This window comes from Pinus tabuliformis, chromosome 4_1 (genome assembly GCF_031772625.1).
Source record: "Pinus tabuliformis cultivar Carrire ecotype Pingquan chromosome 4_1, CPIR1, whole genome shotgun sequence".
Taxonomy (NCBI): domain Eukaryota; kingdom Viridiplantae; phylum Streptophyta; class Pinopsida; order Pinales; family Pinaceae; genus Pinus; species Pinus tabuliformis.
This window is the reverse complement of record NC_142303.1, coordinates 762,533,864-762,605,952: the sequence shown is the minus strand read 5'-3', so window position 1 is coordinate 762,605,952 and position 72,089 is coordinate 762,533,864. Positions and strand designations below refer to the sequence as shown.

At 37.9% G+C, this 72,089-nt stretch overlaps 2 protein-coding genes across 3 annotated transcripts; one reads left to right on the top strand and one right to left on the bottom strand.

Moving 5' to 3' along the window:
- The first annotated feature begins 15,623 nt into the window (after positions 1-15,623).
- On the top strand, positions 15,624-58,475 carry LOC149178394 (cyclin-dependent kinase B1-1-like). 2 transcript variants are annotated; one of them, XM_089420330.1, is made up of 8 exons: positions 15,624-16,092; positions 56,076-56,217; positions 56,339-56,400; positions 56,496-56,607; positions 56,869-56,962; positions 57,057-57,126; positions 57,332-57,453; positions 57,689-58,475. In XM_089420330.1, exons 1-8 carry the CDS (start codon positions 15,713-15,715, stop codon positions 57,703-57,705), a joined length of 999 nt encoding a protein of 332 aa, XP_089276456.1. In that variant the 5' UTR covers positions 15,624-15,712; the 3' UTR covers positions 57,706-58,475. The 2 variants fall into 2 exon arrangements, with proteins under 2 accessions (XP_089276456.1, XP_089276455.1); XM_089420329.1 differs by having other exon boundaries at positions 15,627-16,092; positions 57,332-57,470.
- A 10,168-nt stretch (positions 58,476-68,643) lies between these two features.
- LOC149178393 (uncharacterized) lies at positions 68,644-69,366 on the bottom strand. The gene has a single exon (XM_089422074.1). The coding sequence runs from the start codon at positions 69,364-69,366 to the stop codon at positions 68,644-68,646; it is 723 nt and encodes a 240-aa protein (XP_089278200.1).
- Positions 69,367-72,089: the final 2,723 nt, after the last annotated feature.

Here is a 72,089-nt window from a genome sequence, read left to right as displayed (position 1 = left end):
CTGATATAATTTTAAAATCCTAAAATTGTATTGTATTTTGGAAAATGACTTACATAATTCTAATTTAACTATTAATAGTTATTAGGTGGATGACTGAGATTTAAATATGGAATATTATACTATAATATTTTTAGTAGTAGTCACAAATCAAAGCTTGAGATTTATCTCAAAAGTAGCTACGACCTTTCCACCTTTTTAATTAAATTGATTGCGCCCCTCTATAGCCTAGTATAGGAATGATGTGTAGGTGTAATGTAAAGCTTGAGATTTATCTCAAAAGTATCTACGACCTTTCTACCGTTTTAATTAAATTGATTACGCCCCTCTACAACCCATTATAGGAGTGATGTGTAGATGTAATGTAAGAAAGTTTGTAAACATTCTCACATGTTGGCTTAATATGTTGAGTTTATATTAATATGTCTAATTTATAATACATAAAGGGTTGATAAACATTTGCATGTCGGTTAAAAGTAAAATAGAGCTCGCCAGTGTCTGTAAAAAGTTAAAAGTAATAAAAAAATTGAATTTGTTACATCGTAATTTTGTTTTTATTACTAAAATTATGAATAATTTTTTAGATTAAAAAAAAATCATAATTTATATATTACATGAAAATATATAACTTATTGCGCCGAGAGGCTCATTCTACAGCCCAATATGATGTGTAACGCTGTCCTTCAGTCATCAAAGTTGAAATTTTCATCATGTGTACCAAAATAAAATTAAAAATTAAAAATTAAATAACCATACAAAACATTTAAATAATGTTGGCTCATAAAAAAAATTGCATGTGAAGAAATTGGATTTCGCTCATGTCCGCTAAAAAAAAATAAAAAAATTAAAAATTAAAAATCTAAAAATTAAAAATTAAATAACTATACAAAACATTTAAATAATGTTGGCTCATAAAAAAAATTGCATGTGAAGAAATTGGATCCCTCTCGGTTCATGTTAGATCCGTATTTAAGATGGATCTATGTTGGTAAGTAGCAACAATAAGTTAAGATCCATTTTACCTTATAAAATAGAATAATGATTCTGGAACCATGTTTAAATTTAATTAATAAGCACATAAAAAATTTAATACTTACAATAAACTTACAATATGATAATATGTTTGTCATAGATATTAATAATTTGTAAATAGGCTTTGTTACAATACCACATGCCCAAAAACAACAATAATATATATTAATATCATGTCCATGGCCCAATATGATGGCTCATCAATACCACATGCCAAAAAACCACCTCTTATTTCACAATAATTTTTTTTGTAAATATGTTTATTTTTAAATTTTATTTTATTACATTTTGGGGCCAGAGGCACTCTCCATCCCAGTATGGAAGAGATGTTGTAATGTCCTATTATATTATGTTATCTAAACATTTTGACTCAATCAAATTACATAAAAATAAAAATAAAAAATAAAACTAATAATTAAAACATTTTGACTTAGTGAAATTACATAAAAATAAAAATTAAATGGAAAAAATAAAATTAATAATTTAATTAGTTTACATCCATCTTAACTCTGGATCTATCAACCTCTTAGAGGGATCAAATCTCTAGAGGTGCAAACCTTTCTTCAAATTTTGCACTGAGGTTTCTACCTCGAGAGATTTGATCTCTCTTGACACTTGATATATTTGGAGTTAAGATGGATCTCTGCCAGTTTATTAAAAAATTGTGATATGAACAAGTGTCATATGAAATGAGTTATGGAATTTTGGGTATGTGGTATTAATAAGTCATCGTATTTTAACAAAGCCTATTTACAGATTAAGAATCTCCATGGTTAAGAATATCATCACATGTTTTTTTAAATGTGTATGGTTAATTTATATATTAATTCATTTAATAATTAATAATGATAATGATTTTTAAAAAAAAGATGTCTATTAACGTTTACAAACTATTTAATTCATGAAGGTGCGCTAGTTGCACGATGAATCACTTTTTTTGTAAGCTAGTGGATCTTTATATTAATTAGAAAAAAAAGTTACGTACAACTGGATTTTCAATAGAGGACCAAAATCCCTCACTTTTTTTGTAAGCTAGTGGATCTTTACATTAATTAGAAAAAAAGTTACATATAACTGGATTTTCAAAAGAGGACCAAAATCCTCACTTTTTTGTAAGCTAGTGGATCTTTACATTAATTAGAAAAAAAGTTACATATAACTGGATTTTCAAAAGAGGAACAAAATCCAGGGGATTCTTCATATCAAGCTTGATTGAGACGAGCAAGTTACCTACCAATAATGGATAATCATAAAAAGACAAAAAACCACATAGAGAGTAAAAGTATATAATACATAGATAAATGATCATTAAGTTGTTTTCTTGTGAATTCCAATCCATCACAAGAAGTTGTCAGGAGTAGATGATATGGAGACAATGGTTGCATTTCCTCAAGGCATTTTCATTTACAGAGGATATGCAATAATGACTATGTCATTATCATTGTTCGAGTGATCTAATTCTTGAAGACGTTTATGTATGCTCATGGACAAAGCCAAGATCATGGTTATATCTCTCTCTTCTTCATCTAAGGGATCAATATGAGAGTGGGGAGATGGTGAAGGAGGAGGATGGATTGTTGAGTTTGTGGGATGAGTTGGTGTTGTGGAAGGTTGAGCTGAGGCCAAGGGACAAGATTTGACTGCATTTACTTTTTGTTGCTGCATGCTATATTTTTTGTGGGTTGAGGAATTCTTATATCCTTTTGAGTATTACCATCATTGATTATTTTTTCTTGGCATCAAGGAGATGTGACTACCCTTGAGAAGAAGGGAAAGCATTTTGGAGATGACTTGGTTGTTGACATGACCTGCAACGAAAAGTTGTGTTTTCATAATCCGACGGCTACGAAAAGGTTATGCCATTCCAATTGATAAGGATCATATTAGGCAACCCTTTGCTAATATCTATTTTGACACAAATGCATGCAAAGGTTACAATAACCCTCTCAATCTTGTTTGTATCTATATAAATAAAAAGGCCTAAAGAGTTTCCTACAAAAGATAAGACATTCATAGTTAACAATGAATGGGCATATTAGGAAGACTTACCCAAACTGGAGTGGCCAAAGTTGTCATGGATAAAGGGTTGAATTTAGGAGACCATTATTGAAAGGAGAGCTTAGAACAACCCCAAAAACTAGTGTCCTTGATAAAAAAATTCTTTAACAATCCTATGGTTATTTGAAATAAACCACAAAGAAGCCCTTTGAATGAAATGGAAATTCGTATTCGAGGATAAGATTTGATGCACCCATTCTCAAAGTGTGGATGTTGATGGCTAGAGTCCATTAAAGAAACAATTTATGGCATTCCGCTTATAGGATAAGTTGATAAGATCATATTATAGGTCTTCCACTTCTATTTTTGGAATATGTTATGCTTGTTCTAGAATGACGACTAGCCACGAGAGATCTTTGGGAGTTAGTTACGACAGCCTTGGCTTTAGATAATCCTTAAAGGATTGTGGCTGAGAGGAAGAGGGCACACCCCATACTTTGGCTCCTTTGTTTAGTCTTGAGACTAAGATGATTGAGGTGTCCTCGGCTATACCATAATCTTTGGGCAAAATCCCTTCTTGAAGCTCCTCACCCCCATATAGGAGCCGCATTGATACGAAGGGATTCGTGCTTGATCTTGGATTATGGCTGCGAATGTAGAGACAAAGTTTTGGGGAAGATATTCTAAAACTATAAGTGGAAGGCCCCTAATATGATCTTATCAACTTATCCTATGAGCGAAATGCCATAAGTTGTTGTTTAAATGGACTCTAGCCCTCAACATCCACACTCTAAGAATGGGTGCATCAAATCTAATCCTCGAATATGAATTTGTATTTCTATTAAAAGGGATTCTTTGTGGTTTATTTCAAAAATCCATAGGATCGTCAAAGATTTTTTATCAAGGACACTAGTTTTTGGGGTTTTTCTAAGCTCTCCTTTCAATAATAGTTTCCTAAATTCAACCCTTTATCCATGACAACTTTGGCCACTCCAGTTTGGGTAAGTTTCCCTAATATGCCCATTCATTGTTAACTACAAATGTCTTAGCTTTTGTAGGAAACTCTTTAGGCATTTTTATTGAGATAGATACAAACAAGATTGAGAGGGTTATTGTAACCTTTTCACACATTTGTGTCAAAATAGATCTTAGCAAAGGGTTGCCTAATATGATCCTTATCAATTGGAATGGCATAACATTTTCGTAGTTGGTGGATTATGAAAACACAACTTTCCGTTGTAGGTCATCTCAACAACCAAGTCATCTCCAAAACGCTTTCCCTTCTTCTCAAGGGCAGTCACATCCCCTTGATGCCAAGAAAAAGAATAAAGTATGGTAAGACCCAAAAGGATATAATAATTCCTCAACTCACAAACAATATAACACGCAACAATAAAAAGCAATTGCAACCAAATCTTGTCCTTTGGCCTCAGCTCAGCCTTCTGCAACACCAACTCATCCCACAAAGTCAACAACCCCTCCTCCTCCTTCATCATCTCCCCACTCTCATCTGGATCCCTCAGATGGAGAAGAGAGAGACAACCATAATATTGGCTTCGTCCATGAGCAAACATAAACGTCTTCAAGAATTAGATCACTTGAACAATGATAATGACATAGCCACTATTCAAGATCCTCTGTAAATGAAAATGCCTCGAGGAAATGTAGCCATTGTCTCCATATCATCTACTCCTGACAACTTCTCGTGATGGATTGACATTCACAAGAAAACAACTCAATGATCATTTATCTATGTATTATATACTTTTACTCTCTACGTGTCTTTTTGTATTTTTATGATGGCCCATTATTGCTAGTTTCAATCAAGCTTAATACGAAGAATCCCGTCCTCTTTTGAAAATCAAGATACATGTAAAAAAAATTCTAATTAATGTAAGGATCCACTAACTCAAAAAAGAAAAGAAAAGTGAATCATGGTGCAACTAGCCCACCTTCATGAATTAAATAGTTGGTAAACATTAATAGACATTTTTATTTTAAATCATTAGTTAAATTAACCATACACATCTAAAAAAACATGTGACAATATTCTTAACCATGGAGATTCTTAATCCATAAATAGGCTTTGTTACATAACTCATTTCATATGACACTTGTTCATATCACAATTTTTTTAATTAACGAGCTTATATCCATCTTAACTCCGAATAGAAGGATCAAATCTCTGGAGGTGCAAACCTCTTTTTTGAGTGCAAAACTTGAAGAAAGGTTTGCACCTAGAGATTTGATCCCTCTCAAAGGTTGATAGATGGAGAGTTAAGATGGATCTAAGTTGGTTTAATTATTATTTTTATTCTTTTCCATTTATTTTTTATTTTTTATGTAATTTCACTAAATCAAAATGTCTTAATTATTAATTTATTTTTTTATTTCCATTTTAATTTTTATGTAATTTGATTGGGTCAAAATGTTTAGACAACATAATATAGCAAGACATTACAACATCTCTATCATGTTGGGATGGAGAGTGCCTCTGGCCCAAAAATGTTATAAAATTAAATTCAAATAAAATATTTTGGTTATGAAATGAGAGATGGTTTATATGTATATCGTATTGATGAGCCATGATATTGGCCCATGGTATTGTAAGAAAGCCTATTTACAAGTTAATAATATCTATGACAAACATATTGTTATATTGTAAGTATTAAATTTTTGATGCACTTATTAATTAAATTTAAATATGGTTCTAGAATCATTATCCTATTTTATAAGGTAAAATGGATCTTAACTTATTGTTGCTACTTAAAAAGGCAAACTTCCTGAGACACATACTTTCTCATCTTCCTCCTACAAAGAATGGAATCTAGATGGACTAAGTGTTGGTCAAATCACGCAAATGATTGATCATATGTATATTGAATACAAACTGATGTGTATGAGGGGAAAGTCTGAAGTTGAATCATGCAAAACGCTCATACAATGTTTCACAGGCACCTTACAGAGATGGTGGGAAGTAGAGTCCTCTCCTGCTCTAATTGATAAAATGGAAGCAGAAGTAGTCAAAGATGAGGAAGGAGATATATTCCATAAAGAGGATGGAGAACCCAAAAATAACATGATAGGAGCTTTAACCTCATTCATCCTTGGACACTAGTGTGGGGCAACTGTTGAAATTGAAAATAAACATGAAATGATTCTAATGAATCTAAAATGCAGAACACTGTCACAATATGAAGACTTTCACAGGGATTGGACTCAAATAATCTATGAGGTTAAAGATAGCCAAAACGCCTTATGGAAACAAGTCTACTTAGCATCACTTCCATCTAAATTTGTAGAATATATTTAAAGGCAAGAAGTTTTCCAAACATCTTTTTGAGACATATACATGGGGAGAAATATATTGTAACATCACAAAAGCATTGGTAGGCTTATGTACTAGCATGAAGGTAAATAAGTCTCTACATAAATTATCTAGACTACCTGACAATAAGTCTATCTGCAACAAATATGGATTATCAATTGATGATCCTATTGTACAGAAAAGAAAGATCAGAAAAAAATTGAAGAAAAGACAAAAACAACCAACCAGAAATCTCTGTGAGAAAATAAGAAAACATCCCATAAAAGGGTATTACAGGACCATACCCAACACACGTTATTTTGAGCCAAAGGATATTCACCTCAAATCGCAAAGGCAACAAATGATCACTTGTTGGCTATGTGGAGAAAGTGGGCATACAACAAATAAGTGTCCTAAGGGAAAAGAATCCAGGGCAAACAAAGGCAGGAAGTCATAAGAACAATTCCTCAGAAGAACTCAGAGACAGGTAAGAAGAACACTAGTTCAATTCAAATAGGAAGTACATTTGATGAAACAAGACTGTTGTAGTTCACCATAATCAACGGAGTCTAGCAATTCAAACCCAGATTATAGTGATGAACATATAAACATGAATATACAACAGTGTGATTGCACATATACTGATGAATGTCATCGCAACCTCTCTGAAACTGAATCAAACTTTGATTCAGAAGAATGAGATGAAAAAAATACACAGAAAGAAAAGGTGTGTATGGCACATACCATAGACGGCGATGAATCTAAAGTGTTGTTAAGGATCAAGATGCTTGCAGAAGGAGAACTAAAAGAAAAACTCCTAGAAACATTCCTGCAAACCATGCATAGAGGCACTAGTAGTTCGTCAAAAGGTACCATCTCTAAAGCTTTGTTTGTGGATGTCTCTTATGAAAAGAATACAAAGTCTTTTCAAAGAAATCAACAACATACAAAGCCCAGATCCTTGACCCTAGGGGAAGTCAGCCATGAAATTCATCATCTAAAGAAAGAAATTGTTGAGCTCAAAACAAAAATTTCAAAAATAGAAAAATAAAAAGAAACAGAGCAAGGAGATTATCGGATAAATCCCAATGTAGAGATTCTAAGGAAACAACATGAGAATTTGGGATTTGGGAATATGAAAATAATGACCATACAGTATCAACAACATCATGTGTTGTTAAAAATAGATATCCAAGGAGAAATCTTCACAATGAGAACATTAATAGACTTAGGAGTAGATATTAATGTTTTGAATAAAAAACTAATCCCTGTAAAATTTTGGACAGTTGCACACATGCAACTTACTGGAGTAGGAACACAAGAATTCAAATATGAAGTTCCTAAAGCCACAATCCGTTTCTCAAATCACTGTATGAATGTAAAATTTGCAGTCGACAATATTCTCATAGATTGTATCCTAGGAAATGTTTTCCTAGCTGCTGTTGAGCCACATGGGTCAGCTAGATTACCAGATGGTAAGGCTGGTTATTTCATATCCTTCCCCAACCATAAAGGATTTTTCCAGAATATTACTTTGCCATTTATCTCAACGCCCAGGATCTCTACAATGGTCCAAACCATGCAAGAAGTAAGTCTGACAACACAAAAGATAGAAGAAATGAAATATTTCAAAAATTCCTTAAGGATAAAAGAACAACTCCAATCCCTCAAATTGAAACACAAGATTTCAAATCTAAAAGAATATCTTCAAAGACAATGTTGTTCAGAAAACCCAAATGCTTTCTAACACAAGAAGCAACACGCAGTCAAATTGCCCTTCAAAGAAGACTATGCTAGAAAGCCTTGCAAAAGTTGGGCAATTCCTATGAACATAGAATATCAAGTATTATGTCAAAAAGAGATTGCAGATATCTTAAAAAGAGGGTTAATCAGAGAATCTAGCAGTCCCTGGAACTGCTATGGATTTTATGTCAACAAACACTCAGAACAGATTAGAGGGGTCCCCATATTGGTTATAAATTACAAACCTCTGAATACTTTCCTAGCCGATGACACATATCCAATCCCCCACAAAAGTAGTTTGATAAGTAAGATAGTGGGTGCCAAAATCTTCTCCAAGTTCGACATGAAATATGGTTTTTGGCAAGTTGCCATACAAGAAGAATATAGGTTCAAAACTACTTTTAGTATTCTTGTTGGACACTTTGAATGGAATGTCACGCCTTTTGGTTAAAAGCATGCACCATCCAAATTCCAGAAGATAATGGATCAGATTTTTTAGCCATACTTTGATTGGCTTATTGTGTATATAGATGATGTACTCATTTTTTCAAAATCTGTTGAAGAACATTTTAAACATGTTCAGAAATTCTCACAGATAATAAAGAATAATGGTCTAGTACTAAGCAAGAAGAAAATGGAGTTGTTTCAAACAACCATCAAATTCCTTGGCCATAGTATTGAAGATGGGTAGATCACACTACAGAAACATGCATTAGATTTCACCGACAAATTTCCTGATAAGATTGCAGATAAGACGCAGCTACAAAGATTCTTAGGATGCCTAAATTATGTTAGTAATTTCTATAAAGGGTTTGCTTCAGATCGAAGCCTACTGAAACAGAGGGTTAAAAAAGAACCGGTACCATGGACTGAAGAACATATTGCTACAGTCAGGAAAATAAAAGCTAAGGTAAAAACTTTACCCATTCTCTATGTTGCAAATGCAAATCTTCCAAAAATTGTAGAAAGTGATGCTAGTAATGGCTGTATCTATAGACTGGAAAGTATGTGTTTTGGGAAGTTTGCCTTTTCCACTGAGATCAGGAGCTGGATATCTGGTGTATTGATTGGACAATGGTTCATAGATGGAAAAAAGATGGTGACTTGAGGAGTCAAGTTTTTCTTCTTTGGATATGTCTTCTAGGAATGAAGAAATAGACTTTTTAGGAGACTCAACTTGTTCTTCGGGCGTTCCTTTGGGCAAGAGAAGAGGGAATTTCTCTATATATTTATTTGCATGCTGGATGGGCACATGATGGCTAAACAACATGGAAATGGGGATGTTTTTATCTTTTGGAGTTATAGTGAGCTTGTCAAAATGCTCAGAAAGTTCTCCTATCAGATATTGAGTGGATTTGAGTCCCAAATCCATTCTTTTAGTTGTGCTGAAGATTCTTTGACAAATCCTTTCAAAACTGAAATTGAAAAATTCATATCATTCAAGTTCTTATTTACATTATTTACAAAAACTTGTATAGTATTAAAGCATTCCTATTGCTCAGTGGTTTTTTCCATATTCATTTCAAGCCCTTTAATTGCAAAGTTTGTCCAGTTGATTTGTTCACTGTCTTTTTGTATCCTTCCATTTATTCCTAGGGCTAAGTCATCTTTTGACACTAAAGGAATGGCTCTCGCAGTGTTTGCTGCTTCTCCTAGCACAATTCCCTTAAATGGAGGGAAAGTACTACTAGTTTCTAGTTTTCTTCCATCAAAGGCTGTACAGGAATGTTTCTGTGTCAATGATGATTCTGCATTTGCCATTTCTACTTCTGTTTGGTCTCCTAATTCTTTCCAGGTATAAAAGGAGATCGATGAGTTTGTGTTGTCCATAAAGCTTTTTCATTGTAGGGAAAGTGTATTTTTCTCTTGAGAAGTTGTACTAAGACCAAATTCTTGGGCCTCAGGGTGAGTATGCAGATCCAAATTTAGCATATTTTTCATCCATTTGGCATGAATTCTATTCTTTGGGCATCCATCCATAAGAGAGAAAAAATTATACATCTCCGGTTTTGATGGCTTTTTGCATTTTGAAGGAACAAAGTTTTGGAATCTTGACGAAGGAATTATACTGTCAAGTTGTTCAAGATATCCTAAACCATATCGCTGAGTTCCAGGAGGACACATCTTACTAAACATTTCAGTAAGACGTGGATCTTCATTTTCAAGAGACGATAACTCATGTATCATGAGGAAATGGTATATTTGCACATTTAGGATTTGGGCAGAAATTTGCAGAAGTGGTAGGAGGAGCTTCACCAATCCTAGGATTATGGTTTTTGTGGAGAACAAGCTCTGCGAGAGATTGTAAGCAAACTATTGTTTGGCAGACAAGACATTTTACTTCGAGAGTGGAAAAATGTAATAACTAAGCAAGTTCAAATAAATCAACATGTGAGCAGCTTAAAGATGGAGTATTTACAAATGTCGAAGTAGATGGATGACATGAAATATGATCTGAGTTTATATGGTATTTTGTGGTTTGACAGGCTTCTTGTATTCTTTTGCAATCCAAAGTATATCTTCTAGGGAAGGACAAAGTAGCTTTAGCTGGTCCTTCTTGTATCTAAGCAGTAGTGATACTTTGAACTTTGGGCAACTAAGGTAGATCTACTACCCAGCTTTCAGGAAAGCTAAGATCTTCCCATTTGATGGTCTGATGCTCAATTTTTTTATTGTGAGCATCAATGATTACCAGGGTGCTGGATTTTGACTCTTAACTGGGTGTATGCAGAATGGCTGGATATAATGTGTTGGTTGTGCCTGAAACACCCTCTAGTAATTTTGGTGTCAGAGCCAGTAACATCTGGTTCATACGGGTATTTATCTTTTAAACTCTCTCAAAAGATAACATGGAACCAGGAAGAAAATCTGTTTCATTCAGAGAACTTCAGAAAGAAGAAACACAAGAAAATAATTTTGATATGGCAAATCTATTTCATAGTGCATCATATTCAATGATTAACTCTGTAGAAATAGAGTTAATAGAAAGTCATCCATCAGCCCGATGGGCTCTCCCTTCCATAAGCCCATCAAAAGTTTATGGTGATTTATTTGTGTTTCATTTGAAATCTATAACTAGAGTCACCGTTAAAAACGCGTCTCTAAGATCCAAGAAAATGCCAAATCCATTCAAACATTTCCCTTTTAGATCCTAAAAAGCTTTAGGAAGAAGCTCGAAGACATGGTATTTCTTATCTACATCTTGGTTGTATCCGGGTGGGCATAAATTCTTTAACCCACAGAGGGCTTAATACATATGTGTTGGCTACTATCAAAGATCTCACGCATAATAGATATACTGATTCATTAATTGGTGGTATCATGGCTCCTTTATCAAATGGTCCTGTATGGTTTGATTTCCACCCAAATTTCTCAGTATATGTGTATGAATAACACATTAAGGACATCCTCCAATTGCAAATCAAAACTAGTGGTTTTGATATGAAATGAAAAAGGACAAACATTACAATACATACTAGAGGGTGTTTTAGGCACACCAACACATTATATCCAACCATTCTGCATACACCCAGTCAAGAGTCAAAATCTAGCACCCTAGTAATCATTGATGCTCACAATAAAAAAATTGAGCATCAGACCATCAAATGGGAAGATCTTTGCTTCCCTGAAAGCTGGGTAGTAGATCTACCTCAGTTGCCCAAAGTTCAAAGTATCACGACTGCTTAGATACAAGAAGGACCAGCTAAAGCTACTTTGTCCTTCCTTAGAAGATCTACTTTGGATTGCAAAAGAATACAAGAAGCCTGCCAAGCCACAAAATACCATATAAATTCATATCATATTTCATGTCATCCATCTACTTCGACATTTGTAAATAATCCATCTTTAAGATGCTCACATATTGATTTATTTGAACTTGCTCAGTTATTACATTTTTCCACTCTCAAAGTAAAATGTCCTGTCTGCGAAACAACAATTTGCTTACAATCTCTCGCAGAGCTTGTTCTCCACAAAAACCATAATCCTAGGATTGGTGAAGCTCCTCCTACCACTTCTGCAAATTTTTGCCCACTTAAAGAATTTTTTCCCACCCGGATATAGCCAAGATGTAGATAAGAAGTACCATGTCTTCGAGCTTCTTCCTGAAGCTTTTTAGGATCTAAAAGGGAAATGGTTTGAATGGATTCGACATTTTCTTGGATCTGAGAGACACATTCTTTAATAGTGACTCTAGTTATAGCTTTCAAATGAAACACAGATAAATCACCATAAACTTCTAATGGGCTTATGGAAGGGAGAGCCCATCGGGCTGATGATTGACTTTCTATTAACTCTATTTCTATAGAGTTAATCATTGAAGATGATGCACTATGAAACATATTTTCCATATCAAAATTATTTTCTTGTGTTTCTTCTTTCTGAAGTTCTCTGAATGAAACAAATTTTCTTCATGGTTCCATGTTATCTTTTGAGAGAGTTTAAAAGATAAATACCCGTATGAACCAGATGTTACTGGCTCTGATACCAAAATTTTGAAGCAGGGGCTTCCTCCAAAGGAGAAAATGAAGCTTGCAGTGCAATTTCTACGTCTTCTGTGATGAATACATGAACTCTTACACGAACCTGTACATGAACCTCTGGATCTTCATGCAATAACGCTCTTCAACGGTCTCTTGACAACACGAGCAAAACGTCCCTCGATCCTCGGTGAAACCTCCAACGAACGTCTCCTCTCACTGAATATTTAAAATAGCATAACAAAACATAAACTCATGCGAAACACTTTGAAAAACTTCTCTGTTTTATTCATTTCAAAAGATGAATTACAATGCTGGAAGATTTAGAGAAACTTCAATCAGAGATCGACTGCTTGGGCATTTACTAGATGATGCACCTTATATTAAGATGCACTCCATAGGCTACCTAGCCCTTTGCAGACTCTGTCTTTGAACTTTTTGAAACAAACACAAACTCAAACTTAATGAGTTCAGGCACTTTAGGTTCTGACCAGGGTTGTTAGGCCCTGATACGCGGGCTTTTCAAACTCGACTCTAAAGAGACTTTCTTCGTGATGCAAGCAGATCAAACATAGACGTTCACAAATGGAGAGCAGGAAGATTATCTCAAACTTCAAACAACAAGATTTTCACTCTCAAACTCTCCAACTGCGAATGCCCCAATGAGCCTTACTTCTCTCTTTTTATAGGATTAGAAGGGAACAAACATTAGACAATTGTATTGAGATGATGAGATATGGATCAAATCACACCAAAAAAAATCGTATTGAGATTCCGAGATGTGGATCAAATCACACCAAAAGCCGGAGAAGTGCTCTGAGTCTCGAAAATTAGAATTATTCTAAATCCCACGGAAAATATATTTGCAGTGTGGAGATTTTTTGTCGTAAAATCCCACGAAAATCTGTCACTATCAAAGTCAAGTGACAAGACATTACTATACATTGCGGATGCTTTTCAGGAGGAGCCCACGAGAACCCTTGGAGTCTTTTAAGTTATGTTCCTAATGGATTTGTACTAGGGAATCGACCATTACTATGGTGGTATGATCCACTAGTCTCCCATGCTTTTGTATAAATCCTTCGGACAATCATTAGTTTTCCAAGGATAACCTAATGGTTTTCTTTGGTTAAGACTAACCAATGATGATGTCCTCTCACGAAGTAGCCTAATATTTGATCATCATAAAAATTCTAGGTCTGTAATAGTCTTACAGGGAAGGTGAAAACACTCCATGCCATTACACTCCATGCACTCCTGACAATCACTTTGAAAGTCTCTTTCAAAGTACCTTGGATCCATAGCAGTCTTATTTATCCCATACCATCTCCACCATTCCTGTAACCAAGTTGGTTGTAATAGTAACTGTGTAATGAAGACAAGTCCAAATTTTAATAATGTGTAATGTATTTCTGATTTTTCTTCTCTGCATAAGAGATCCCACCAGAGATCTTTATAGCCCTGGAAATTATAGACAGTGTCAGGAAATACAAGGTTCAGATCCTTTTGTGGCCACATTATTCTTGCAGGATGTTCAAGATATCTGGTTCTATTGATAGTATAATATTTATGGAATGCTTTAGTTCTATTACTTCCCTCATTCCATATCAGACTGATATCACGAAAACTTTCCCATATTTTAATGTAATTTATAAATTATGATTTTCTTTTATCTAAAAAATTATTCATAATTTTATTAATAAAAACAAAATTACAATGTAACAAATTGAATTTTTTTATTCTTATTACTTTTAACTTTTTACGGACACTACAATATCTCCGCCGGCTCTATTTTTTTTAATATACATACAAATGCTTACAAATCCTTTTTGTATTATAAATTGGACATATTAATATAAACTCAACATTTTTTTTCAGAGAAAAACTCAAACTTTGTATTAAGGAAATAAAAAGTTACATTGTATATGTAATAAAAAGTCAACATATTAAGTCGACATGCGAAAATGTTTACAAACTTTCTTACATTACACCTACACATCACTCATATACTGGCCACCACAAATCTTTGGAAGTTAGTTACGAGAGCCTTGGCTTTAGAGCATCCTTAAAGGATTGTGGCCAAGAGGAAGGGAGCACATCCCATCCTTTGGCTCCTTTGTTTAGTCTTGAGACTAAGATGATCGAGGTGTCCTTGGCTATACCATAATCTTGGGCAACAACCCTCCCTGAATCCCCTCACCCCATATAGGAGCCGCATTAAGACGAAAGGGATTCTTGCTTGATCTTGGATTATGGTTACCAGTGTAGATACAAAGTCAGTAGCAGGATTCTTGCTTGATCTTGGATTATGGTTACGAGTGTAGATACAAAGTCAGTAGCTCCCACTTGCATAGAAATAAGACCTCGTGAGAGTGGCCCCACAAAAACCAAAAAAATTGAGTGATCACCTTGAAAGAGAGAAAGACCCTGTTGCAAAAACAATTCTTCATAACTTAATAAATTTATAACAATGACAACACAATAAGAAAGCTCTAAATAAAGAAAAGAATCCTAAAATTAAAAATCCCAAAAAATAAAACCAACAAGTAAAAGCTCTAAAATTTCCATCGCATAAAAATCTTAAAAAACAAACAAACATCAATAGTTTGTGTATTAATTATTCTCACATGCAAAGTGTAACATGATTTACTTTTAAACATATAATTAAAAAAATATTATTTCAAATTTCTAAAATTATATGCTAATTATGTTTAAGTACTAGTTCAAATTTTGATTAAAATTACATATTAATTATGATGGGACTATTTTTCAAATTTATAAAATTGCAATATAATTATATGATAATTATGACGAGATTTCAGATTAAAAGTTTTAAAAGTATAATTGTAATTTCAGATTTTAAAAATTATAGTTTATTTAATATAACAAATTAATAGTTTTAAAATTTTAAAATATAAAGTAGTTATAATTTTTAAATTTTAATAAATTTACGTGAAAAATTAAATAATAAAGTTTTTAAGCAACTCTTAATCAAAAGTTAAAATATTTATAATTAATACTGATTCAGCAACACTCAGCAGCAACAAGCATACACCCCTGACCCACCGATCACAACACGCAAGTAAAAGAAAAGATTACAAGAAAATTAATAAAATGTGAGGCGAACGTAAAGCAAGATCGTATTCCAGATATCTATATGTACGGAACACCCTCCCCGCCGAGAAAATTAAGGAAGGATGATCGACTGCGTAAGAGGCGGCAAAATTCGAAATTTGTTTATATCATCGCTATTCAGATGCATGCCTGCACTAGCTTACGAGAAATATCTCTTAATTTCTTAGCTCTGTTTCTTGCCATCGTCGTCTGCATCAACAAACTAAACATGGAGAAATACGAGAAGTTAGAGAAGGTAGGGGAGGGAACCTATGGTAAAGTGTACAAGGGAAGAGACAAACGCACTGGAAAACTGGTGGCCCTCAAGAAAACCCCCTTTCACCAGGAAGAGGGCATTCCTCCCACTGCCATTCGGGAGATTTCTCTTCTCAAAAGCCTCTCGCAATGCATATACATTATCAAGTAAGACGTTTCTTTTTCTTTTCATAAGTTCTATGTTGCATGTGGTACATTCAATGTTTATACATTTCAAAAGGGTGCCCTGTGTTTTCCTATCTTCAGTTACGTCAACCCTTTGATATTCTTGAAAACTTCTTTCCTTTGAATTGGTTTCTGGCTACTATGCACGAGGTATACTCAATGCGTATACGATATTCATGGCTTCCTCTGCTTCCCTAATTTTGAACGTGGTAAACCCTTTATCGGGTTCTGAATTTTTTTGAACCTGCGAAGCCCCAGTTTGCAAGTTAGATATAACACTCATGTAATTGTGTTTCTATCTCTGAAAAACAAGATCCATTAACAACATTTTGACATATAGCGTTTACTTGACCTATATGTGCTGTTGTTGGCCCTTGACATATGCACATGCCCATCGTTACCTACGAACCATTGCTGAACCCTGAACTTTGACATATGTGCATTTCTAGTTCTCAGTTTTGAACACTTGTTTTGTGAAACGGAGATCAATGGATTACATTCACACGTATTGTCACATGAACGTTATCCCAGAAGATCAATTACTTCGGGTAAATCTTGAATAGCCCCGTGTCGCTGGGACCACAATGAGCATAATTATAAATGTATAGACCGTAGGGGTTGAAATTTCCTGAGCATCTGTTGCAGACCTCCCAATTCACAAATTTTCACAATGAGAATTTGGGAACTTAAATTGGATGAATTACATCTAAGCCCTGATCTTTGCCAACTCAAATCCAAGAAAACAAAATATGGCCATAAAATATTGCATCCAACCAATATATGATCTACAATTCGCTGAAACTTACTTGAAATAGTTTAAGCCACCTGCATGGATCCTCGTTTGTATTATTTAGTTGAAGGGAAGTGTGTATTTTTTTAGAAGATACTGGCATATTGGCTTGCAGTGGTGGTTGATTTTGGACCTTTCCAAAATTGAACATAGCCGTGACCAATAAAATTTGTTATTGCTGGAATTTAAATAATGCATGCTCTTTGAGGTTATGGTCCCGACGTATTTACTTTGTATACTGTCAGTTTTCAGAGATGGCTGCTCCATTGGAAGCTCCAAAAGTTGGAATCTTACACCATTTCTTAAAAAATTAAGGTTAGGTTTTGAGTGGTTATCTTATGCGATGGGAAAGACATCAGTACCAATCCCCTTAGGTAGTATTTGATTGTGCGCTAAAGCTCAAGATCTCTCTATTCCCTAAGGTCTGTCCATAATTGTCGAGGAGAGTGAGTTTCAAATTACACTTTACGATAAATATCTCTGGGCTTGGGCTTGGTTCGTTTACTTCCTCCAGATTATTCTCGACGGTTTCCTTGTTGGCTTGCTTGTTTGGACCAGCCTGGGGGTGATAGAAACTGATTTCCTTGAAATGTGATACCATTTCTACTTGTCCATTATTCCAAAGCTTGAATTGTGGACCTATTTTATAAATTGTCTTAATAGAGTTGAATAATTAATTTGGCACTTGGCCATTTCCTTACCAATTCATCCTCCAAGTCACTTTGAGAGGTTGATACCTCAACTGTGTACATCATAGTCCCCGCATTTTTTTTGTGAGTTATAATTTGTAAGTATGTGGCCTTATCTTCTTCATAGGACAAAGTTACAAAAAGCCACTGCATCTTGTGGGCCTCAGATAGCCCCTTCTCCTTAGTTTTACGTGGGTGAGGAACAATTTCCTGCAACCATCTAGGAGAAGGTTGCTATTTTTAGCCATAGTTCTGAATTCCACACATTTGTCCAAAGCTTATCTTGATTAATGTCTGCTTCTCTGTTCATAATATTCAAGAAACATTCTTTTACTAAATAATTGTATTTACTAGTTCGTCCCTGTCATAGTTTGCAGTCCCTTCATGAAGAGGACCCTTCTCTCGTCTAGTTCCTTTTGAGAATTCTAATTCCTTTTGTCTCTATCAAGCTTGGCTACTTCTCTAGCCTTTTTCATTTGGTCTCTAATACTTGGGTTTCCATCCTTGCCAACTGAATTAAAGGTCCTGTAATCCTTGACCTTCTTCTAGTCGATGGAGAGTAGGGCTTCCCTTGCACAATCAAGCCGAGGGATGTTCCTCATGGTAGGGTCACTCCACAGGGAATTATCCCAGGGCCAGTAGTCAGTTTTGGAGCCATCATGGGTGGCCCAAAAGTGGGTATAAAATATTGCAGCTGGTCAATATGTGATCTACAATCTCCCAAGCCCTACCTTACAATAGTTTAAGCCACTTGTGGATCACCATTCATTTTTTCCAGACAAGCTACCACATTTGTAGACATTTATCTTTCTTCTTGTCCAATAAAGGATGTGTATTCTTATAGAAGATATCAAAATATTGACTAACAAAGGTTGTTGCTTGTGAATCTTTCAATAAGTGATGACAACTGTGAACTATAAAATGTTATTTTTTTCTTGTTTTCTTTTTGTTGTGTGTCTAGAGGAATCAACAACTAGGCCGGGCTCGTACTTGCATGACACGGGGCTGATTGAGACCACTACCACTATAACCTCTAGGTGCATTGCACATTCATGAAGCACAACACATGGGCTAGGTGAGGTTTGACTAGCGATGTCACAAAGAGTGCCTTAACAGTACATTTTATTGCCATTTGATCTACACCCCAGAGGGATATAAAAATATTATTGTTGGGGCTTAGAGTATGTGTTAAATTTTCAGCACATGATAAGCAGATTTGTAATCATAAAACAAAACTCTACAGCTAGGAATATGAAAATTATAAAATCCTTACTTAAATATAAATAAATTGTGCTAGATCTACAAAAACAGAAATTTGAACAAGGGAACAACAAGCTAAATTTGCTGCAATCAATCATACATAATTGTCTATTACGTGCTTGGCTAAATTTGCTGCAATCAATCAATCAAGCTATTGTGCATTTGATAATGTGCCCTCATGCATGTATAAGTTTCATTGGAATGGAGGTAAATGCATGCAAGCATGCATCCTTCTTACCTTGGGAATTCTGTCCTCTTAGAATAAAGGAACTCCTCATGCAATATGCCTTACCCACATTGGGATTTACCTCCTCCAAAGCTCATGCATACACCTCCTCACACTGGGATCTGTGCCTTCCTGTTTTAGAACATGCATGTGCCTCACCTCAACATATTAAATATTCATATTCCCTCATTAATTTCCCTTTCTCATTAATGAAAAAACATCTTTACACAAGGATCTAGGTTTGAATGGATTTGTTGACTATGTTTGTTGGTGTATAGGGGAAGGTCAATGTTTTGACAACGCCAAAGTTTTGACAAGTTAGAGGATGTTGTGACAAGGTAAATAGATTATGCAAAGCATTGAACACATTGTGCCAAGGAGGAAAGAGATTGTGCAGGATACACTGTGTCAAAGATAGAAAATGCACAAGCATTTGATAGTGCCCAAGGTGGAGTTGCAATGAGGCAAGCTTTGTCAATTTGTAATTGACTTTAGGGATGGGATAGTGTGATCCCCATGGGGGAAACCTATAAAAAGGATGTAAAGGGTAGACCTTGTAAGTTAATGTAATTCTTGAGAGAGAGAGAGAGTGAGGTCTAGAACCTTTTTGTTGTTCTCATTGAGCACATAGGGTTTGTAGTGGAGAATGTAATTGGGTTTTGTCATGTAAAGATCCTACTTTTAAGATGAAAGAATGAAATATCTTTATAGTTTTGGCTTCTACATGTCTTATTGGATCTAGTGGATGTGTTCTATAAGTGTTTAGCATAATCTCTCCTGTATCTTTGAGGAATATTCATGTGATTGGTTATACTCTGAATGTCCTGCTTTCGTCTTGGAATATCTTACATCTTACATATGGTTTCGATCTTAAGGTTTTGCAATTCCTGTAAGCATCTCGGGTGAGATCTTCTCTAGCTTATGGGGATTGAAAGTGTTGATGCTCATGGGGTTTTATTAGCCAAGGAGCTTGAACCCTAGGTGTAATCCCCTGTGCCAACAATGTTGTTGCCAAAGCAAGACAACTTGGAGCAACATGTTAAATTAACTATTCCTCTTTCGGTGGAAGGTGTTCTCCATCAAACCAAGTTTCAACTTTCTTCCTCAACATCTCAAACTTCCCATTGGCTAGAGGCTTTTCAAAATGTTTGCCACTTGTAAATTTGAACGAACTTAATTAAGATTTGCTACTCCCTTTTGAAATCTGTATCTTTGGAAATGGTACACAATGCCAATGTGCTTGGCGATCATGAAATTTTGGATTCTCAAAGAGCTTGATTCAACTTTGATTGTCACAATAAACAATAGTGGGCTCCAACATCTTGGTCAACTTTATTCTCAACTTCTAAAGCCATATGGCCTCACAACAAGTAGAAGAGGTTTTCATACACTTTACTTTTGGTAAATTGAGTGCAATTGTTGGCTACTCCTTGTCGAGTCAAGAAATTGTACTTATGTCCATGTCAAAATAAAATCCAGAAGTGCTCTTTCTAGCATGTGCATATGTTGTTGAATGAGAATTGACAAAACTATGCAATATTAATTCACCATCTCACACATACCTCTTGCCATAATGAATTGCACCCTCAAGTATTTGACACATGCTTGGTAGCTATCCAATGGATTGTTATACACAAGATACATTAGGGAACCCGTTCACTACATATATAAGGAGACATTAACTAAATTAGACTCTGAATAAATAGCTTGATATTAATAAGATACACTAGGGAACCAATTAATTGCTTGTACAAAGAAGGATCAATCAAATTAGAATCTAAATCCACATGTTGGTATTCATGAGGTGCATTATGGAACCAATTAGTGCCTATGCAAATAAGGATCAACCGAATCAAATCTAAATCCATAGATAATTTCAGATTTGAAACCACATGAATGGCCAAAGGTTTGCAATTCAACATTTGAAATCTCTTCAAAATCTCCATTGCGTACTTGTCCAAGGAAGTCTTCACTTGTACCTTGCCCAAACCTCTAGACCCACAAAGTAATGCAATAGGTTAGTGTCCTTCATATAAAATTCATTGGCCAACTTCTCCTTGAAACACACGATGGGCTTGTTAGAGCTACCTATAAGAATCATGTCATCTACATACTTAACCAAGACAAGTAGAGCAAGTTTATCATATAAATATTAGGGATTTAGGATTTGCAGAAGTCTTAGAGAAACCTAAGTTCAATAAGCATTCATCAATCCTTAAGTACCAGGCATGTGGTCCCTTCTTCCGCTCATAAGGGCTTTCTTCAATTTGCTTACCCATGCACCTCAAAACTCCTTGATTGGTTATTGTGCACTCTCTCTTCAATCACTCCATTAAGGAAAGCAGTCTTCACATCCAATTGCTATAAAGTGAATCAAAACATGACGCAAAATACATGATGGCCCTGATAGAGGTATACCGTGCAATTGGAGCACAAATGTCATCATAACCAACACCCTCTTTTTGGGAGAACTCTTTGTTTTCGAATCCATCTTTAAAATTCTTTATGCTCCCACTAGCTGCATATTTAATTTTGAACAACCACGTAGGTTTTTCCATTGGTCTTGGAGCAATCTCTTAGACATCATTCTTCATAATGGAGTTCTACTCCTTATTCATTGCATCTTTCGATACTTGCCTAACAATTGCCTCTTCAAAGTTGGGAGGCTTTTATCAATGAAAGAAGACATTAGTGTAACATAAGTAGGAAATTTCTTAGGGGGATGACTTACCCAAAAGGAATGTTTTGATGCCTCTTGTAGAGTTTGAGAAAGCCATCTCAATTCTTGGGTTTTTTGAGAAATCAAGGGCAGTTGAATTAGGGAGATTTCTCTTACTTTGATAACTGCTTGTGATGTTCTTTTACTTAATTTGATGTGCTTGTATTTAACTTCTTCTTTAATTCTTATTATGTTGTTCTTATCATCAAACAACTACCTGTTGAGAAATCCAAATGAGTGGCGGTTAAGGATTTCTCTTATTATGACATTATCTTGTGATGTTTTTATTATTATTATCTGATCTTTCGAATTAGCTTTTCTTATCATCAAGACTAATGCCAAGCAACAAATAGAAGAGAACACAATATGTAGGCACTCTGCCAGGGCAAAACCCCACTCTAGGGGAAAACCCAGTCAAAATTCTTCCTTCAATAGATTCAAGATGAGACGACCAAGACTCTTACAATTTAGACTCGAGACTACCTCCATCAAGTCATCCTCCTTTCACTGTGTTTGCATCGAGTACTTGCCACTGAGTTTTCACCAAGACATCATTACTGCAATGCTACCGAGATCGAGATCTTACCATTGTAATAGTACTGAGACCTTATCATGGTTATAAGACCGAGACCTTCTTACTGTTCATCACTGTAGTTACATTGGGACAAAGATTGCATCGAGATCTTTACTGTTGCAACACCAAGCCCTTTTCACTGTAGTCATACCCTTAAACTTAGATCGAACCATGATCACTGTAGTTATATCCTTCCCACTGTTGTGGTACTGAAACAAAGTTATTGTAGTAGCACCGAACTTGTGGTAATCCGAGCTTCATTTCAGAGATATCTAAACTTGTCCTTCTGTGATTTTATACGAGCTTCTTAATTGAATTGTGGAGCGAGGTATAAGTTGGTATTTATAGTTGTTCCTCCTTGAAATAAGCCAACATGATAGCTTGAACAGTTGTGACTCCATTTTAGGTGAGGCCAACATGATTTCACTTGAATGTAGCCGACTAGATGATGATCTATTTGAAGCCGTTTTGAAGGAGACTTGATGGAGGAGTCTTTGACCAATAAACAAATTGACTTTGACCCACATAAATAATCCTAAAGCCTACAGTGGAGGCTTGACCTATAATAATTGACCCAAGCATGAAACCCATGCTTTAACAAGTCAATTAAATTAATAGTAAAAATTCTTTTTGCTTTCTTTAGATAAATATATTACATTTTTGACTCAAGTACAATTTATGAAGACCGAACCTAGTTACATTCTTCAACACTCCATCTTAACTAGGGAGGTATTCAAATATACATATAATCAAGGAGCTACATGGAAGATCTCAAAACACATCATCTACGAAGAAGTATAGGCACCTCAATGCTATGGACTAGATTCCTGACCAAGGTAATCTATCCTTTGGTCTCTCAACAATTTAGTCACCACAATGCCACATACTAGATTCTTGACCAGGGTAATCTATCCGGGTGGGACTAAGATGGACTCAAGCTTTCAGCCTCTCTAGGTACCATCAGACTTACTTACTAACCATCAACCCAAGGACCTAGGTGCGTATCTACGGTCAAAGCTCTATGACCAATGCCACCCTTCCAACTTTGGAACCTAGACATCAACACAAAGTGCCGACCAGATGTCCTCCCATGCAACTCTTCACTCACAAAGCCTCAACACCCCTTGATCCGACAGATCAAGGACAACAAATCTCTCCCGATCAAACTGATTGGTAACTAGCACGCTGTCAAATCCTTAGAGAGATTTACCTGTTCAAACGTAGCCCCAATAAATAATATACTTTCACATGTACATAATCAAATACAAACCTTCGGGGTCGTTCTAGATGTTGCTTCTCAACTCAGTAGGACTATCAATCGAATCTTTGACAAAATATTCCTCAATCATATACTCTCCTTTCCTACTTCACATGCAATAACATATTCTTCAATCAGATCCAACTTTCCTTCATTCAACAACAACTCAAAATACATTCTCCAATTTTCTTCTCTCATTCATGGCCTTCACTAAAACTTACGACTGTTAGTCCTGGTCTAGTGCATGACACATGAAGTAGAGAACCATATCTCTCACTCCCTCTTAATCATAGAGGATCTGATTTCTGTACATCCTCTTATCCTAGGGAGATTCTTTTCATTCAAGCTCCCTCTTAACCTAGGGAGATTTCATCCAGGCTCCCTCTTAACTTAGGGAGTTCTACTTCTTCTTTATGTCATCGGAGAATCTTTCGTGGCTTCCAACCATTTTATCAGAGTTATCATTACCATCACTATTAATATCATGCTTATCACATCAACCGACATCTTCACCATCTTGAAGATTGTGTACCTGCACAACTTAGATAGCAAGTACAACCAAATCTATAGAAGCATGAAGCTAGTTATATCAAAATCTTATAATAACTGAAGCATTAGACTTTTCAAACATCATCAACAAGAGACTATATTTCAATACTTCAACTTCTTGCCCAGGTTTTGTTACAAACCCTAAATCATATCCACAACTCAATATTAAACTCATCTAGGGTTTCAATTATACTTTCAATGAGATGACAAGTTCTTTTATATAACAAACCCTAGAAATAATTCAAACAAGTAATGTGTCTAACAATTATTAGAATTCATATGTTAGACTCCTCATTAGGATTTCATATAAACCCTAGATTTTATACATGCGCTTCAACAATAAAAAACAATCACAGCTTAATCAACATCATGACTAGCATCTACGAGGGTTTGATGTAAACCCTAGATTTCGATCTACAAATTCTCAGCGACCACTATATAGTTCCATAGATTCCAGATTGTCATATCGCACATACTAGAGAATTTTAACTACTACTAGGGTTTAGCTGCAAAACCCTAGATTTACCAAACAACATCATCCTAGAACATCAAACTTTGACTAGGGCTTGTTTTCAAACCCTAGGACTCATGACCATTAACACTTAGGTCAACACATATATCTAGGAATTCATCAACATACATAAGCATATCATATGTCAAACAATATTAATATGTTAGACATATATCGACCTAGAATAGGCTAGGGTTTGAACCAAATGGACACATACCTAGGGTTTCATTCCTAGCCCTATAACAAGGGTTTTTTCTTATAAACACAACCAAACCCTAATAATCTAGGGTTTCAATTCATAACATAGCAAACCCTACTTTACCAAAACTTCAAAGGTTCGTGATTTCAGACAACATCATTTCAACCCTAACAAGTTATGGCTTTCATGATCATACCAAAACTCCAAACATGACATTAAAACTTCAAATAACATTTCCCAATAACCCTAAGCAGTTTTAGGGTTTCAGACATTAACATTAGCATACCCTTAGGTTAGGGTTTTTCAGAGAACTTGTCTAGGGTTCTATAAGATCAATTAAGAATACGAGGATGGTAGATTTATTGAGTGATGAATCACCCAAAACAAGAATCATTATGATTCAATACAACTAGACATAACAATGTTAGTAATGTAACACAAATCACAAAAATAAGATGAACATACTTTTTATATTAAGAGAGTTTTGTAAGGTTTATAGTCTAAGACATACCTAGAGATTGACCAACCATGGAAGGATTCCTTGAAGTGTCTTCTTTGTATTGAGCCATGCTCTTTTATACTTGTAGTCCATACTTACAAGCACAACTTGATACCAAGAACATGATTTAATTTCCTAAGTTAGATCTTTTACATAATCATGGAGGATGGGATTCTATGATAAGTTCATTCTTTCAATCAACAGTAGGACCTTTTTTTTGACGTCCTAGATTATTTGTAAACTTTAGAAAACAAGTATTAAGGTTCTAATATGTATGATATCTAGGGAGTACTATCTTTATCCTAGTCTAGCTATAAACAAGGATCATATTAACCATTAGAGATAATAGAAATTTAAACGCTTATGAACATACGTACCTTGTGAATTACATACCTCTGATTTCATTAGACTTGTTGCAAGTGTATTTTGTTGAGTAAGGAGTACTTACTTGATTTCCTTAAGCTGGTTACTTGTTTCAGTCATAGTTGATTTCTGTGGCATCCTTACTTGTGTCAGACTTTAATCAAAACTTGACTTTTATTACATTTATGTAGTGACTTCATTTAGTCCTATGATGGCAACATAGGTGTGTCTTGGTTATGTAGTGACAACCCAAGTATTAGTCCAAGGTTTTGGTTCTGTGGAGGCAACCCTAAAACATTTCATCTTCCATTGATTATACTTCACTGAAACTTCATCGAATTCCTCACTGAGGTTCAACGAAATTCAACACAGTAGTATTGAATCTTCTTTTGAGATTTCTACCTCTGTGACATTTGCACTTGTCTCATGAGTTCTATTCTCTGAGATCACACAAATTCAATACTGAAGTAGATTTGAATTTGAATCCTTTGTAGTCTGTTACTTGATTTTACTGAAACTCTTCTTTGAATTATATTGACCCTTCTACTAAATTGGTTTTCTAAGGATGCACTGATCTTGTATTTCTCTGAACTTGATCACTCATTCTCTGAACAATCTCATTGAACTAACACCTGTATAGTCCTTACTTTTGAGATCTTGTCAATGTATTTTCACAAATTCTTCTTTCTGAAACTGATCCAAACTTATCTTGCTAAAGCATACCAAAATTCATTACTATGACATCACTTCAAAGATGTATAAGTGGTTTTCAAACTGCCTTTGACCATGACCATGACCATTGCTATGATACCATGTTGAGAAATCCAAAGGAGTGGCAGTTAAGGATTTCTCTTATTATGACATTATCTTGTGATGTTTTTATTATTATTATCTAACCTTTAGAATTATCTTTTCTTATCATCAAGACTAATGCCAAGCAATAAATAGAAGGGAACACAAGATGTAGGCATGCTGCCAGGGAAAAACCCCACTCTAGGGGAAAACCCTGGCAAAATTCTTCCTTCAGTAGATTCAAGATGAGACAACCAAGACCCTTACAATTTAGACTCGAGACTACCTCCATCAAGTCATCCTCCTTTCAATGTGTTTGCATCAAGTACTTGCCATTGAGTTTGCACCAAGACATCATTACTGCAATGCTACCGAGATTGAGATCTTACCACTGTAATAGTATTGAGATCTTATCATGGTTATAACACCGAGACCTTCTTACTGTTCATCACTATAGTTACATTGGGACAAATATTGCACCGAGATCTTTACTATTGTAACACCAAGCCCGTTTCACTTTAGTCATACCCTTAAACTCAGACCGAACCATGATCATTGTAGTTATATCCTTCTCACTGCTGTGGTACCGAAACAGAGTTATTGTAGTAGCACCGAACTTGTGGTAATCCGAGCTTCATTTTAGAGATATCCGAACTTGTCCTTCTGTGATTTTATGCGAGCTTCTTAACTGAATTGTGGAGCGAGGTATAAGCTGGTATTTATAGTTGTTCCTTCTTGAAATAAGCCGGCATGATAACTTGAACAATTTTGACTCCATTTTAGGTGAGGCCAACATGATTTCACTTGAATGTAGCCGACTAGATGATGATCTATTTGAAGCCGTCTTGAAGGAGACTTGATGGAGGAGTCTTTGACCAATAAACAAATTGACTTTGACCCACATAAATAATCCTAAAGCCTACAATGGAGGCTTGACCTATAACAATTGACCCAAGCATGAAACCCATGCTTTAACAAGTCAATTAAATTAATAATAAAAATTATTTTTGCTTTCTTTAGACAAATATATTACATTTTGACTCAAATACAATTTATGAAGACCAAACTTAGTTACATTTTTCAAGACTACCAAACCATGAAAATCAATAACACAAGAGGAAACAAGATCCAAAACCTCTCCTCTTGTGAGGAAAACCCACAAAAATTCTTCTCTTCTTATAGAATCTTCAAATGATGGATTCCAAGACCTAAGACCCTTGACAAAGATCCCTCCAAGACCAAGTCAAATTTCTCCTCGATGAACTCGCTTCTCACAAAGTCAACCCAAGTCAATTTCTTCTTCTCTTGCACAACTTTGATCCCTGCAACAAATTTCGGCTTCTTCAGTAAGTCTGCAACTTTTCAGCCCTCATGCAATCTCTATGATTTTCGCATGTCTGAATTTTGTAGGGTAGAATAGAGTCCCTTTTCTCCTTCACTTAGTTTACCCTTTTCTTCTTGGATACTCGGCTTTCAAAGTGTATCTTCTTGGCACCTCAATTCGACTTCTTATGATGATTGTAATTTGGTCTTGCTATAGTAGAAAAGGTGCCCTAATTACAACTCACACGTTTGAGAGGATAAACACAAATTAGATTAACAACTTGTTAATTTTAGTTAACAATGGTATGTTGTATGCGTAGCACAATTTACTTCAATGTTCTTTAGTAGCCCAATAACAAAATCCAATTATTTCCAGCAACAATCACATCAACCATTAAACATGTTGACAGTAAATGCAGATAGAACATAAAAACAAATGCAGAAGACAAGCCAAGGCAAGAGGACACCAGATTTGGCGGATGCCAGGGAAAACCCCCAATGTGGGGAAAACCGTTTGATCAAATCTTCTTATTATTTTTCAATAGTTCAGCAGAGAGAGGGAGTACAAAAGTCAAATAGACAAGCCCAATACAAAGTAAAATCAGCTTTGCCAAATTCTGTAGTCAACTGCAGTCAAACTTCAACCCTTGCTAGATAGTCAACGCTGGTCAAAACAACAACAAAACACGTCCTTTGAAGCTCGGTCAAAGGAAGTCCAATTTGGCCTCCAACAAAGGTCAAAGTCAACCCACAATAGTCTCAACAACTTTGGTCAAACTCGGTCAAACAATAGTCAACCCTATGGTCAAACCATTGTTTTAAAAATTGGAATCGGTGATTGGACCGGTCCACCTAATAAACCGGGTTTCAAACCAGAACCGGTCAAACCAAGACTGGTCAGGTCTAAATGAATCGGTCTTTAAAAAATACATGAAATAATTGGTTTTTAATAAAAAACGACTATTTTTAAGATTTAAAACCATGATTCCAAACCAATAGAGACAACATATGCAAGGTTTGCTCATCTATATACCATGTAAAGGTGAATATATCAAAATGGCATTGAGTGCAATACATATCAGCAACAAAATACATAATCAATGTGGCTCTAAATGGCCTCTAGAGTTCGAAAACAATGCTTTGAGCTATGGGGTCACTAACCTACTACAAGTCTACATATTAGTGATCAACAACATGATCACTCCTCATCATGATCAAACTCATCACCACTACTAGACAAGAGATCATCAACATGAGCTACATAAATAATATGGCTCAGAGTTTGAGGACTCCTAAAACTCCTCTACAACTTTAGTAGTAGTAGCAAAAATAGACATCAAAACTACAAATCACTAATCAACATGGTCACTCATGAAACTCATCATTGATTCAAGTTTCAACGCTACTAGAAATACATAAACATCATCAACAAGAGATACATAAACATCATCTAGCTCAAAGTCTTCAAACTTGGATTGCTCAACCTTATAACATGATAGAAATTGAAAAGGTTTAACATGCCTAACCAATGATTTTGGTTTGAGTGAAGGGTTCATCTCCTCAACCTTATAATGTGGTAGAAAAAGATTAGCATGCCTAACCAGTTGTTTTCCTTTGAGTGAAGGGTGCATTCTTGTTAAGGCCATGGTAGAGGAGTTCAACAATCAATACCACCAACATCAACAAAGTTCAACAATCAATGCCACCAACATCAAGGTTCTTAAAGGGCTTCATGCTCTTGATCAAATGCCAATCTCATACCCTCACGCATGATAGAATCAAATGGAAACATTGCAAACCCCCAAACCATGAAATCCTGAAAACCATTAAGTCTGTTGAATTTTGAGTGAAATCTAAAATTCTAGTTTCTCCATATGAAATCCAATGAGGTTGAAACCACTCTCAAACATCCAGAGCCATTTCATGGTAATGTTAAAAATTTAAGTAAAAGGATGAAGTTGAAAATTAAAGGAAATGTCACTTCCATCATAAACTGGGTGGTTAGGACTAGTTTTTCTAATTTTTTGGCGAAGGGAGGGTTCAAACCGAGTTTTTTTTCCAGTTTGACCCGGTCGGCTAGTGAATTGGCCAATTTTTAAAACACTGGGTCAAACAATCCTACGGTCAACGTAGGTCAAACAACCCCAAAATCCTCGATTTCTGTGCCAGACAATACAGCGTAGAGAAATCGAAATTTTACCCTCAAAACTGCAGTCAAAATTGGTCAAAACAGTCTCGGTCAACGTTGGTCAAACAATCTAAAATTCAGTTATGTTTTAGCCTAGAAATTCTGTCCTCCTAGCTGCACGTGTCAGAAAGAGAGAGAAGATGCCCAAGTTGTACGAGCCAATCTAATGAAGATAGAGAAGAATGTGTGAGTGAATGATGTCCAAATGAGGTGAGAGGTCTCTTCTATTTATACACTTTGTTGTGGGTGAAGAGACACATCCATTGGGCTTCTTGAGCGTACATTAAGCTGAGGCCGACTTGGACAATTTGCACATGTGAGGGAATAAATTCAAAATTACACTTTGTCTTGTCCAAATGGGATGATCTTTATATCAATCTGGACCTCTCAAAAAGAGGAATCCAATGCAATCATCATCTCCATCAAATGAGCTGTCCCAAGGTGGAATCTACTTTCCTTTCTTGATTTCTTCTTCACTTGTCCTTGTTTTCCTCCTAATCCTTGAGATCGAACTTGGTTGGTGAGTTCTTCAAATGAGGTTAAGTGTTCTTTATATATACTCTTTCCTTGAAGCTCGAATTGTCATCACGAGGCTGACTTGTCCTCTTGTAGGCTGACTTGGTCTTGGAGGGACTTTGACACATTTTATGACTCAAATAAATTCTCTTGACATAATACAAGATGCCCAATAGGGTCTTTTACGTATCATAATGACTTCTTGACTTCATGACGAATCCCTAGAAGCACACAATGGATACTTGACCTATAAATAAAATGACCTAGGGCATGAAACCCATGCTACAAAATAGCAATAATAATTTTTCTTTTTCTCTTTACATCAAATACATAAAATCAATATTATATAAGTCATTATGAAGACTGAACCTAGTTACATATTTCAACAGGGTTGAACTAGATGGCAAAGAGGCATTTGTTCCTTGATTGGAACATTGCTGATTTGAATTTGATTTGCATTTATCCATATGTCATGCTTTGCAACAACAAGCTTTTCTCCCTCCTTAACCTCCATGGGAGTCCCTTGAGACTCAGAGGATTGACCATCCTCATCATACCCTTGGTGCTTGAGGGTTCAAGTTTAGTCCTCTTCTTGTTTAGAGCATGATATAAACAACACAACCAAAAACACCAAAATGTGATCCCAAAGGTTTCTCTGATGTCTTATCCTTAAATATACTATGAGCACATCAATTAAAAATGTGAACCATTGTGTTGCATGCCTTTGCCCAAAGATGAGGCAAATCCAAATCATGGATCATGGCTTTGGTTGTCTCTTTCTGTTTGCAACCCCATTCTATTGTGGGTTGTAAGGTATTGTTGACTTCCTCTTTATCCCTACATCCTTACAAAAGGCATTGAAGTCTTTGGAGGTGTAGTCTTCTCCATTGTTAGACAAAAACACCTTTATCTTTTTGCTTGTTTGATTTTCCACAAAAGATTTAATCTCCATGAACTAGTTGAAAGCTTCATCTTTAGTCTTAATAAAGCAAATTCAGGTCTTTATTGAGGAATCTATAATAAAGGAGACATAGTACAAACTACTTAATCGTGAAGTTTAGGACATTGGTCCTGTTACCACCTACCCTAGCAGGCTTGCCAAAGTCTTGCAAGCTGCTAAGATGGCACACACAGAACAAGTGCCCACTGTCACCTCGGCATGAGTCCCCACTCCTTAAGCCCAACTCCTACTTGAATGGCTATGGGAGGATTCCCTATAATAGGTTCTTCACCCAACAATTTATAGACTAGTGCCTTGGCTGAGGTCTTGGGTGAAGAGAGGAGTTAATTATAATTTATTTAACTGATCTAGAAATGTTATTTATGCAGAAAAGTAATACTGACCAGCAAGGAATTTTCCTCTAAACTCAAGATATTAAACATGTAAATAGCTCAAAAGGGTAAATCATTAAAGACTTACCAAATATATAATTTTTCCTTGATATGTACCTTTGGTAAGGGGCTATTTTGCGTATTTCTGTTTGCTGTCCTATGATTGCAAATATGAAAATAGTAGGAAAACACAAAAAGCAACAGAAAAATCTCTTTAGCCAACCAAAAGTTCCTACACACTCTAGATTAATAACCTAAGGGTGGGGGAAGTTAGGACAACAAATATATGTGAAATTTATTCTTCGTGGCTTCAGATTTGAAACAAATCTGCATTTCCGACAAGTTGGGAACTTGTTGCAGAGATCTAGGGGTCAAATCCCCACTGTGTGAAAACTTAAAATACTGTTCCAGCCTATAAATTGACTTTGTAATGACTGGAATAACCTAAACATAGTCCTAGAATGATTATATAAACTTGAATAATAAATCTGAAAACTAATGCACAGGTTTTAATGATAAATACCTACTTGGAAAATGCCCTTGTACCTTGAATTTTGTCAGATTTGAAGTATTTATGGTTGTAAAATAATGCATATCTGAAAATTCAACTCAATATACCTTGTGAAATGTGTGTTTGAAAGCCCAAAACAAGGTATATCTTACCCTTGGATAAAATCTAAAAATTATGGCTTAAAACTCCAAGTGTTTTTTTCTTTCCAATGGAAAAATTGTAATCTTTCATTATGTGGAAAAATTACATGTAGTAGATGCCCGAGGCATATGCGAGTACTGTTGGCCCATGACCATTTCAAAACCAGCTGTGTCAAAAAATATAAATGGCCAAGCCATTTCTTGTAGGATTGTTTAGAGATCCCTGTACATATTTAGACTGTTTGTCTATATATCAGCAAAAATAAATATATACATGTTTTGGATAAAACTATGATAAAACAGCTAAAAATATATATATTTAGGGCCTTTCCACCCTATGATAATCCTGGTCTATATATGGCCTGTGGTGGTATTGGTAGAATTCTGCTCCCGTCTGTTCAGAGATTATCCACAAGCCTCGGGGTAGTAGCGTGCCCTCCTTGGAAAGCCTGTCAGCATCTTCATTATATTCCCTGTATATATGATGACAAGAGGCTGTGTTAAACACTGCTTTGAAATTGTAGACTTCATCCAAAATATTTTGAAGTGAAATAGCATGACAATGATTTTTATTGTTGAACCAGTTGATAATAATTTTTGAATCCCCATAGATCTGAATGGTAGAGCAATCATGAGCTAGTGCAAAGTGGAGTAGATGTTTGAGGGTGATAAGCTCAGCAAAATTGTTTGTTCCCTCCCCTAGTCCTAATTGGACCTTATAGAAGTGCTGATCAGAGATGTATAGAATGAAACCCCCTCCGCAACCATGAGGTTGGGCTGCTCCATCGAAGAAAGCCCATGGCTTAGTTTTATCAATCCGACCAGGGGTCGAGGTTTTGCGGATGTGGGAATTTGCCTCTTCTGGAATGTCATGATAGGCTGCCACCACCTTGGCAATGATAAGAGGCCATCAGACAATTTCATTCTTGAAAATTATATGATTCCGAGTAAGCCATATAGTCCAATAGAGGATAAGAGGAAGGCACTGTTCCTTAGCACCCTGGTGTGCTGTGATCCAATTGTTCCATGCTTGGAGAATAGTAGGGCCTTGCCATGCGTTCTGCATAGAGAGATGTTGTGTTGTAGATTGCCAAAATTGGACAATAGTTGGACAGAGCAAAAACAAGTGCTCGTTGGTTTCAGAGTCTTGCTTGCATAGAACGCACCAGATCGGGCCATGAATAGATTTGTGCAAAAGGGCTTCGCCTTGTTGCATAAAACACTCCACATGAAGAGGCGCGCCCAGGGAGGAGTTTTCATTTTCCAGATCTGTTGCCACCATTCTTTTGTATGTGTAGGTTTGCGATCCGAGAGGAGGTGGGTGTAGCCCAGCTTTGGGGTGTATTTCCCATGCTCAGCTAGTATCCATACTAGTTCATCTGGGTCGTTATTTAAATTCACATGAGCTTTAGACAATGCTGATAGATAAGGTTCCCAGGACTGATGCCATTGTATAGGGATATCCATTTCAGGTGATGACCTCCAATTCTGTTTGAAAATAGTGCTGTGCTCACGATCAGCAATATGTGCTTAAAACTCCAAGTGTTAACTAGCTAATTGTTAAGATAAAATTCAGAAAATTGCAAGCTAGTATTTTATTTTAATAAAATATAAAAATAAAAAGATTTTGGTTTTTTTAAATAGGACGATTGTTGATATATGTTTACCTTAGCCCAATATTCCCTTCAAGTGCTGGGTTGCGAATCACAACCACTTTTAAGTTGGCATTGCACTTTGGACAATGAGATGAGTTTGGAGTCAAGAAGACTATGTGGCCCCCACCTTTGTCTAAGATAACTCCATAGGTTTTAGGATCCAACTAGGAGTGACTTCTAGCGATGTGTCTTCGATTCTTGGGTTGCTTATGTGGTTAGAAGAGATATTCACATAGTTGAAGATATACTTGGTAACTGTTTGTCCAACCAATGGATCCAATAACTCCAACCTACAACAAGGGAGATAATAAAGACTAGTGCCTTGGTTATTCTCTCCATGTGGTTATGTAGCCTCTCAATGAATCACCCCTCCAACTATTGTGTAACCTGTATTTTCTATGTTTATCTTATTTAAAACTATTACAACAAAAGCCAAGAAAAAATAGAATAGAAAAATTAAACCCACAAATTGTACACAAGATGTTTGCAAAATGAAAGTTCTATTAGGAAATTTGATCTCATAGTTCAACGACAACTAGAATTGTTGATTTTTCATGATTACCTAGACTGATAATTACTTCAAACTTCAAATTGCTCATCTCCTTTTCTCCTTTGCTTAGATGAACAAAAGATATCTTGATGTTGTGATTTGAATTGCTTGCTTGAGGAGAAGGACAAATGCCTTTATATAGTGATTTTAATGAGTCCAAATGGGTGTCACTCCCTACTGGGCCGACTTGATCATTTGGAGTCAAAAATTTGATTTTCAAAATTTGATTTTTCCCTCTTTTGAAGCCAACTTGGAATCCACATTTATAGTTATCATTTTTTATATATTTGGAGGGCTAAAACTTGATTTATGAAGATTGACCATAGCTACAAGATTCAACAGTCTTTCTTAGCTAGGGAGGTATTCATAATGACTTTTTCAAATGTTCTCTTGTTGAACAATTTCTCTTTTCCAAGAAAAGGTTGAATTAGCTCGGCTATGTTGATGAATCCATCCACTACATGTGGAAATCATCTCGCATCAACATCATGCAAAGGTAACTAGTAACCCACTAGTCACATCTCCTTTGCAAAGGATCTAGTCAAACATAAGCCAAATACCAATTGGTAGGTCAAACACCCCCTGACACAAGACTAGTCCTTGGGTCACCAATCTACTAAGTTGTCACTTGGAGTCTTTGTTAAATTTGGCAACTAGGGCCAAACTTCACATTGTACAACTCATATTTTTATTGGATTCCTCTCTCTGAGAGGTGTAGGATTGATCTAAAGATCATCCCATTCTGACATGTACAAGTGAATTATGAATTTATTTTGATTATGGACAAATGTCAAGGCCGACCAACAATCTCATGTAGGCTCAGAAGCCCAACAGTCACGTCTATTCATCCTCAATGTTTGCATATAAATACATGGTGCCTCCTCCTCATTTGGATGCTTCACTCACTCACAATCTTCTCTCTCCTTCATTTTATTGGGTACGAAATTCAGAGGCTTCTCTCCACACGTGCGAGGAAAAGGAAGGGTTTTATGTTCCAGCCATTGACTTGAGTTGACCAAAATTGTAGAGGCAGTTTTTGACTGCGTTGACCTGTTTTGAGTGCAGTTTTCAGTGGAGGAATTCTGTTTGAGCAGGCCATAGTTTTCGGCATGAAATCCGAGGCAATCTGACCTCTATTTGACCCGTGTTGACTGTGCTAGGGTTGGCTGCAGTGTTGACCTTTGTTGACTAGGTTTGATTGGACTTTTTCAGACTGTTTTGGGCTGATTAGACTTGTTGTTGGAGGCCAAAGTTGACTGGGTTTGACTGAGCTGAATTGAGGAAGAATTCTGCCTTGTTGACCAACGTTGACTTTCTAGTTAGGGCTTTCTGTATTTGCTATTTGACTGATCAGATTTTCACTATAATTGGGGAAGTGAATATTATACATTGTACTCTCTCTCTTTGTTGAACTTTTGAAGAACTATAAGAAGAATTGATCAAGGGTTTCCCCACATTGGGGTTTGTCCCTGGTTGGTGCCATATCTTGTGTCCTCTTCTCTTGGCTAGTCTTCTACTGTTATTGTTTATGTTCTATCTGCATTTTACTAGCATGTTGATGTGATTTCTAACTGGATATTGATAATGGGCTAATAAAGAAATTGAAGTAAAATTGCTCTAAGCATAGAACATACCATTGTTATCCTAAAATTAACTTCAAACTTCAAACTGCTCATCTCCTTTTCTCCTTTGCTTAGATCAACAAAAGATATCTTGATGTTGTGATTTGAATTGCTTGCTTGAGGAGAAGGACAAATGCCTTTATATAGTGATTTTAATGAGTCCAAATGGGTGTCACTCCCTGTTGGGCTGACTTGATCATTTGGAGTCAAAAATTTGATTTTCAAAATTTAATTTTCCCTCTTTTGAAGCCAACTTGGAATCCACATTTATATTTATCATTTTTTTTAATATATTTGGAGGGCTAAAACTTGATTTATGAAGATTGACCATAGTTACAAGATTCAACACTCCCTCTTAGCTAGGGAGGTATTCATAATGACTTCTTTCAGATGTTCTCTTGTTGAAAAATTTCTCTTTTCCAAGAAAAGGTTGAATTAGCTCAGCTATGTTGATGAATCCATCCACTACATGTGGAAATAATCCCGCATCAACATCATGCAAAGGGAACTAGTAACCCACTAGTCACATCTCCTTTGCAAAGGATCTAGTCAAACATAAGCCAAATACCAATTGGTAGGTTAGACACCCCTTGACACAAGACTAGTCCTTGGGTCACCAATCTACTAAGTCGTCACTTGGAGTTTTGTTAGGAACCCGCCTGACCCATGGTGAAACTCGGGGCCCATTTACCATTCCCACATGTCGTCACATGCTATTGAATGTTTAAACTACTTGCCTGATGCTATAAGGCACAAGCTCAACCCACTAGCTGAAACCCATGGCAATATGGTTAGATAACCCCTGAACGAAGGAGAAATCCAGGTCTTGATGCTACTTGGCCAATCTCCCCAGCCATATTACATGGATTCTCGGTCAATACCCATGACCCAAGGGAGATTATCAGCCCCATGATACTACAACATCAACACTCTCTTCAACCAAGGGAAGCATTCTCAATCACTCTAAGCTTGTCCCAAAAGTATGCTAATTTCTCCCAGGGACACAGACTGTTGATTTGAGGTAGCATCGGATGTGCTCTAACCACGAAACTTGGTGGCGAGGCTAAGGCACATGAGATCTCCAATACCTAGAAAGTGTTTGGGCAGATTCTAAACAGTTTGGGAGATATTAAAATAATTAATATTTTTGATGAATTTATTAATGTGAATTAATATAAAACTCTGTTAGAATGGTCCAAAAGTCATGGATCAAGCTAGATCTAATCTTAGCCGTTGATTAGGGACTTAATCTCGGCCGTTGATTAGGGACTTAATCTCGGCCGTTGATTTGTCAACGAGAAAAGTATAAGAGGAGGCTTGAGGGTCACTTGGAGAACACACTGAGGGAGACTGGTCAGTTCAATTTCTGGAGCGGGGTTAGCTGAGAAATTGAACCAGTGGTCTGGTGAGCAATCAGGAGGCAACAAGTACGGAACAGAGAGACGGGATCAACCACTAGAGATCAGCGCTGAGGAAGGAGAGGCCGACACAGGGCACTTCAAGTAGACGCAGAGGCAGCAGGAGATTGTGCAGTCACTAACTGGGCCTGCGTGAGTGACGCAGAGAGGCCTAGGGCTGACACAGTCAAGCAGAAGCTGACGCAGAGGGTTTGAGAGCCACACAGAGGTCAGTCGGGCTGACGTTGGAATTGGGAGAAGTGCTGGAGAATTTTTTCTCTCTGTGGGTAAGCCAGTTTAGCACCCTGTTGTACTGAAGAATTGCTGAATAATAAAATCCTCCCTTGCTGCATCGGTTTTCCCACATTGGGTTTTTCTGGGGACATTAGTCCAAAATAACTGTGTCAATGTGTTGATTCTTGTGCATATGTTTGTTTCTGTATTATGGTGTGATATCTGCAACAATATTTATTTTAATGTTTATTGAAGTGATTTCATAAATAACTTATTGTGGAATAAGTAGGAAAAGAAAATCAGTTGTTGCAGTGATAGAATTTTCACATATGCTTTGTGAGAATGTCAACAACCAACTCGATTATAGAAATACATAGGAGTCTTACTGCTCCTTTTGTACCACGTGCTTTGACTTGTCATCATGGTCATCTTCCGCACTTGATCAAACAATTCTGCAAGTAGCTTTCGAAGCATCATTGCTTCACGGCTCGCCAAACAAACTGCAATATACTCTGCTTCAATAGTGTTGCCAACTTCTTGCTCATCAACCCCAAGATGAATCATCATCTTGATGTACTTTTCCCCTCTTTTGCATTATTAACCCAATCTGAATCTATGAATTCCTACAGCTGTATGAGACATATCTCAATCCATATCAAACTATACCATGCTGGTACCTCAACACATGTTGTGCTACATGCCTTGGCTCAACCATAAACTGACCAGCTTGAATCCATCACCACAACTGCTTTCTGGTCACCCTGATTGGGTGCTCCCTCTAACGCTGAAACAAATTCTGTTGAGACAATCCAGGTTGCTCCCTCTGCCACTCAACTTCATCAGATTGGATACCATGGGAATGGCCATGGACTTGTTGTCCATCATCCCAAATCTCTGAAGGATCGTAATAATACACTTCCTTTTGACCAAGGAAGATCTCACTTGGCTTCTGCCACACTTCTAGTCCCAAGAAGTAATATATCCAACCAAGATCCTTCATCTCGATCTTAGAGATCAACTCCCTTTGTCATGATTGCTCCCTCTATCATGGAAGCAAATCTTCCTGCCATTGTTGCTCCCTATGACAAGTGAGTCCTTCCACTCTCATTAGAAACAAGATCAACCAAGATTTCTCAGATATCCATATTAAGCCCGAGGTTTGTACAAAACTTTCTCAAGTCTGCAAACATGAGATCCCCTCTCACGTACTTCAAAGTACATAGGTTTTTCCTTGTACACTTGTTCTTCCTCAATTACTCCATTGATAAAATCGGCTTTCACATCCACTTGATGTAACCCATAATAGAAGCAACAAATATAATTGTTCTAACATAAGTGTACTTGACAATTGGTTCAAATGTCCTCTCATAGTCCTCTCCCTCTTCCTTAGAGAATCCTCGCTTTGTACTTCTCTATGCCATTTACCAACGCTTGATCTTGTAAATCCACCTTGAAATCATCACTGACTTTCCACAATTCTCGACACAATTACATCCTTCAACTTGCTGGCCTTCCTGCATCCTTTGAACTAGGATCCCTTTCAGTATGATTCTAGATAGCAATACAATTTCTCCTTCTTGAACATGAATCACTCTAGGGAGAATCCTTTTGCCACAAACCTTGCTTCGTTCTTCCAAAACTACCATCTGCTGCTAAAGCCTTGGCAGTGTTCATGGTGTATTTGCAATCTTGACTAGGAGGCCATGGAAGAACAATTATAACCTAACAAAAGAAACAAAGACAAGAGGCTAACTAATAGCAAAACAATAATAATCAAGGAAGAGAGATGTAAGGTACTTATCTTTTGATCTGAGGATTGTAGGGAATCTCCCTCTTGATCCTTGCATTTATCTTGCAAGCTCATCATCCTCGTCCTCATTATCAACATGCTGCCTTCCTTACATGGGCTAGGGTTTCTTCATTTAGTGAAATCATTGTTTTTCAATACTTTAGGTCCAACTCTAGGGTTTTGTCCACAAACCCTAGGGATTTCTTAATTATATCCTTCAAGATTTATCTAGGGTTTATAAACTCTAGGACTATTAGATCTTCCAAGGAAGGCTCATAGCACAAGAATTATGACTTCCCTTTCTTTATGAGTGGGAGCCTTTCTTCTTAGATCCCTCTGATTCCAGAGCAACTTTCTTGAATAAAAATCAAATTGATTATTTCTTAAATACTTGAAGGAAAACTCTATCATATACTTATTGTTCTAGCAATAGCTAGAATCAAGCAATGGCATTCTAATACTTGCAACATAACGAGCATAATCACAACAATGCAAGACATCTTTTGCATTCTAGATAAGAACCCTTACTCAATCATACAAGATATTTTCACTATAGAATATTGTATTAGGTGCTTAGATCTCTGTAACTTCAAACTTTGCTTTTTAACACATATCTTGCAGTATAATGTAGTGTCTCGAAAGGAAGTATCCCTACACAGGTTTGTACAAAGACTTCAATTTGACACACTTCAAGCTGACCAAATAATCTTGGTACTAGTGTATATATCATACTTAATCTCCCATTAGCAGGGCTTGTCTTTTTTTGAACTAGCCCTCATTAGTGACGTTCTTGAGTTTGCCTCTAGATAACTTTCAACATGGCCTTTTAAAGCTCAACAATCATATCTTGAGATCATATGCCAAAGCACTGCACTGCTCTTGGGTTCATATCATATGATATCAAAGCCAAGTCTTGATAGCTTAGTAGAATTGGGTTTCCTCTTCTTTGCGAAGTGCATTAAGAAGCCCTTGTATTGATCACTTATATCACAGTTAGACATAACGATCCATCCATATTGCTTTTGCAAATCAAAACGACTTCCAAGCTACACTTGCCTCATTTTCCCTCTCATTCGAGATCATAAATCATATTAAGTGGGGACATCATGTGTCTGATCAACAAAAGAATTATGTTCTTGGGTATAGTAGATCCATTGAATATGGTCTTAGACAAGGCAACGTCAAACCGTGTCTATACTAATAGCTTTGCAAAATATGGATAATACTCATAAAATCGACAGGGAACACATCATATATTTGCAGATCAAATTTGCCTTCAATAATTCACATTGTCACGCTTATAGATGCCAAGACGCTTAATTAACTTGTCTTTGCATAATTTAAGTTTATGTTTCGTGATCTCAGAGTTACACAAGGTATCAGTCTTAAGAGTGACTACAAGGCCCCTATTATTTTGAGCTTGGAATGCTTTTGGGAAAAGCTTTTTGGACCTTTCAACTAGGCCTATATATTGTCCTTTTACATAGAAGACAACTTTGTTGGTTTCTTCATTGTTTTGAGATCTCTAGACTTGCTTCTTAGTCTTTCAAATCTTGTCTTGCTGGTTGAGGCATTTCAGATTCCTTTTGGCCATCTTCTGAGGCTTCTTGGCCTCTGTGCTCTCTCCTTTGAGGCCTTTTGGACATCCATTGATTGAGGCACTTCTTCGGTCTCTTCTGTGGCCTAGTTTTGAGGTCTTTCGACCTTGATTAATCACCCTGAGATCAACCTCGAGGTCCCTTGCCCCCCTGTGACCAGCTCTGAGGCCTTCTAGGCCCTCCTATGGTTAGATTAAGGCATTCTCGGCCTCTTGTTGCAGAACTTCATCCTTCTTTGGCCTAGACCAGTAGATACAAAAATTTCGAGTAGTCTTCTTCTTAATGGTATGAAATTTCTTATGTGATTGGTCTCTTGAAATGAGGAGGGCTAATGCAAGCCCTAGGAGGATAACTAGCTTCAAACTTTCTTAACTTCTCTAAGGCCGCTCTTTCACCATAGCTCTGATACCATGTTGACTCTTCATGATTCCCTAGACTGATAATTACTTCCAATGATTTTTTCATTAGTTTAACTTGTCACATTCATCATTAAGTAATTATACATATAAAATCTTCAATAGTAAAATAATAATGATAGTAGGATCAAGAAGAGATAGCCAAACACAAGAGACACAAAATTTATCCTGGGAAAACCCTAACCAGGGAAAAACCCAACAACCTTTTCTTAGATAAATTGTCCATTTCAACAAGAGATACAATATGAACTATTTAGTCAAATAAAGTCAAACTGACTAGTAACCAAATCCTGGTCAAACCTAGTCAAATTGTCCACAAATAGCCTCAATCAACTATAGTGAGGGTGCCCAGCAAGAAGCCAAAATTCGGCCTCCTCCTCCTTCACAAAATTTGGTTTGTTGCCCAACGAATTGCCCAGAAAGACTTCGGCCTCTTTGCACACGTGTGAGGTCAGACTCTATGTGGGACCTTCGATTTAGTCATTTGTAATGGCTTGATTAGATGGGCAAAGTCTGGTAATTTCACTTGCAATACTTACAATGGATCAATTGTAGTAGATTATGTAATTTGCTCGCATGGTTTGTGTGAGAAAATGGAGGAAGTTTGATTGGAGATCAACTTTGGAACTTAAAATTAGATCACAAGCCAATTTATTTAAGTTTTTCTTGGACTGGAAAGAAGCAATTAGAGTAAAAAACTTAGTGTGTTCAACAAAATCTCCCAAAGGGCAGAATTCTTTTGACTCCAGAAAATTGTAATACCTTCAAAATGACGCTAGAGAGGCTCTTTGAGAAGGAGAAAATCCCAATTCACGACTTTCATAGTCACGAATTAACACATTTAATTCAAAACGCACTTGCAGAGTGCAAAAGAGAAAAAATTAAGAAGTCTGAAACAAATTGTGTTCCGGTTAATGCTTGGTTTGCAAGGAGAATGTGGAAAGAGTCAAACAAGGATAACATAAAGCTCAAAGCTTAGGAGCAAATATTAAGAAAGAAAAAGGCCGATTTCATGGTTTCAAGGAGGGAAGAACTAATCTTCCTTAGGAAAAATAATCCCAAATTATTTTTGAATAAGCTCCAATTGAGAAAGATGGAAACTGAAAATAGTATTACAACTTCTAAATGGTTTGACTATGCAAGACAACTCTATGAGCAGGGGAGATTGTGATACCACATGGAGCATATGAGGGCGATGGAGCTCCTGCAAACCCTTGCCGTTGGTTCTGGCGCACTCTCATCGGGGACTCCTTTTGCCCGTGACTGGGGCTAGACTGCCACAGTCTCCCCCTTGCTGACTGCCATCACTTGCTTTCTGTTATTTTGGCATCTGGGGCTCTCATCGGTTCCTGTCTGGGCAACTCTCTGTCGATGCTATTTTTTTGGCTTCCTTTCTCTTGTGGACTGTTTGCTAGGATGGAGGAAGATATTGTAGATTATTCAGAGGACCCATATGATTCAGTGCCCATTTGGACAGTCTCTCCTACATAGCTACCGATCAACACTTCTAACATTTCACTGCAGCTTCCCTCGTCGCTAGCCGGTGATCCTAGGGTTTTTACGGTTCTAGATTTCCCTTCCCTTTCACACCTGACTCAATTGTTTCTGCCGTCGGCTGGTCCATCTACATCCTCATTGCCGGCTTTTGGCTCCCTTGATGATGCTATTTTCGTTCCTGGCTTAGACTTCTCCTTGCCCTCTCTGGCATTGCTCCAGTTCCTAGCGACTTGTTTGGAATCGTCCACTACCTCATTTTCACCAGAGCCCCCTGTTTTCCCCTCCTTTTGGAACCCTATTCCTTCTCTAACTACGGAATTGGGCCCTCAATTCCCCCCTTCATCTTTTCCATCATATCCCGTCCCGCTCCCTCAAATTTCAAACCCTCCCACCTTGGGCTATTTCGTTGGTACCTCTCTCCCGCTTTCGGATTTGGGCAGGGGTCCTCAGGTTGGTTCTGGTATTGGCATTCCTTCCACTCCATCAACTACCCCCCCCAGGAAAGCCGACCAGGCCTGCGAAGAAGTACAAGGGAGTCAAGGCTGGGACTAGGAAGATCTCTCTCACCTTTGGCGAAGACCTCCAGATGGGTGATGTGCTCGATACAACTGATAGGGAACTGGTAGGACGGGTCCGTGGAAGATCATATTCGGCTGCTCAACTGCGACATTGGATATTGGAAATTTGGGGTCAGGTGCTTGATGAACTACCCTATGTGGTCACTCTTTCACATGGCTGGTTTGCACTTCGCTTCCAGTGCCCTGAATTCATCCCCTGGGTCCTCTCTAAGTATTGGCATATCGAGCTTGCTCTAGTTTTGCTCAAATGTTTGAGTCCTCTCTTTGATTCGGAGTGTGAACATTTGGGGGCTAGTCCTATATGGGTCCGACTGCTTGGATTGCTGCTTCATTTCTGGTCGGAAGACGTCTTCAAGAGAATTGGTAATGCTTTGGGTACCTACTTGGATTATGACAAATCCTACATTGTTACTGGAAACATGGCTATGGCTCGCATTCTGGTGCATTTGGACACAAGAGAAGGGTTAGAGGAGAATCTGCAGATTCATTGGAGAAATACATGCCGAATTCAAATTCTTGATTATGAGGGGGTGCCCTATCGTTGCCGGCGATGCCACAAAATTGGGCACTTATACAAGGACTGCCCTCTTCTTGCATCCAACTCTACTTCAGTGGCTTGGCCATAACATGTCGCAAAGGGAAATCCCGTTGACCTGCGGGGCAAGCGACCTGCTCAGGTTGATGATCGCCCATCAAAGTCCACCCAACCAAACCGTGGATCTCGCATGGAGACTGTTCGTCCCCCATCTCCTCGTATTACTAGATCTCGTGCGGCTGCGGCAGCGGCTGCTTCCAATTCAGGTATTTCTTCCACTGCATGCTCTTTTAATTATGCTTCTTTAACTGATTTTTTTCACAGTATATCCATTTCGAATTGCATCTTTGCACCTGCATTTATCCCCCCCTCTATTACGTGCTCTCTGGCTCCCTCTCTGCCTATTTTTACCTCCACCCCCCATCTATACCTGATGTCCCTGGATCCGTCCCCTCATCTGAGCCTTCCATTGACTCTAGTCAGAGTCATCATTACAACCTCCATTTTCTTTCTCGGTCCTCTCTCGCTGATCGCTGTGGCATTAGAATTATTCCTCCCCCTTTCCCTCTAAAACCCCTCGGGGTCGACACTCCAATATGTCCAAGGCTATTTTCCAGGTGGGATTGGATGTAGCTCATGGTCGACAACCTCCTATTGACAAGGTCCTTAGAGCATTGACCTCTCCTCCCCCTGGTTCCCCATGAAGTGGTTATCCTTCAATTGTCGTGGGATGGCTAGTCCTGCCAAGAAACTAGCCTTTAGACGTTTGCTTGAGACAGAGATGGTGGACATCATATTTCTACAGGAAACTCTTGCTCCTTGTAACCTGATCATCCCCTCCTTAGAAGCCCTTGTCCCCGGCTGGCATTTTAATGTGTTGGATGTTCGTGGGAGATCTCGAGGCCTGGCATTGGGATACAATCCTTGGGTTGTCAAACTTTTGAATATTTGGGGAGGGGAGGGTATCATTGGTGCTGATATTTTTTCCTCTGAATTCGGGAAGGAGCTGAGACTTATCAATGTATATGGACCCTGCATCAACCGGGCATATTTCTAGACTAATCTCCTTAATCTTTCATATATGCAAGCTAACAATATCATCCTTGGAGGCGACCTTAATTTTTCTATTGGTCATGCGTAATCCTGGGGACACAATGCACACCCTCTATCTGATCATATCAGTTCTCTGTTGGAGGATCATCATCTTTTTGATATTCCCATGGCACGGTTGCAACCTACCTGGCGTAATCGGAGGACTGGAGATGCCATGCTTGCCAGAAGGTTAGATAGGTTCCTTGTCAAAGACCCTCTTTTGGACCACCTTTCTTTATATCGGCAATGGGTGGGATCTGGTGGATTGTCTGATCACTCTCCCATTTACCTTGAATTTGCTTGTGTTGATCATAAGCCCAAAGTCCCCTACAAATTCAATTCCACCTGGCTCAAAGATGAGGGATACATGAATATGGTCACTGATTATTGGAACGCTTAGCCTCTAAAAAGATGCTCTGCCTCAAGCAAAAATCTATCGGATGGGCTAGAGAAAAAAGACTTAAGGATGAACAGATTCTAAAAGACATTGAAGAGGAACTTGCTAATCTGGTGGATAGGGATGGTCATGGGTTTGTCTCCACAGAAGCCAAAGAACGACTTATTAGAATCGAAGTAGACCGAAACATAATTTTGAAGGATAGAGAGGAAACCTGGAGACTCCGGAGTCGTGCCATTTGGCTATAGTAAGGAGATGATAATATGAAGTTTTACCATCGTTTGCAAATGGACGACAGGCTATCAACACTATCTGGCATTTGGAGGATGATACTGGTCAACAGGTAAATACCTTCAATCAATTGGCTACCCTCAGTACTACTCATTTTAGTCGGCTATACAGAGCTCCACAGGATGCTACTCTCGCAGAGATCATCAAGGTGGCTGGGCTTTTCCCTAGGTTTGTAAATCATGAAGTGGCAGAGGACCTAGATCAGCCTGTTACCTTGGGAGAACTGGAAGGCACACTTAAATGGTTTAAGAAAGACAAAAGCCCTGGATCGGATGGCTAGCTGATTGAATTTTATCTTGCTTTTTTTGAAGTATTGGGAAATGATCTCCTCCAGGTAATTGAAGAATGCAGGATGGGTGGCCGAATGTATGATGCATTCAATTCTACCTTTATTGCACTTATTCCCAAATCAGATGATCCCCAAACTTTCAATGATTTTCGGCCTATTTCACTTTGCAACTGCATATACAAGATCATTGCAAAGATTATAGCAAATCGCCTCAAGCCTATCTTATTAGAGTATATATCCCCGGAATAGTTTGCTTTCCTCGACCACAGGGGGTCCTACACTCCATCAAAATCAAGAGGTTAAAAGGTATGATTCTTAAGATTGATCTGGCTAAGGCTTTTGACCGCACTAGCTGGCTCTATCTGAGGATGCTATTGACTCACCTGGGCTTTCCTTTAACTTTCATACAATGGATTATGTGTTGTATTACTAATGTCTCTTATAGTGTTCTTATCAATGGCTTTGCCTCACCATTTTTTCATGTTGAGCATGGCCTCAGACAAGGCTATCCTCTCTCACCTCTTCTTTTCTTGCTAGTCATGGAAGGGTTGAGTCGATACATATCAGAGGAAAAAAGACAGGGCAGACTGATGGGCATCAAGATCACAAATACATGCATCCTTACCCACCTCCTTTTTGTTGACGATGTACTCATATTTCTTAATGGATCGATTGGTGATATTATTGCATTCTCCTCTGTTCTTTGATCATTCTGTTTTGCTACAGGAATGGAATGCAATCATCTAAAATCAACACTGACTACTACTGGTTGCACACCAAATGAAATCCACACAGCCCAACAAAGATTTCCATACACCTTTCTCCCCTTTGATGAAGGGCTCAAATATTTAGGATTTCGTCTCAAGCCTGTTAAATACAAGATTGCCGATTGGGTTTGGCTTGTGGCAAAGATCGAAAGGCGACTAAATATCTGGCATCATAGATGGCTTTCCAGGGCTGGCAGACTTGTTCTCATCAAATCTGTTTTGGAGGCTACTCCGTGTACTGGATGTCACTGGCTTGGATTTCGAGGGGCATTTTACACATAATACAACAGTTGTGTTGTAGATTCTTGTGGAAGGGCAAACAAGAAGGGCACACCTTTGCTTGGGCTAGATGGGATATTCTTGCTCTTCCAAAAAAATGGGGAGGATGGGGTATGAAAAATTTAGAAGCTTTTGCTAGTGCTCTAGCAGCCAAAATGGGTTGGAATGTTCTTACCTCCAAGAATCTCTGGGCAGAGGTGGTCACACAGAAGTATATCTCCCCACTCCATTCTCTCGATTGGATCAGACAACCTTCCTGGAACAGATCAAACATTTCTACGATTTGGAGGGCGGTCCTCAACTCACTTGCATTTATCAGAGATGGATTGACCTGGAAGATTGGCAATGGACACTTGGTTCGTATTGGTTTGGATCCTTGGTCTGGATGCGGGAATGCTTATCAATTACCACAGGAACTGCTTCACTTCCTTACCAATGCTGGTATTACTAGACTAGCTCATATTGTCGATCAGGAAAACTCTTCTATCTTCAGACAAGCCTGGAAATCTACTGAATTGTTGGGCATCCCTCCCATCTAGAAAAATATCTGGCAATCTTATATCAATTCTCTTTCTGAATCTCATGTCCAGATCACTAAGGGGGAGGATGAGCTAATTTGGGCTCACTCTCAGAATGGAAAATACTCCCCTAAGTATGGTTACCTCTTTATTTTTTCTGATCACAAGCCCCCTGTCTCTGCTTGGTGGTGGAATGTTCTCTGGAAATTGAAGGCGCCACCCAGAGCTAAGTTATTCATGTGGTGCATCCTCCGAAACAAGGTACCTACAAGGGATAATCTCCAAAAGCGAACTTATCATGGCCCATCTTGGTGTACTCTCTGCAAACAGGACTCGGAATCTGTTGATCACCTATTTCTTACATGTCCTATTACTACTGCTTTCTGGCAAGAGGTACTTACACTACTTCAACTTCAATCTAGGTGGTAAGGGGAGGATATCTTGGAAGCTTGGCAATTGTGGTGGACGACAGCTCAAACACATAGGATCCAAAACCTTCCCATATTGATTTGCTGGAGTATTTGGCTTCAAAGGAATAAACTCATTTTCTCTGGTACCTTACCTCGCTGGCCGCATGTCACTGCTCACCTAATCTCTTTATATCATAGCATCCCGGAGGAAGACCGATCCCCCACAACTTGCAATATCTCTGCTGAGATTATTGACAGGAACACTCCATGGGCATACTTTGATGGCTCGACACAGCTCCATGGCTGTGGCGAGGTCATCTTCACATCACAAATAATCATTTCTATAAGATACAGATGGGACTGGGGGATGGGACAAATAATTTTGCTGAACTTATTACTCTCCGTCATTTATTATACTTTGCACTTGAGAAGGGATGCCGTCGATTACAGATTTTTGGTGACTCTAAACTAATCATAAACTGGTTTAATCATCAATCTGCATGTCACATTCACACACTTCGGCATATTTTGGATGAGACTATGATGCTGAAACACATTTTGATTATATCTCTTGTCATCATATATACAGGGAACACAATCAAATTTCTGACCAACTATCCAAAGAAGCCTCGCACCAGCCACAGGGGCTCTGGTTGATTCAGGAATAGTCAGATCAGGACTTCTACAGCTATTACCATCGGCCATATGAGGATCAACAACAGAATGGGGCCAACAGGCCCTGATTTTATTGTCTTATTTGAATTTTTGATGTATTTAATCTTTTTTTGCTCTGTACTTTCATGTTTATATTTTTCAAGAACATATCATATGTAATTATTAACAGTCTCCCAACCTTGGGATAGATATATTTTTTTGATAGAACATCACAGACAGTGGCATGACCACTCATACAACATATGCTTCTAGCATCTACAACATGTAATTTTCAACTAAATTAATGAAAATTACGATTTTTCCTTGGGGAAAAAGCTCTATGAGCAGGATCCCAAGGTTGACCCTCTCCCTTTGGTCAACACTGATACTGAACTCTTCACAATACAAGAGGTAGAGATGGGTATCAAGAAGTTGGGTGTTGGAAAAACAGAAGACTTAGCTGAAATCTAAGTAGAGTATCTAAAGTGGGGCTCAAAGATTCTTGCACCTCACATTACAAAAATTTTCAACTACATCATACAACAAGGGTTCCCCACAAATTGGACAACTAATCTGACAATACCTCTTTTCAAGAGTGGTGACGTCAATAATCCCTTCAATTATAGGACCATAATGATAAACCCCTTGTTTGCAAAGTTATTTGGAAGCATGGTAGAAAATAAAATCAACAAGTGGGCAGAAGAAAGAGATAAGTGTGCTAAAGGGAAAGAAGGTTTTAGACCTAAACATTCCATAATTGATCATTGTATAACTTTAAGGCACATCATTGAAAAAGTTTGGGAGAAAAAGGAAGAAGTCTTTTGTTGCTTTGTTGATTTCAGAAAAACGTTTGACACAGTTCTTAGGGATAAGCTTTGGCACAGAATGGAGGAACGAGAGCAGTTGTGCATAGGTTGTGTGAAGAGGTGAAGTTAAAATTAGAACTTCAACATGCATTTCTAAAAGGTTTAGAAGCGATATCGGGGTCAAGCAAGGTTGCCCATTGTCTCCTACCCTTTTTGGTTTATATATCGACAAGCTTGAGGAGTGGTTAAATTCGCAGGGGGTGATGGTATCTATTTGGGCAAGTTTGTTATAAGGCTTCTTTTGTATGCAAATGACCTTATTTTGATTGCTAAATCTACTTTTGGTTTGCAAGAGCACTTACTATCCCTTGAGCATTTTTGTAGAGGGGTGGGAATGCAATCCAATATTAGCAAAACGAAAGTAGTGGTTTTCTCTAAAAAAACAAAACATAACCAGCATAAGTTATACTTTGAAGGCAACATTCTGGAAGAAGTTGCGGATTACAAATACCTCGGATTTGACTTCAACAAAAATCTAAGCTAGGATGGTTGTAGAAAGAAAAGAAATTTAGGGGGTTCGAAAGAATTTTATGCTTTTCAAAATAGGTGTAGAGAGGTAGAGTTATGGGACTGGAAAACCACTCAAACTCTTTTTGGGCGTCTAGTGATTTCGGTGATTCTCTATGGTTGTGAATTGTGGGCTAGCAATACATTCGACATGCAGTGGAAACAAATTGAGAAAATTCAGAAGTGTTTGATTACAAACAAATTCAAAATTAAAAGTGCAGTTAACTAAGCTACCGAGATTTCTTCTAGTATAAGCTCTTGTGAATGGATGAACCAGTGGAGTTGCCACCCAAACAGGAAACTAACCTAAATGTCCAGGCGCCAAAGGTGTAGATAGAAACAAAGATGGTGTGATGATGAAGATGAGAATATGATGGATGAGAAAAGATGTCAACAATGCCAAATTGTGACTTTTGGCAGATTAGATGAAAAGACGAAAGGATAGAAAAAATGTCGTTGAAGCGCTGAGAACAAGATAAACTTATCCTCGACAACGACACCAAAAAATGTTGTCACCCAATTTATACATGTAGGATAGTGACAACGCACAATGTGGGGGTTGGCACTCTGATACCCACCCTCTCTGTTCTAGTTGTCTTCCTACAACAAGCTACAGGGGTTAGTCCCTATGAAATGTGAAGGGAGACACAACTGAATGGCCTAGCAACTTGGTTGAATTAGCAAGTTAAGTGATTCAATTAGATTTACTATGATGATCAGTGCCTTGAATGAAGTCAACTACCTACTTAAAACAAATTATTACCGAGTTACCAGATGAACAACTATTGCTTGGGGATGCTCCACTATCCTATATGAAATACAAATCTTACAATCTAGGCGAGATGCAAAATCTTGGTTTATTTTAGTTAGATGCTTACTCTAAATGTTTCCTTCCTCTTAACTGTTTCAAAGCTAGTCTCTAGAGTAGGTTGTGAGAGAGAATCCAAGGGGAAGCAAGCAAAGGCTTGGTTAATGATACCTCCCTTTAGGTTCTAACCACCTAATGTCTCTGATGCTGCAAAGATTGTGTCTCGACTGGAAGGTCACCGTGTTAACCACTAAAGAGGTGCTAGGCTCCTCAAGCTAGATGAGAAAGGTGGTCCTACTCTCTATTGACCAAGCTTAAGCTTGGACGTAAATTAATTAATGCAAGATGCTAATCCTAGTATGCAAGTGCAAGAGATGGATGAGGACTCTAAAGGTGAGTTTATTAATTTCTTAAGTGCTTAAAGACAAAATACAATTATTTGCAACTTAAACAATAACACAATGATAATCTTCACCTCAAGAGAAAGTGCTCAAATTGAACAGTGCCAGAAAATGTTGCCAATATATCAATAGACAATTGCTTAAGAGATAGGCAAGATTAAATTGACAAGATAAACACAATTAGCAACTTCAAGGTTAGAACAATGAAACCTTTGATATGCCAATTAGATATACAAGAGAGAGATTGGGTTCCTTATGAACACAATTAGATCTCTTATCACAATTATGATTAGACTTGATTAAGCACTTTAAGAGTGACTATGATCACAAGAGCTATCTATCTCACAATATCAATGAAGAGCAATGTCAAATAACCAATGATAACAATGATATATTAGAGCATTAATCCACAATTATCCAATCACATTAAACACTTATCAATCCAATTAGAGCACTTGTGTTTGTTAATGCAAGAATGCAAATGGATGCCAATGATGCAGAAATGCAAGACGGGGCAGCAAATAAATGAATGAGTGCAACAGTAAGAAAATGCCCAGTGTCACTTAGAAGAACACTTATCCAAGATGCACAAGGGACAAGAGAGGGATGCCAAATGAAATTTGATGATATCCAACACCTTTTATCACTGCTGTAAATTCTAAATCAGACCTTTATGTAGTGTATATCAGAGCTTGAATTATTATGACAACCCTCAACAAATGATCAAATATTCCATAAAATGCAAGCCCAACCAATGCAAGTGATATGGCAATGACAAAATATGACTATCAATTGATTTTTATGCCACTGTTAGATGAATTTATCATTGTTGTAGGTGATTTTATATGGCTGTAGCAAACATATCAGATCTGAAATTTACTCAACAATCCACAAAAATTCACTTATATGTATTCAAATTGACTTAGGCTTAATTCCCAATGCCTTAAGTGAATTATTGATAAATTTAGGCTTATTAAAAATATGTTTTAGGCCTTAAATACGTTGCTGTCATAAAATACTTCAGAATTTGAAATTAGGGCAGAGATGAAATTGGAGGATTAGAGAATAGACCAAGAGGCCTTAAGGCTTTGTAGATGGCTAGTGAGACTCCCAATGAACTTGGCTACCTGCAAACACCAAGTTAACTCCAAAATTGCTGCAAAACCAATTGTTAGAGATAAAATGCCAATCCCTTGAAGAAACTCTTGTTTGCAATGAGATCCAACCCTTATAGGGCTTACGGCCTTCTTAATGCTTGCAAAATAAGTCCCAAACACTAGCCTTTTAGGTTGGGTAAGGGCTAGGGCTTTTAAAAAATGGGTTTCTTCCTTGATTTGAAAATAAACAACTTGCAAAAATGGGCTCAAAAATCCTAGACGTCTAGGGTTTCTGAAGTCTCTAATGCTAATTTCTTCCTTGATCCTGAAACAAATTTAGAATAGAAACCCAAATACCTAAAAAATAAAAATTCCAATAAACCCCAAAACCCCACATAAATATTTACAAAATAAAAAACGAGTTAGTATTAAAATACAAGGGTTAGAAAAATAATTTACAAAATATTTACAAATGTACAATATTCACAAAATAAAACTACAAACTCTCGTTAGCAAATTAATTCTTTTTTAGCCCAAGATCAATTTTTTTTTGTTGATAATTTTGAAATAAAATTTATGAATGAATAATTTCTTAAGATAACCAAACCAAAACCATTCCTGCAAAATAATTTACCAAAATGAAAGCTTAGAGCCTAAACAAGGTCGCCTCTTCTCCACAATCTGTTAACTTGGAGCCCAAGGGCTAGCATACCTATAAATTTCTATAAAAAATTCTCAAGATAAATTGTTAATTCATATAGTGAATCAAATCACCTAAGATAACTTTTACCAATAGAATGTTCTTATCACCGACAAATGAAATAACAATTAAAATTCATTTAGCACAATATAGGATAAACACATAGCTAACACATACCACAAATCAGCAGATAGAAGAACACCATGAACTGAACCCCAAAGTCTTTCTATTATGATAAAAAATGTTCTTAGTAGAGCTGTAGCCCAGTACAAAAAAATCACCTCATCCAAAGATATCCAATAGAAGCAAAATGACTTCTATTTATAGAGAAATCCCTCCAAGTGGAAAATAACGTTTAGTTGGCTTGATCCTCGTCAAAATAATCTCGACCATCGAAAATAATTTGATCATCTTTTAATCTCCAAGGTCGAATTTTCAATTTTGAGGAAAAATTCGATTTTTCTTTAAAACCCACTTTTAATTAATCCAAAAATTTAATATTTTGGATTTGTTTCTTCAATAATTTGACTTTGACTTAACCCCCAAGGTCTAAGGGCTCAATTTTTTTTAAAATATCCATTTTTCCCTTGGTGGGAGATCTTCAAAAATTGACTTCTCTTTGACCCACAAAGTTTTGATTATTTTCCATTTGGAGAGAAATTAATTTCTCTATGATTATTTTTGACTCAAAATTAATTAATTTTTTGGCTTAGGATTTTTATTTAATTTTGTCAGAAAAATTAATTAATTGACACTAGAGGGGTTTAATATTTTTTCCGCCCTTATATTTTAGCCATGGTGTTTGAGTATGAAGGACTACACACTAAATGTTTTTTAATATCAAATGTTACAGTTAATTCAACCCTCAAAGGGGGAATACACCTTTACATATAGACCCTCATGACTTTAACCAATTCTGCGATTCAATATGATCTAGTATAGACTTTGTGGTTTGTAATAAAATAATTTAGCCAAATGTGCTTAAATTATTCCCAAACCACTTTTACAAAGACTCGATATAATACTAGGACTCACCTAAGACCTTGTCAAGGAATTCCACCTTAGCTTTGGAGTTTAAGTTGGAAGAAAAACTTTGGTGATTATCCGTTTTTAGAAACACACATAATCTGGGGAGGTTAAAAAACTTCCTAGGATGAAATTCGTCGCCAAAATCAAAGGTTTACCTAGGTGGTGTTACATAATTAAACGGTCATACTAGCATCATTTACAATATAATTTCGCAGAAATTGGGTTCACAATGATAAACCAATGATGGCTGATGACTTTGAACTTTTGAAAAAATATTTTCGTGTCTTTGCATTCTGCTTCCTCGGACTGTTGACAAAGTGTGGTCAAAACATCCTACTTACCTTGGGAACTCTGACCTCGCGGAATATACAAAATCATGCAATGGATCTTACCCACATTGGGATCTTCACCCTCCAAAGATATATCGTGCATGCACCTCCCTGCATTGGGATCTGTGTCTTCGCAATCTGGAATATGCATGTGCTTTGTCCCTGCCTATTAACGACTAATGTGTCCTCATTAATGCACCTTCCTCATCAAGAACAAAACAATTCTGCACAAGGATCTAGGCTAGCGGGTATCTGCTGATCACGCTGCTACTGAAGAGAATGACTTGAAGTAACAAGGTAAAACTAACAGTATGCACATTATTTTGTGTTATAAAGACATATTTACCTGGTCTACTGTCAGCCTTCAAAGATGGCTGGTCAGATAGAAGCTTGAAGAGTTGGGTATCATGCACCATTGTGTTTCATAAAAGCAAGGTTTTTAATGGTGACATCATGCAATGTGGAACTCATCATTAGCGATTCTGGTGTTTGATAATGCATTAGGGTTGAAACCAACAAAACGGATTCTATAAATTGTCAGAATCAGACTTTGTTAGCCCCAATTTGAATTCCTGATAGTTAGTGATTGATGGACGACCTTATGTGAGTTACAGTTGTAAGAGTGGTCATAAGACTAATGTAATGGCCAAAAAAATGCCATCAGTCAGACATATTAGACCAGTTCTGCAGCTCTGATTCCAATAGCTAGTTTTGACCAGTATATGCATATAAAACTTGCAGCCCTTGAATAATAGCAGTCCTTGAATACCCCCAAAGAAAAGATGCTAGAGGTGAGAAACATTAGAGAAGCACAGCACTAGGAGGGATATGGAATTGCTATATGTACTTTGTAATCTGACAGGTGCTCTTATGTGAATCTAATTGATTATCATCTGTACTTGGTAGGCTCATAATTACAGAGAGGATGTTATTTCTCAGAATAATTAGGTTGATATGGCACTGTAGGAGGGCCTGGAAGATGCTGTCTGCAAATTGCTTTGCTGGAATACATGTTTTTACAATGTGTGTTTTTGTTGGAACCTGATACTGGCTTAATTTTCCGCATACATATGGAGGGGGATGGCCCCAGAGGCTATAGTAGTGACCACTATAGGTGTTCATTATATTGGAGTATTAGTTCATATCGTGATTGTTAATAATTAAAGAAAAATAACTTTCTACTTATATTGGAGCCAAAGTTCTAAATAATTTGGCCTGCAGGTTGTTGGATGTAAAGGCTTCATTTAATGGCAAAGGAAAGCACGTACTGTTTATGGTATTTGAATATGCAGATTCTGATCTCAAAAAACACATTGATGCACACCGTCAATGCAATACCAAGTTGTCTCCAAGGTCTATTCAGGTTTGATTTCAAGTCTACGGACAAGCCTATTTAGTTCTGATAACATAAAGTTCACAAGTGACGAGGGACAGAATTGGAGTGACATGGTTTTTCTCTCATGTTTTATGTTGAGTGAGTGCAGAGCTATATGTTCCAATTATGTAAGGGTATTGCCTATTGCCACAGCCACGGGGTGCTCCACAGGTTCTTTCTTTTTAGCTCAATTCCAATTTCATCCTCTAGTTGTTCGACTTAGAAAATGCATGATTTATTATTCTACTCGTATATGTGTCTGCCAGGGATCTGAAGCCACAGAATATTTTGGTAGATCAAAAATTAGGGTTGCTGAAAATTGCAGATCTTGGACTTGGAAGAGCTTGCACAGTACCTATCAAGAGCTATACTTTTGAGGTGTGCTTGCCTTTATGCTATTGTCTGCATATTTTTCATGATAGAGACTACAGTCGTAAAAAGTTCTATTGGAAAGCATACACATATTCACAACTCTGCAGGGTCATGCCCACTTTATGCATAATGTGTGCCCTTGACATATGCACTCTATGCTTCTCCATGCATAGTCCAACATAAAGTAGAACATATTTCTTAGTTTTTAGCAGTTACATTAAGCGTAAGAGAAGTAGGTGTTTGAACTCTCGCACCTTTCATTTTCAGGTTGTTACTCTTTGGTACAGAGCTCCTGAAGTGCTGTTGGGTGCCAAGCGCTATTCTATGGCATTAGACATATGGTCTCTTGGTTGCATCTTTGGTATGATATTATTCAATCTGCAAATTTTGTATATCAAAAATTAGTTACAGTGTTTGACAGCATGGGAATTATTAGAGATTGTTGTTTGTTCCAGCTGAACTATGTAATCTGCAAGCACTTTTTGCTGGAGATTCTCAAATACAGCAGCTTATAAACATATTCAGGTAAGAGCCAAAAAGTGGCAGGGGCAATTCTGCTCACATCTAAATAGAGCTCCCAAATATTCACATATGATTTATGCTTGAAGGATTATCCAGGAAATAGCTTTGGCCAATTAGCAATTCCTTCATATTGGGCATCGTGGCATAGAAAAACATTTCTACTCAAAATAACAATTTTCCTCTGGTCTGTATATGCAAATGCATGCAGGTTGCTGGGAACTCCTAACGAACAGCTATGGCCAGGTGTGACCCAGCTAAGCGACTGGCATGAATTTCCTCAATGGAGGCCTCAAGATCTTTCCAAAGTCGTGTTCAATCTGGATCCAAATGGTGTGGATCTTCTTTCTGTGAGTTTCAAGTTACTTTGATCTTACATTCATTTAATTTCGTTTTAGTTCAAAAATGGTTTTGTCATCTAAAGATGACATTTACATTACCCTTTTGAATCTCTTGTTATAGATATTAATGTCTTTAACTGCTTATGTATTCACTCAAGAGATTTTGGATGAAGTAGCTCTTGAAATTCAGCAGAATATCCATCCTTGAAAATATTGCATATGTGCAGAAAATGTTGCAGTATGATCCTGCGAAGAGGATCTCGGCAAAAGAAGCACTAGACCATCCATACTTCGACAGTTTAGACAAATCACAATTTTGACATCAGTTTTTTATCCATGGGGTTGATTGGAAGCGGTTAAAAGGCATGCATCTGAGTGGTCAGCATAAGCACATGATAAAGGAGAACAATAGGCAACTTCTGTACTGTTCATGAAACTTAATGGGAGGAAAGGTTTTCCAGTGTTTTCTGACATCTCGATTTCAGCACTGAATTGTGGCATTATATAAATTCAGGGAGGATCATAGAGTTTCATTTTTGCATCTCTCAAGGCTTTTTTTAGATAGTAGTCATTCCTATTAAAGGGTCAACCTTTAATTTTGGCTAGCAGGACTGTATAGGATTATATGCATACAAGACGACCAATAATTGTTATAAATCCACAATGTGAACAGTTATTTTTGATGGTGCCAATGAAGCTGTGCACCTATGGAAAAAGCATACAGGGGGACAAATAATTATTATAAGTTCACAATGTAAGACAGTTATTTTTGATGGCTACTGAAGCTGTGCGCCTACTAGAAATCGTTGAGATGCTACACATGATAGCCAGAAAGCTTACCGTAAGATTTATTTTTTGGTTAAGATTCTGGAATGGTTTAGGAATCTCTAGCTAGGGAGCTAAACCTTAAATATGCTGGCAATGGTTGTAATTGTGAACAAACACAGGCAGTTTCCACCTTATTATTGTCATTTATCTTTCAATTCCCATTTGGTCTTCAATATTATTTAGTAATTTCCTTGTGCAAACTACGCTTGTGGTGATCTTCTACCTGGCAGTCAATAGGGATATAGAAGTCAACAGGCTAAGGCCGGATTCTGCATATCTTTTTCCATCTTAAAATGTTATTAAACTTGGCCTCATCCAAAGGACTGGGTATATTTGAGGGAATTGCAAGGACCCTGCCCTAGTGGGAAGAGCTTTTGGTTGGTGAAAGATGCCGTTCCCAACTGCAGAGTGATGTAAGGTTTGAATCACTCAGTGAAAGATTTTCATCAACTTATGTATGAAATTATGCACACCCTAATATAAACATACTTTTGACTGGTCAAAGATGCCATTCCTATCTGCAGAGTGATACAAGGTTTGAACTAATTAGTAAAAGATTGAATCTTATGAATTATGCACACCTTAATATAAATATTTTAACTTATCTATGAAATGAAGCACGATGCACACCCTAATATGAACATTTTAAAACTTTGGTATAAGTATTTTTAAAATATAATTCAAACAAATAAGATGCCATTCCTATCTGCAGAGTGATGTAAGGTTTGAATTATTTAATAAAAGATTGAACTACTTATGAATTATGCACACCTTAATAAAAACATTTTAACTTATCTATGAAATGATGCACACCCTAATATGAACATTTGAAAACTTCCTTATAAATAATTTAAAATAATAATTCAAACAGATAAATATAATTTAAAGAAAATTTTGAACATTATCAAATGATGTCATCGATCTTTTTCCTTGTTTAAACAATTTAGATGCCACTCCATGTTTTAATCAAGTGGATTTATCCTTAAAAGATGATCACAAAGAAATGAGATAAATTGCTACAATTATTTTTAAATTAAAATATTGATTATAGTATCATTATACTATTAAATTTAAAATTAAATTTTATTAGCAAATTAAAACAACTATTGCTAAATTGAGACATTAATTATAGCATGTAGTTTTGTCAACATAGATTCATATTAACATCAGATTTATCATGCATTGGGAGGGAATAAAATTTCATCATGCATGGAAAGGGAATAAAATCACTTAAGGTGCAAACTTTGCTATCAGCAAATTAAAACAACTATTGCTAAATTGAAACATTAATTATAGCATGTAGTTTTGTCAACATAGATTCATCTTAGCATCAGATTTATAATGCATTGAGAGGGACTAAAATTTTATCATGCATGGAAAGGGAATAAAATCCCTTTTGAGGTGCAAACTTTTTGCAAAGTTTGGTGCTCTTGAAAAAGGTTTGCACCTAGTATTTAATCCCTCTTAGTGCATGATAGATCTAGAGTTAAAGATGGATTTACATAGGTCATACACACACAAATAATATATATAATATATATATTATATGTTGAGCACAAATTGTACACAAAAAACATTTCTACTTTAAATTCTTAAATAAAAAAATTATATTGAAATATATTACTCAATTGGACATCGAAATATTTTCTTTATGGTAAAGATGGCGCACATTGAAATGTTTTTTTTGTTGTATTTAATCTTTTTGAAAAGCAACTTGTTAGCTCCATATTAAGCATTAAAGAAACTACACATCTCCCTCATACTCAGTGTTATCTTTCAATTTCTCTCTACAATGAAAAGTCTTAACAATTTTTTAAGGAGAGCCTAAGAGTACTAGCAAGTAAATTACCTACTATCACTTTGGTAATTTGCTATGCTCTTTAGACTAAGGAAATCCTAGCCTAGGGGGAATCCCTATGTCAACCCAAGCCTAATAGTTTGGGCATAGGGAAAAGTTTAGTTTAGGTTGACTTCACTCAATCAACTCACTTTTGAAGTTGAAAGACCAAAATGTCTTAAGAGTGAGGGAAAGTGTTAAGAAAACCAGGGCATCATGGATTAGGTGATTTCTCTTCAAGTAGTAACTTCTTGTGAGTGCTTTTTATGACTTTAGATTAGGATCTACTTTACTTAGGTTATTAATGTTCTTTTCATCAAACAACTACCAATGCATGAACATAAATAGACAAGAGACATAGATTGTAGATTATTAGCCAGGGCCACAACCTCTCACTCTTTGAGAGGAAAACCCGCACAAATTCTTCTTATAGAGATTCCAATTGACGAATACCAAGACCACGACCCTTGACCTATTTGTCACTCAAAGACCAAGACACAAGTTCTCTTGACAGTTAACCTTCTTCTTGACTCCTCTTCTACTTTGACCTTCTTGGCACTGAGACATTGCCATCACTAAGATCTAATCATTGTCATCGAGATCATCTTACTGTGGTGACACCGAAACCAAAGTTTGCATCAAGATCTTGATTGAAGGAGATAGCATTGAAAATGATGAGAGATATTAAAATGAATCAAAGCACTAAACTGTAGTATCATTAGCACCGAAGTGTGGCATGATTGCACCGAACTGTGATATACATAACACCGAACTGTGCTATCATTATAGCATCGAACTGTGCTTATATACCCTTGTTCGATCTGTGATCTTCTGCTGTGACACTGAGACTTTCCCTTCGAAATTCGAATCACTGTTCTTATGATTAGCCGTTAAACTTCTTCGCTGCTCCCTCATCCTCTTATCCGAGTTCTTTTTGTGATTGCATCCGAACTTACCACTGCTTCTGTTCACCCGAAAATCTCAGAGATATATCTAAACTTCACTGTTGAAATGCGAATACTCTACACACCTATTTATAGTGGTTTTCCCATATAAATAAGCCGACTTGTGAAACCGAATATGTGTGTCTCCATTTAGGTGAGCCGACATGAGATTTCTACTCCTTGAGTCCGACTTGAAGAGGAGAACTTGTGCTTGTCTTTGGAGGGCTTCTAGACATTTCTATAGACTCATACATTGAAATATTCCCAAGAAGGGCTCTTCGTGTTAGAAAATTAGAAAGGCATAATTTTTTTCTTATACTTGATAATTACTTGTGATGTTTCTTATTATTACGATTCTTTATATCTTCATTCTTTTAGTTCATCAAGCAATTATTAAAGCAACAACACATAAAACACTAGACACCAGATGTAGGCACTATGCTAGGGAAAAATCCCTCTCGAGAAGAAAACACAGTCAAGATAATTCTTCCTTTCAATAGTATTCTTTGAGACCCTTCACCCTAGACCAAGACCAGACCTTCCCTCCACACCAAGTCAGCCTTCCAGATCTTCGACCCCTTCTTGCAACTTCGATTAGGCAACAACTTTCGGCAATAATGAAACTTAAGAGACTTTGATCTCCCAATCTAGACCACAAAACAGAGAGAGAGGCACCAAAATTTCAATTTTTCTTTTCTCCTTAGACCTCCCCAAACTCGCATTCACTTCGGCTTCCTGGACATCGACTTCACACCTTTTCCCAGCTACAAGAGAACTTCACACTTCTTCCTAGCTACAAGATAATTTCGCACTTCTTCCCAACTTTTATTTTTGAGAATTGTGCACACGCACACGATCCCATCCATCGGCACACTCACCGAGGCAAAGTCAAATAACTAAGTCCGATTGGAGCTAGACATGTACTTTGATGAGTTGATGCGCATAGCCACCAACACAGACTTGGAGATCAGCGCAGACACTATGCATCAGCATGTTGTTGTTTTGACTGCACTCAAGACTATGATGCGCATGTTATCAGATGAGTTGGACAGCGGTGCCAAATGAGTGTACCCGGATGAAACAGAGGCAAGAGTGCGATTTCAACAAGATGTCACCATTAAGCATGCAGACACCATAACAGACTACCAAGCTTGGCATCAGTTCACCATCATCGATCATTGTGAGGATGTCGAAGAGTTGGTCTTCCCAAAGCTGTCTGAGTCTTAGTGATATCTTATATGGCTTGTTCAAGCCTATTTTGTCTCACATGGGTACATGTGCAGATTATAATGTAACATCTTGTAAAAGTGAAAGACCAAGTGTCGATAGTAGAATGTAACAATCATGTAGTAGTTGAAGAGTCATGAAGGTAGGTGAATAGTCACAAAGGGGAATGCCAAGGGTCACCCCACCCTTTTCTATTTGTATAACCTCATAACTCATTGTAGAGGCTTTTGGGGAGCCAAGCTTCCTATAGGTGTATCTTAGAGAAAGCTTGGAGTGTATTGTAACGAGCTTGGCTTCTCCACAGTTCAGAGCTAGTATATCTCTTTGGAGGAGCAGGCGGCAGTGACTGTAATGTTCCGTTTTCGGGACTAGTGGTTGGTCATAGTTGTATGTATGATTGGATCTTTCACTTTCTTAATATAACAGAGCCAACACATTTCATGCACATGTTGTTATTATATTTCAACTAGCTTGGTTACTCTAATGATATATGTAGTTGTTTACGCATGTATGTATGGAAATTTCTATATATGTTTGTATGAATCTTATCAAGATGTGGTGTTGGTTTAACCATCACTTTGGATTGTTGGCTAACCCGTTTTCCAATTTGTGATGTATCTATGCTCGTGTGTTCCCTTTCAAGCTGTGTGCTGTCACAAGTTTCTAAGGGGTGCACTCATACCCCCGTTCCATGTGTTAGAGCCATTCATGCACCTTCCTTGACTTGCTGCATATGTCACACCCTTGCTACCAACAAGGACATCTTACTCACCTCTACGCAACTGCGGTCAAGGCGATATTGTACTACCCACTGCTGGGACTCCTACACCAAACAATCTGAGGTCTAGTTGGGACTTCTTATCAGGGAGATCCCCTGACATGTTGGCGGGTCCAGCACCGTCAACAAGTGCTTTACAGAAAGCACCATAATGGTATACTGCTCAGGTGCTTGGAGGCACAAGATTTAGAAAGGGTTTTACGTGATCTCCATTACGGACCAGCTGGGGGACACTTCGCGGGTAACACAACAACGCACAAGGTCACGTGGGCCGATTTCTACTAGTCTACATTGTTCAAGGATGCACATGCCTATGAACACGAGTGTCCGGTCTGTCAGAGATGGGCCAACCGAAACCGAAGGTCAGCAGCCCCACTGCAGCGTGTTACAGTGGAAGAACCATTCCAACAGTGGGGCTTGGACGTCATTGGGGAGATTTTCCCACATTCATCAAAGAAGTACTGTTATATTTTGACTACTAGAAATTACTTCACGCAGTGGACAGAAGGAGTTCCACTGAAACAAGTGAACAACCAAGAAGTCATCAACTTCCTACAACAAAACATCATCTCCAAGTTTGGTGTTCCTGCATCACTTGTTTTTGACAATGCAACGTACTTTTCTTCATTGAAGCTTTATGACTTTGCATTGCAAAATGGTATTGTGTTGAAACATTATGCTAATTACTACCCGCAGGGAAATGGTCTTGCTGAGTCTACAAACAAGAACCTCATCTGCATCATCAAAAAGACCATTTACTCTGAACAACGAAATTGGCACTCCGCTCTAGTGAATGCTCTATGGGCTGACCGAGTCACACCTAAGCCTTCTTTGAATACCTCCCCCTACTTCCTAGTATACAGAAAAGAAGCCATCCTCCCGCCGAACATCTACTTGCCTTCTCTCCAGTTGTCCCAAGAATCCCAAGGCAAGTTGTGTCTGTTAGTTCAGTGTAGGATGGACACATTGCACAAGTTACAGGAAGAAAGGATGAAAGCAAAAGAAAAGTTTACACTCCACCAGAACCGTATCAAGAGATGGTTCGACAGAAAGTCTGCAGGGAGTACTAGCTTCAGTGTGGGTGACTTAGTCTTAAAGTGTGACAAATCCCATGAGGACAAGCCGCCAGACTTATTGTACATAGATGTCTAAACTATGTTGTTCAATACTTACTATAACATACCTCATCACTTAATTAAATTCATCTACACAAATGGGTGACTTAGTCTTAAAGTGGGACAAATCCCATGAGGACAAGCCACCAGACTTATTGTACATAGATGTCTAAACTATGTTGTTCAATACTTACTATAACATACCTCATCACTTAATTAAATTCATCTACACAAAATTCAAGAACATACCTTAAGAGGATGTCATGATTTCATCCCTCATTTACACTTTTTTTTTATAACAAAAACAGTTGAATTTTATTTATAAGCAGAGGTTGGGCATGGCCAAACAACCTCTATTACAGTCAATTGAGAGATTTCTGGCTTTTTTAGAATCATCATACTCTGGCTTTAGTAACAGAAATTAGCTATTGCTTTTGATTCTTTTGGAGTGGTTGAGTGCTCTTGCTTTGCTCTTGTTTTCTGTATATCCAGTCTTACATTTCCGCTTTTCTCTGTTGCTTTTAAACTTGCCTGCCTTAATATAATTCCCACTCTTATATTAATCCCAACCCAAATAATATAAACCCACATATATTAAACTATATTAATATATATCTTGACCCCACCTCCTTTGAGTCCTGCAACTCTTCTGTACCCGACCCCATTACAAGGTTAACATCCCACCATAATCATCGCACGATAATCGTCAGATCTTCCCTTGCCCAGATCCGACGCTTTTCGTGTCCCTCGCTGTCTGACCCTTAACTCCTCAGAAGCACGCGAGATGGGCGGTTTTGTCCTGCCACGCGTCATTCCCTCAGGTACATTGGGTCCGTTTAATAAAAACTGCCCTGCGACCAGAAGCGGTTCGATGAAAATCGCATACTGTTCCCCATGTCATTAACGCCCCACCTTTTTTGCGTGCGCTAACCGTCAGATCATCCCGAGCCCGGGTCTGACGCTTTTCGCGTCTAACGCCGTCTGACCTTTAACACCTCAGAAGCGCGCGAGATGGGTGGTTTTGTCCTGCCACGCGTCATTCCCTCGGATACATCGCGTCCGTTTAAGAAATACTGCCCAACATCCAGAAGCAGTGCGATGAAAACCACAAACCACTCCCCGCGTCATTAACTCCCCTCCATATTCAACGCGCGATAACCGTAGATCTTCCCTCGCCCGGATCCGACGCTTTTCGCGTCTCTCGTTGTCCGACCCTTAACACCTTAGAGGCACGCGAGAAGGGTGGTTTTGTCCTGCCACGCGTCAGCCCCTCAGGTACATCGCGTCCATTTTGAGAAATACTGCCCAACAGCCTAAAGCGGTGCGATAAAGACCGCTTACCACTCTCCGCATCATATACAACCGACCTTCGTTTGTATTCAATTCCACGCCCTGCTAAAACACCAAACCACTGATGGCCCATGCGATAAACCATTAACCTGTCGGTTTCGCTCGATGTTAATCCTTCTTGCCACTTTCCCACTCTTTCTCGTCCGTGACTGTCAGCCTGTGCTAGAGCCTTGGTTCTGCGTATTTCTTCTGCACTCATTTAAGTTTTGCAATTTCATGGAGACAGTGCTTATGCATAGGGATTCAGACTCGCTGCCTTGTCAAACCTGTCCATGTGCAACTCTCCTTTTCTGTTAAGGAATTGGGTGCCTTTCAGCTTCTTCATCGTTTTTTGCCAACATAACTTGAGCTCGAAGACATCCTTTGTTGGCCATTATATTATCTTCCCTGTTCAGAGTTCTCAGGACATGGTAGGATGAGCAGGAAGTAAAATTTTGAGTAAAATTTCTTATTCTTTCGAGGGTCTTGTTTAGAGCCACACTATTGAGTTGGTTGTTCGTGTTAAGGATTTAATCAGGATTTCGGAGTCCTCGAAGATTTGAAGGTTTTCCCCTCTGTTCCTCAGGGCCAGCTGACATGCTTTGGGCAGTCCGAGAATCTCGACCTGTTTGTTAGTGCCCTGTCTTAGGCCCCAACTAAAACTATCCTTTTTGTGCCCATCTTTGGATTAAATTGTTCCTCCTGCTCATGATATTCCGGGTTTCCTTTGGAGGCTCCGTTGAAGAAAATTGTGACTTTGCCTTGATTTTTCCACTACTTTTTAAAATCCCCATTAGAGATCCGAAGTCGCCACTCTAGATTGTGACCTGGCAGGGAGATATTATTTTTGATGCTGGCCCGACACAGGGATTCACCTATCCATCTGAGCTCTTCAGGGAGTATGGAATTTTCAGACTTATATGGTCTATTTTCAAAAGTTTCCAGCAGTAGAGCTTTGGCCTTGGTAGTCACTGAGTTGGTGGAATGTACTCTGTTGTTGAAGATGGCTTCATTCCTTGCCAACCAGATTCCCTAGCAGATATATTTTGGGATTGCATTCCAGATTTTATTCCATGTTGATTTGCTTTTCAGAGTGTGAGGATAGCGTTCCTTCCATGTTGCGAAGAGACTATCAACTGAAGTTTGTTCCGGGATTTGGGAGTTGAGCCCCATCATTGCTTTCAACCAGAGTTCTTGAGAGAAGGGGTGGTCTATGAACATGTGATCGATCGTTTCCCAGGCCTTGCAGCAAAGAGGGCATCTGTGGGGACCATTGATTCCTCTTTTCTCCAAGTTATCTCCAGTGAGGGTCCTTTTGTGCATGAGTATCTAGTAGAAGAAGTTGATTTTTGGGAGTCCAAATGGGTCCCAAACATGCTGCCAAAGCTTTGTAGTGTGGATCTGATGTTGTTTTTCTTGCAGAGCTGCAAAGCCCAACCGTGCTGAGTAAGCTCCGGACTTCCCCCAGCCCCACTTGTCCCTCGAATGGAGGTGCATAGGAGCTAGACCATATAGTTTATCTAGTAATTGTTGGATTTGAGGGAGCATCCAATCAGGGGGGGCGATGGAGGGTCCAGTTACTCTAGTTCCGCGCTGAATCCCAAGTGCATATGTCAGCAAGTTTATGGATACCTTTTTGGATGAGCCAGTTGCATAAGTCTGTTATTTCCGGTGCAAGATTTAGGGGTTGGAGGCCCATGATCTTGTCATCCCAGAGTCTAATTCTTTTCCCATTTCTTGGTATTCTGTAGAGCTGATCTTTAAATAATTTCCAGCCTTGGCTGCACAACTTCCACGACGGGTTTCCTTTGTGGGAAGCTCCTTCTATCAATATTCTTTATTGAGAGTCTGTGTAGATACTTTTTAATTAGAACTTGACTTATAGGGTGTCTTTGGTTTGAGAAGATTTTCCAGAGGATCTTCCCTCCCATTGCCAAATTGGCCAACCCAGGATCTCTTACATGAAGTCCACCTTTAGATATTGGCCTTTTCACTATGTACTGGCTTATTATATGATTTTTTTTTTTGGTTTTCCTTTCCTCCTTGCCATAGAAAATTTCGAATCAACTTTGCTAACTGTTCAGTGATCATTTTTGGAGCTAGGAGGAACGAAGCCTGGTAGATAGGAAGGGATGAGAGAACTGACTTGACCAGAGTGAGCTTCCCGGTTGTGGTAAGCCACTTCCCACCCCAAGCAATCATTTTTGCCTTGATTTCGCTGATAATTTCCATCCAATGAGGGGCCTTAGTGGTACCCAAGGTTAAAGGTAGGCCAAGATACTTGAATTTTTCCCAAGAGACATATTTGGTGAAGCCAAGGGCTTGGGAAATCCTGAGTATAGATTGCTGGTCTACCGCCCAGCCGTACACTGCACTTTTCCTCTTGTTGACCATAGCTCTAGAGACTCTGCAGAAGCTTTGGATTACTCCATTGAAGGCTCTTGCTATTTTAATGGAGGATCCTCCCATAAGGATAGAGTCATCGGCGAACAAGGCATGATTTATTGGGGTTGTTCCGGTTATTGCCCTAATGCCAGGAAGTGTCCCATTGAGCTTCTCATCTGTGAGCTTTCGGCTTAGAGAGTCTGCCATCAAAATATATAGGAAGGGGGACAGAGGGCAACCTTGCCTGATTCCCCTCAAAGCTTTGAAGTAATTTGCTGGCCTGCCATTTACTAGAGGGGCTATCCAGGGTTCTCCCATGCATGCTTTAATCAATTTTACAAATTCAAAACTGAAACCAAATGCAGAAATAACTTCAAGGAGGAAGGAGTGCCTTACTCGATCGAAGGCATTCACCATATCCAGTTTGATGAACATACCTTGCTCTTTGTGTTGTTGGCTGGAATGGATGATTTCATTCACTAGTATCACATTGTCCAGGATATGCCTGCCTTTGAAAAACCCTCCTTGATTGATTGAGATGAGTTTTTCCAGTAGAGGCTTTATTCTATTAGCAAGTTACTTGGTGAGAATTTTGTAGGACGCATTACATAGCGATATTGACTTGAATTTGTTGAACGCCTCCAGGTTGGCTTCTTTGGGAATTAGAGCTAGGAAGGTGGAGTTTGTGCTTCCTCCCACTTTGGCTTTTCGTATGAATCCTTTGATCATTCGGTACAAATCAGCCGATGATGTCCCATAAAATTCTATAGAAGTGTATTGAGAATCCATTAGGTTCTGGGGCTTTGTCTGGTTCCATCTTCCATATGACATTGCTAATTTCTTCTTCAATGAATGGCTTCAGGAGTGTTGCATTGTCCTCCTCGTTTACCATCCTTGGAACGTGCTTGAGGAAGTCATGAGATTCCTCATCATCCTCCACGCCTTCTTCTTTAAACAACTGCTGAAAATGAGAGGTTGCTGCCTCTTTTATCAGAGTTGTGCCTTTGAGTACAGTCCCATCTGGCGAGGTGATTTCAACAATGTGGTTTCTAGAGAGATGGGTTCGAATTTGCTTGTGGAAGAAGGCTGTATTTTTGTCTCCAGACGCAAGCCAGAGATTGTGTGACTTGAGCCTCAAGTATTCTTCCTCCTCTCTAAATGTCCGGAGGGTGTTGATTTGGTGTTCTTGCTCACTATGAATTTCTGCTCTGGTTATGTCTTGAATCTCCAGGCCCATTTGGAGATCCAACAACTGTTTTATGCTCTGTTTTCTTTGGGTAGTGGGAGAATCTGTGGGATTTTTTATCCATTGCTTCAGGGCTGCTTTGGTGGCTTTTATATTTTTCTCCCAAAGATCGCTGTGTGATCCAAGAACATGGATGAACCATGCCTTATTCAATGTATCCAAAAACTCTTCTCTGTTTTCCCATAGTGGGCTGAACCGGAAGGGGATTGGCCCCATGTTTTCTTCTTCTTCTAGCAGAAGGAGGATGGGTTTATGATTTGAGTTCCACTTTGGCAGAATTTTTGTGGAGATGATCATCTTCTCAGAGAGGAAGGAACCCTGAAGAAGGAATCTATCCAGCCTGGCTGATATGTGCTCCTCCCCTATTATGTTATTTGTCCATGTGTATAGCCCCTTTTTTGGCTTGAAATCCAATAAATCCCATTGTTGAATTAGGTTTTCCACTAAGGGAAGAAAGCGATCCCTGCTGCTAGTTCCTCCTCTTTTTTTCCTTTGGGTCTAGGGTTAGATTGAAGTCTCTGGCAATAATTATATTGTTGAGGGAGTATGCTTCCAAAAAATCAGTCATAGTTTGCCAGCATTGTTCCTTTTCTACATAGAGGGTAGGTACATAGAGATCAAAGAAAGCAAAGTTTATCTTACTTGATTGGTGTCGGATTTTGGTGTAAATCCAGTGCTGCATCTGAAAGGGGCTCTCAAGCTGAAATTTGTTAGCCTCCCAGAGAGTGGCTAACCCGCTGCATGTACCTCTAACACTTACCGCTTTTCCAACTTTTGTTTTCCATTTTACTTTGCTGAGTTCCAGAAGGGCTTCGCCTTCTATTTTGTCTCTTGGAGCATGAGGATCTCGGGAAGTTATGAATTCACTAGGCTCTTGACTACTTCAGATTTTGTTGGGTTTCCCAGTCCTCTGCAATTCCAAGAGACTAATTGGCCTAGTTGCCTTGCATTTTTTGTCTCTCTGCTTCTTCTTCTCTGGCCTCTTTGTGAGATTTCCTCCCCACTCTTTTCAAGGGCCTCTTAGTTGTTTCATCTTCCGAGGATCCTGATATCTCTGGGGTCTTCTTTCTTGTCATATCTGCATAGGTTGGGGAACTATAGGAACCTTTTGGGGATGCGATTTGGAGAGGGACTGATTCCTCTTGCCTTTTGTTTTCTTCCATGTTGTTAGCCTGCTGTTCATACTCTTTATTTGCTGGATCTTGGAGTTTTTCTAGTGTGCTGAGTATCTCAAAGGGATTTGTGGATATGTCTGATCTTGGTGGGATTGAGCTTCCTTCTACTTGGGCTTCGGGAGGAGCAACCCTCCCAGCGGACAAGGCATTCCCTTTGTTCCTGTTGCTCTGCTTTGTTGTTCCTAATTTCTGAACCTAAGTCCATTGATCTCCTTTCTCCTTCTTGGCTCCATCCTCTGATTTCTTTTTACAATGCTTGGCAAAGTGCCCATAGCCATGGAAGTGCCGACATTTAAATGGAAGTTTCTCATAGTCTAGCACTTGTATGTGTGTCCAGTCAGCCACTGTGAGTTTAATGGCTTCAAGGAGACCTTCCTCTAGGTCTACTTCTACACAAATTCTCGCACAAGAGTACTGATCTCTTCTTTCTGCTCGATCGATGTATTTGCCTAGCTTGTTGCCTATGGTTTCTAAGGATTTAGGGTTCCAACAGTGTAGAGGTAGATGGGGCAATCACACCCAAACTGGAATAGCCGAGGGCACATCCTGAGTCGGATTGAAGTCTGGTGTCCATTGATTCAGATAAAGATCCTAATGCCCCATGAAATATAGGCCATTTCTGAATATGAGGTTCTTGTCTTCTGTTGCTTCAAATACAAATACAAAGAAGCCTTTGCTAACGAAATGGATTTTTATTCCTTCCTTGACCAGAGGTCACCAGTTCCTTTGCACCCAAGCTTCTACAGCTTTAGGCGAGGGCCATAAGCTTGTGAACTGTCTAATAAGCCCTCGTTCTGCTAGGTTTAATGCCGCTTTGCAAGGTTCTTCAGTCGGCAGAGAAACTGTGGGGATGGATTCCATTTTTTTTACAAACTTCTGCTAGTTTTTGGTTGTTGGCCGTTTATTGCATGCTGCAACCAGATCCTGGAATGCAGCTAGCTCAGGTATGAAAGGGTGGATCCTTTTCGCAGCCCCCTCCTGGGGCCATGGTTCTGAAGCTTCGCGCAGTCTTGTGGTTTGCTGTGGCTCTTCACGTGCTCCTCGGGCTTCCTCCTACCACCCTCGGAGGCTGCACTAGGCTCCCACTATCTGGCTCATCGCACGCTGGCTGCACCAACCCTAACTCTCTTCATATCAATCTATTCTAACACCAGTCTAACACTAGTCTATAAAATTCTCTTCCAGTTTCCCTCAATTACACTTTAACTTGTGCACATATTCCTAAAGTTTTTTCCCTGGTTAGGGATTCTTCTAGCAGTCTTAATTCTGCCTAATCAGACCTCCAACTAGCTATGCAAGTCCTCCTTTCAAGCCTGCACTATCCCTTCAAAAGTTGCAGCCTAGTCTCATTAACAGGTATGGCCTTTCGGCTTTCCAAAACAATTCTTGTGGCTCCTTGAAAAACCCTTGTCACAAAAGTCTCAACCCTATCATGTTGAACATAAGGTCTGCGGCCTTAACACAAATAATTTTTACCCAAGTCATATACTAAAATTCCAAGACTTGATCTATTTCACATGGTCATAAAACTTCCTAACTCGACCCTTCAAAATAGACCCTATGACCCTCCAAAAAATAGGATACCACAGGGGCTTGGCCCTACCTTCAAGGCACAAAAATTTTGGCCTTCAAATCAAAGAATTTTTCTATCCAAATATGCATAGAAAATCCTCCTCAAGTTCAACATGCAATCTCCTTTACTCATCCAAGACCAAACATAAGAAAAGGCTCCAAAAACCATCCTTTTTCCACTTTGGCTAGGGT

What these genes read in the sequence shown, in the direction of transcription:
- LOC149178394 (XM_089420329.1), top strand. Translation starts at nt 15,713, where the DNA reads ATGTACGGAACACCCTCCCCGCCGAGAAAATTAAGGAAGGATGATCGA. An exon ending in TGTCTCCAAGGTCTATTCAG is followed by an intron (nt 56,218 to 56,338) that starts GTTTGATTTCAA and finishes GAGTGAGTGCAG; the next exon opens with AGCTATATGTTCCAATTATG. An exon ending in CAGCTTATAAACATATTCAG is followed by an intron (nt 57,127 to 57,331) that starts GTAAGAGCCAAA and finishes AAATGCATGCAG; the next exon opens with GTTGCTGGGAACTCCTAACG.
- LOC149178393 (XM_089422074.1), bottom strand. Translation starts at nt 69,366, where the DNA reads ATGGGGCCAATCCCCTTCCGGTTCAGCCCACTATGGGAAAACAGAGAA.